A 72,089-nucleotide genomic window follows, 5' to 3' on the forward strand; every position below is an offset into this window, starting at 1 on the left:
AGTTTATACTAAATTTTGAATACTAAAACACACTAAGAGAATCCCACCTTACTAGGAAAAGTAGAAAATTCTAGTTGGACATATCATTATGGTGTTGTGATAGAACATCTCTGCTAGAATTGGTCCGCAAGAACAATTCATGGCTGAGGCCTGAGGGTCTCCACATTGATAAGGGTGTGGAGCTAGGCTGGTGGTTTCAAGGGGCTAGTTGACTCCTATAAAATATTGCTAATACTATATCCATCATTAGTAAATGACCCTACTAGTAGAACATACATGTTTATGAACTTCATGGCTAGCTGCGCTCTAGTCAGTTCCAATAGATGGTTATCAACAAGACATATTGGTCATGTTTAGTCTAAACCTTATTTTGTTTCGGTTACCTGTTTGGTTGGCTATAAACCTTTGCTTGCAGTCTGTGTGTTTGCCCTTGGGCGAAACTTTGTAATAATTGGTCTGATTCTACCTGCGGATAGATGAAGCCGAATATAAACTATCCATTATCTAAAAAAAACTATGCTCCGGTCTCCACGGCTCCACCTACTCGTCTTTCAATTTCCTGTGATCTCTCATTCTAAGCCACTATTATCAAGAAAACTCATACAGATGATTATTGAACAATAAGGGAATCTCCTCAACGTCATCCTCCAACCTATGTATCTACCTTTCTATATGCAACACTAGACCAGTGCCAAGTTGGGCTTCCAGTTATAGCTAAGTACCTAGCAAATAAAATGCTTAACCACATTATATATTTATATGTTGCATACTAGATGAAAGAGATACACATGTGGAGTTAAATATATCAATTTCTCCATGTGTGTTAATATGTAATCCCAATAGGGTATGTATTTCTAAATTTGTAAAACCATTTAACTCATTGATTTGATTTGGTGGTCTGTAAAGAGAGATTTGGATGTTTCCCAGATTATATGGAGAAAAACACGTCTTCCTCAAACTTGCCTAGCCAAGCAAAAACACAGGGACTGCCACTCGGGCTTTATGTTACCCAGTATTGACACTAAACCTAGCAAACCCCAACAATAATCTTCACATCAATTTTCCCAAAACTGTGGATGGCCCCCCTCGAGCACCAGAAAGTACAATTTCATCGGATGATTTGTGAAAGAGGACATGCTGGAGTGACTAGTAGTACAAAATTTCTATCATTTGAACCAAAAGGCATCAACGAGGTTTTGGCCGAATCAAACAAAGTTTGACTGAGGTTCGCACTATATTCATGAGCCGTGAATGACCCATCAGCTAGTCCCTAGTGATCTAGAGCAAAACGGTGACCACCCACTCGGCCCGATGCACAACTCTGGTGGTGGTGTGCTGAGGATTGATTTGTTCTAGTCCGCATCTTCTGCCTTGGGCATTCTTGGAGTAGTAGTCATCACATCCTGTAGCGCGGCATGCTGTTTGATCATGTCGACTTGCAGTCGAAGATCTTCAACTATTTCACAGAGTTCCTCAACTCATCCTTCCACATGTTGCCACACCTCCACTGCCTATTACAGCGCCTCCAACACTTAATTATGCTTCCAGCAATCAGCCACTGCCACAACACCATCCATCTCCTCCTTGACATGTTCCTCCTCTCAGATGCAGTCATTCTCCGTCTTCAGCTGGTCTTCCTTGCAAGCCTCATGAACTCTGTGAAGTTTGAGGTAAGGATTTTTCTAGGTCCATTTAGGTGGAGCTAGATCGATCTCTTTGATAAATTTGATTGAACAAGTAGAGGGTTGTAGGTGAAAAGGTTCTTCAAGTACCGATTGTTAGGAACAAAGAATGAGAGTTCGATAGCAACAGACTGGGATAGGGATAGCTAACACAAAAATTATATAACCTTTTGTATTTAGTTTCCCTGGCATCATTCCTGCTGCACCTTTGCATGTCGTCCCAATACCCGCCATGCTTAATATTGATCTTGGCAATAGTATATAAGCTATTTCCCCCTCCAAACTTTGGTGATTGATGGATCAAGCAAGAAGTAGTTTGCTGGTGAACATGATGGGCATAAGAAGGCAGTTGGCTGATGAGAACTGCCCAACTTCTATTCCACACTTCTTTTGTAGCTCTCGCATCCTCCAAAGACTCCTAGAATCATGAAGCTGAATTGGGGAAGAGAAGAGATAGAGCCAGAGTTGGAGGGAGAGTAAGAAAGAACACTTCATGCATGCACACCAACTATTCAAGGCTACATATATAAGGCTATTAGAGCAAAGGTTGGTGGCAAGAATCAATTTTCATAACATGTAGAACAAAAATATTGATATAGGGTAGGACATAGCTATGAACGTATGATGAGCATGGTCCGCGTTAGCATTTATCAACATGATGTGGAGTATTATTATCAGAATGAAGGGGAGTATTATTATCAGCATCAAGTATCATAGAGACATATCTCAAAGCATATAAATTTAGGATAGTTCAATTACTCATAATATATAACCAGTATAGACTATCTCAAAGCATATAAATTTGAGACACTTCAATTACTCATAGAGACAAATCTCAAAGCATATAAATTTGGGGCACTTCAATTACTCATAATGTATAGTCGAGAATATAGATTGATAAACAAAATGATGACTTCCCTACAACTCTAGGGCTTCTTTTGTTTTCATAATGTAGTTATGTTAGCTTTCTCTACTATAAAGTAAAATGTATACCATGTACATGCATGCACATCAATACACTGAGGGCACATGCAACCGAGCGACCATCTATGTAGCATCAATTTTATATACACCCCGTAAATTGCAATGTACGCAATAAATAAAGTGAAAGAGGCAACTCGTTGTCTCGAGACGACGACTACAACTTATGTTTCCAATTCATATATATTGATGACCATTATTCTCCCATTGTACACCTTGTTCTGAGACAACGACAGATTGTTCAGATCTTGTGTAGTCTATCGGCAGAGATTGGCAACAGCGCCAAATATTCAGCTACTCACACCAACTCCTTCCCTCCCACCACAACAATCTCTCATGCATCCTTCGCCACAATTTCTTCCCTCAACTTCGAGTACAGATGATCCGTTGTGGGTGGATGATGCAGTGGTGGCACAAGAGCGGCGGTGACACGGGAGCTATAGGCTACGATGTTGGGATGAAGTAATCCTTTTTGTGTTCTACTTAATGTAGGCGAGTTTGGAGCCCTTGTACGGATGCTCCAAGGTGTGTCTTATGATGAAGCTGGTGAACAGATGCAAGGGCTCCAGATGCAGTGTATCATGGCGAAAGGACTTCATGTGGTTGCAATTAGTAACCAACGTGCCCATGACACATTTGCTTGGTCAAGCATGTGTGCTTTGGTATTTCGTTATAAACATTCTATCGTGATGAAGTGCATTTGTCCTGCCTTTTAGAGAAAAAAAAGATCACCATGGATGCGTTTCTGGACCAAGAGGCTTGCCTACTACCTGTACTTATTGTTCAAGAAAAGCGAATTTGCTGCCAGGTTGCTAGTGATGCTGATCATGAGCAGAGAGTCTATTACTCTATCGCTGACATCAACGTGACTATGTGAGATAGCAGTGTCAACATATAGCGACCAACAACGTGGTGATGGATACCTCGCCTGTGCTCGGTCGGCAGTGGTGCTGTCTAATCTTCTTCATGGCAGGGGATTCTATCAAAGAATAGTGGCCTACATTTGAGAGGGTACCTGGTGATGGATAGACCAGGTCTGGTTGATGTAATGTCTGTGCAGCTTTGCATATCCGGATACCTACCATGCCAATGTTGGATAAAAGGGCGAAAACAATGCATAATTAATTCATCATCTTGTGACAAATTATGAGGAGAACATCTACCATCAAATTAGTAGCAAAAATAAACAATCAGATGCACAATAGACATATCGATTTACGTGAAAAAGCTCCTTGAGGTGAGGAGTAAAAACCACAGGACCAAACGGTCCACTCCAAGCTTCCACTATAATCAATAATGGGTACAAGGAGTCTTCTCTAGAGCATTTAGAGGATTACACTGGCAGCAACACATTCATCCAGTTACAACTTGACATCAACCACAACCACAACCATCTAATAAGAGAAATAACAGCAGCCAAAATAGAGAAGTTGTAGATTCTTTCTCCCTCGATAATCAGTTCATATCTCACAAATTACAGCTCCATCGTGCAAGAATTTTGGTAGACAAGTAGATCCATGAGTCCTCTAACCGCTTACCAAATTTCAGCTCAATCGGACATAGTTTGACCACCCAAACAAATCATCTACCAAAACTGCTCTATTCCAAAACTTGAATGACCCGAACTGACAAAACCCCTCTCAAATCTGGTGCTATACTCAACCAATTATTAAACCAACCTAACGGATCAAAGTACTCTAATTGAGGAATGAGCTCACCAAGTTTGGTGCCAATTCAACTAAGTTTGAGCCTCCAATCACTAACTTAAAGATGACCGGTTCAGAGCCCACCAAATCTAGACAGATTTGCTTCTCCTTCTTCCTCTCTTCTCTCAAGTTGTGTTGTTCTTGTGTTCTGCTCTCTCACCTCCGCTCTCACAGTAGTAGCTATCCATGAGAATGGAGGCTAGGGTTTTGATCAGATGGTGAGTCTGAAGGACTCATAAATAGGGAGCAAAAGGTCGTCAATTGGTTGCTCATGCTTTAAAATACCTGCCAATATAGATGAGGCAATGCTCTTCCTTTCTTTTTTTATTAGAGAGTAAAGAAATAAATAACAATGCAGAAAGAAGAATGACACTGTAATTCAACCTCCCATTCTAAACCACTATCCATTGAAGGATGAATTGATGGTGGGTTGTGTGTACATGCCCGATGGTTTCAAGTGTACATAATGCAAACTTCAGGTGCAAAGAAATGGAACACATCTGTTTTAAAAAGTGTGTTTTGAAGTGTGTATAGGGCTTGTTTTGTTTGCACCTCGGGAAAAAAATGTCTAGATAGAGCGTCACTTGTAGAATCGTATTGGTTGGTATCCTGAGCATGGATTTTACCCCCGTATCCTGAGCACCAAGGGCACTCACAATGCAAAACTCTATCACAGAGTCCAAGACAATTAATTACATATTATTTATGGTATTTTGCTTAAGTGGCAGCATATTTATTGAAGAAAGAGATAGAAAAAAATAAGACTCCAAGTCTTATTTAGACTATAAATCCACATTGTTCGAGGTAATAAATAACTTTAGACTCTATGATAGAGTCTGCATTGTGATGCCTTATGGCTCCAACACTCGTTTTTGAATGTGGAAGGTCATTAGGTGGAGGTGCTTAGCAATATTAGATGTCATCCGGTCCCTTTTGTCCAAAAAACATATCATGACGTCACATATTTATTTTACAAAATTTTGATTAGCCGCTGTTAGTTTTCTACATATAATCTGATGAACCAAAAATATCCAGCCAATATTATTTTTCTTTGATTTATATCCCTCTTTACAGAACAAAAATAATAAATCAATGGTATCAAATTATCAAATGGGTTTAAAAAATTATAAATTTGGAGATTGATGTGGAAGCATAGTATACAAGACAAGATTGTGTAAGGCCGGGGTTGGGCTGGGGCACATGAAGGAATGCTGGGCTGGACTTTGCACTGGGGCAGTTCTCTACGAAAAAGCTACAGTAGAGCTCAGGTTGGGCCCTGGCACATTGACGACTGAGCCTCGGATCGGACGGACCCAAATCCGACCCATCTCGCGACCCCTGAAGCCCGAGGACGGCAGCACCGTCCGATCCTGGATCCAACAGCCGAAACCCACCCTCCTGAAACCCTAGCGCCTTTATAACCTTCCCCATCCCGCGTTCTCCCATTTGATCCACCTCTCAAACCTACCCTTCCCGGCGGCGGCGGCGGCGGCGGCGCAGGAGCAGCAGCAGCACGCGAAGATGGTGAAGTTCCTCAAGCCCGGCAAGGCCGTGATCCTACTCCAGGGCCGGTTCGCCGGCAGGAAGGCGGTGATCGTGCGCGTGTTCGAGGAGGGCACCCGCGACCGCCCCTACGGCCACTGCCTCGTCGCCGGGCTCGCCAAGTACCCCAAGAAGGTGATCCGCAAGGACTCCGCCAAGAAGACGGCCAAGAAGTCGCGCGTCAAGTGCTTCATCAAGCTCGTCAACTTCACCCACCTCATGCCCACCCGCTACACCCTCGACGTCGACTTCAAGGACGTCGCCACCGGCGGGCCCGACGCGCTCTCCACCCGCGACAAGAAGGTCGCCGCCTGCAAGACCGCCAAGGCTCGCCTCGAGGAGAGGTTCAAGACAGGCAAGAACAGGTGGTTCTTTACCAAGCTCCGCTTCTAGATGCTTGGCGTCCCCAATAGTGCCTGCTTTAGTTGCCGATTTCTTGTATTGGACACTCTCTAAGCTTATCTCTGTTTTCGTATTACCATGAAGACTTCGTGTTTAGACCCGGGGCTCTCAGAGATAATTTTACTAAGATGTGCTATTGATGTGTTAAATGTTGTCATGGATAGATCTGGTTTTAATTTTGTTTGAAATCACGGCTTGCGTGTTCTTAAAATATTTGGTCTTGTCGGTGCCAGAGCTGCATCTTGTTACCGTTACACAACTGTTTATCAAGTATGGTCCTTTGTTTATACTTGAGTCAATGATTAATTATTATCTTACTTCAATATTAGGCGAATTGAGCTAGTGGCCGATGAATTGTTGAATGTTCAATTTATTTCTTCAGTATTCATTGGTTCATCAAATAGATGTCAACGAATATTGTTTAGTCTTATTTGTCCTGTTGATTAGTTAGTTGTTCAACTTCTAATGTTTGAACTGTCATAGCAGCCTAAGAAAGTAATATATTGCTGATAAATGTTATTAGACTTCCAGTGAAATTCTTTTTTTTTTTACTTTGATGTAGTAACAGCTTGCTTGGATTTGCCCACTGAAGTAGGCATTCATTTCAAGGATTTTGCTACATTTGGGTCATGTATGCCATTCTCTTTAATAAATATTTGACTCTGTTAAAAGAAAAAATTTTGGTGGTACTTGACACATTTGACTCCCTGTTTGGGTAGCCATTCCTTACCAAATATTGATGAGTAACATTACTGAAATTTTGATAAGTTTGAATTGAAACATTAGTGTATTGCAGGCTTCATTCTTGGTCCCTTGGCTTATTGATGAGCTGGTAGTTTTAGTTTTGTGTTTGTTTGTTGATCATGCTTGTTGCGTCTGGTTATCCTGTTTGGGTAGCCATTCCTTACCAAATATTGATGAGTAACATTACTGAAATTTTGATAAGTTTGAATTGAAACATTAGTGTATTGGAGGCTTCATTCTTGGTCCCTTGGCTTATTGATGAGCTGGTAGTTTTAGTTTTGTGTTTGTTTGTTGATCATGCTTGTTGCGTCTGGTTATCCTTTATTTACTCCTGGTATACTAGGAATTAGAAAATAAACTGGGTAGTAAAGCAAATGCATGCAACCCCCTGAAATTATTGGAGTTCCATATTTGGGTTGGTGATGTGTTAATGTTAACTGAATCACCTGGAATTTCTTATAATTTGTCATTTTGAATGCTGACACTTTATATTTTAGGATGGATGAACTATATTTGTTCTTTTGCTGCTGTTACTGCTGTAGTGTTTTATCTGCCTGTGTTAGTAAATTTATCATTGCACTTAATAGTGTAACACTTGCACATCAAATGTTTTGGATGGAAACTGTATTTACCAGCAGCTTAGGTGCTACAGTTCAGTCATCTGCCCAGCAGATCATTGATTTTGTGAAGATCGCCTTTTCTTTTTTGCTCATCAGAAATGTCAACAGATAGTTTCATCTTGTTCGGCTATTGAAATCTTAAAAGCAGGATAAACCACTCTTTTGCTGCTATGCGAGATCTGTATGCTGTTACTCTGATACAGACATGAAACAGCATAGGAAAGAAATAGCATGATTTTGTAGCATAGTAACATTGAAAAAATAGCAAGCGCAATGGTAATATGCTGTGGCTGATTGAAGTGCGGTTTTGGCAGCCATGGTACAGTATCTTGCTCTCACAAACACAGCAGCAGCCGCAGAACCGTCTTGATCAGCAGCTTCACAAGCAGCAGCCGCAGCAGCGCTGTCTTGATCAGCAGAGACGTGTGAGAGAGCACCGCAGAGACGTGAGATAGCACCTTCAAGTTTCCTGCTGCCTCTATTCTCAACTGCTATACATTAGGACTCGATAAATCACATGATATATAATTGTTAGGCCTTGTTTAGTTCTAAAAAAATTTGTAAAATTTTTTAGATTTCCCATCACATTAAATCTTTAGACGCATGCATGGAGTATTAAATATAGACGAAAATAAAAACTAATTGCACAGTTTGTACGAAATTGACGAGACGCATATTTTGAGACTAGTTAGTTCATGATTAGACAATATTTGTCAAATACAAACAAAAGTGCTATTATTTCTATTTTGCAAAAAATTTTGGAACTAAACAAGGCCTTAGCAAGAGGAATCATTGTTAGAGTAAGGGTTTTGCATTTGAGGTTTGCATTTGAGTAATTTGCCAAAAAGCTCCAAAAGAGGTATCCAACGGTTTTGCATTTGGAGTTTGCAATTTGGGCAACTTGACAAATGAGGGAGCAAACTTGGTAAAAATGCCAAGTTGTGGATGGCTTTGCAAACCCAATCGCGCGAGCAAAGTCACGCGCGAGGAGAGCGCGCGCGTCTGGAGACCTTCTATTTTTATCATTTGCCAAGTCCAAATGCCAATTCCTTTGGAGATGATTTATTTTTATCCTTTGTATTTTGTTATGGGAGTTTGCAAATAACAACAAATGTCAAGTCAATTTGCCAAAGCCTTTGGAGATGCTCTTAGCAAGCTATGGTTCTTGCCTTGAAAAGAGGAATCATTGTTAGCAAGAGGCTCCGAAATTTTGGGAACTAAAATAAAAAAATAGTGGAACAAAAGGGGAATCACTGTTAGCAAGCTGTGGTTCTTGCCTTGTAGGCTTCCAATAACAATACCAAGGGTACTTTTTAAGAAGGGAAGGGCCACATAAGAGGGGGCTGCTACAGTCCCTGGCTTTAGCCTGTTGGTCGATTGTATGATTTCCTTTTCTGAAAATAAACCAGCAAACCCTAGGCTCAGACTATTGGTCGATAGCATGAAACTCTGTTCGGATTGAAGAAAATATTTTGTCAGGACTGCATATAAGATTATGGTAGCTAGCTCCTGCTTATTGCTTCAGGAATCTATTTATTGAATTGGTTCTTTTATGCGCTAAGTGATTGTGCGGCTAATGCCTACATCTACCTTGAATTTAAGCTGCTGGAAACTAAGTCAGTGCTTTCTTTATTGTATGACTTGTGTGACTTTGGTATTTTTTGGGTCTAATTTTAGGAAAATCCAGGAAACTTCATTGTGCTGATCCTTGTGCTGGAAGATATGGAAGATTGATGCAGGTGTTTTGTATAGGAATATAAGTCTTAATAAAATAAGATAATATTTTTGTATTTTTAGTTTTGATCATTGTTAAAATGCCACAGGATATGTAAATTATGTGTAAATTATACAGGTCGAATTTTATGGGCTGAAAATTGTACTGGCTGCAATCATAAAAAATATTGAAAAAACAAAAATGAATAATGGGCCAGCCAGCAACAGCCAATAAATGTGTGGCCCATCAGCTATATTGACTTTAGTAAGCCAAATCTTATTTTGTGCCTTTTTTTTCCTACCATGTGAGTTGCTATCAGGGAGGAAGCCAGCAGTGTGGCTAGCGGGGCTCCAGCCCCCCCCCCCACCCCCCAACTGCGGAATCGGATCAGCTGACTTCAGTGCCAGCGACGGCTGGCTGCAGTCGCTGGAATCGGTCCGTCCACTCCCATCCCGACGGCTGCAAGGAGACGACCTACTGCATGGTCCTCGGCCCACGAAGAGACGGCCTGGTTGTGTCTTTTTTTCCTTTCGATACAGAGGTGTTTATTTGGCGCGGCTCCAGGCTTTTTTGGCGCCAGGTTACAACACTTGCTCATGTTTTGGCGGGAGCTGCCAGGGGAAGGCACAAAGAGATTGTCTCGTCATCCCGTCCTGCGTGCTCAAGTGTCGGCCGGCCATCGTCTTCCTCACGCATGTGCTTAGGTACCCAGGTGCTCAGATTCCAGATTCCATTTTACTCTGATTTGGTTCCTTTTGTCCTCCCTAGTGATTCATTCTATTATTTAGGGTTTGATTCAATGGAAGATCTGCATCATTGAGATGGAAAATCTGCATCAAAACTAAATTTGAATATTAAAGATGGAAGAGAAAAGGTGTGTTACACCATGACTATTCCTTTTTATCCATGAGATCCTATAGTTCTTAAGATTTGTACTTAGCATCAAATATAGTATCTTCTATAATCATTAATTTTTATTTGTAGAGAGTGTTTCATTCCTGATGCGTTACCTCAAGTTGGCATGGAATTCAATAACACAAATGAGGCCTGGATGTTTTGGGTTAGTTATGGAGGGAAAAAAAGGCTTTGAGGTTAGAAAAAGGTACACAAACAAAAGAAAGTCAGATGGAAAGATTACATCCTGCAGATTTGTTTGTGCAAATCAGGGTCATAGAGTGGAAGATAAAAGAAATCGTATAATAAAGTCTCCAAGAGCAGAAACTAGAACCGATTGTGGAGTTCTCATGAGTCTTGTACTGGACCGAGAGAAGGGAAATTATAAAGTGACCGATGTGATTTTGGAACACAATCATATCCTTCAGTTGCCACAAGCTTCACATTTGTTGGCGTCCCAGAGAAAAATCTCAGAGCTACAGGGTTTTGAAATTGAGACGGCTGACAACGCAGGAATTGGGCCCAAAGCTGCACATGAGTTGGCTTCCATCCAAGTTGGTGGCTCACATAATCTCAGCTACACTCTTCGAGACCACAAGAACTATTTAAGGGCCAAGCGCCAACGTGAGATGGCATATGGTCAAGCTGGAAGCATGCTTAGTTATTTTCAAGAAAAAATTGCCGAGAACCCATCATTCCAATATGCATTGCAAATGGACCGAGAAGAACAAATAGCTAACATTTTTTGGGTTGATGCTAAAATGCTCACTGACTATGCATATTTTGGTGATGTTGTCAGCTTTGATACTACTTTTGGAACAAACAAGGAGAGTAGGCCTTTTGGAGTATTTCTTGGGTTCAATCATTTTAGGCAGACTGTGGTTTTTGGTGTCGTTCTCATGTATGATGAGACATTTGAGTCCTTCAAATGGCTATTTGAGACCTTCCTAAACGCACATAATGGCAAGCAACCAAAAACAATCTATACTGACCAAGATGCAGCAATGGGAAAGGCTGTTAAGGAGGTCTTTTTAGAATCTTGGCATGGTCTATGTGTTTTTCATATTATGCAGAACGCTGTTAGGCATCTCGCTGAACGTGACGATGAAGAATCAGATACTCCTCCAAAAAGAAAGAAAAAAGACAAGGAAGAACCAAAAGAACCAAGTATTCTCGCAGATTTTAGTGCATGCATGTATGAGTACGAAGATGAAGAAACATTTCAAGAAGCATTTAACACTCTGAGGACAAAGGCCAACAAGCAAACTTGGTTGGATAGTATATATAAGTTTAGAGAACAATGGGCTGCTTGTTATATGACTAATGTGTACACATTAGGAATGAGGAGTACTCAATTGAGTGAGAGTTTTAATAGTGAGTTGAAGCGACATTTCAAATCAGATTTTGATATCATTCGATTCCTTAAGCATTTTGAAAGGGTTGTGGAAGATAAAAGAAATAATGAATTGCATGCTGAATTTGAATCAAGGAAAAAATTACCAAGAATTCAAATGAGGACACCTATGTTAGTCCAAGCTAGCAAGTTGTACACACCAATTATTTTTGAAGCTTTCCAATGTGAGTATGAGAGGTCTATGGCAGCATTCACCACACCATTGGAAGAGACAAATGAATATCTTGTAGCAATTGGGAGTTTTGATGAAAATTTTACCCTTGAGAAGGAGTACAAAGTTACTGGTGATCCCGCAGACCAAACAAGCACATGCAGTTGTGGGCAGTTCAATAGAATTGGAATATTGTGTGCTCATGCTCTAAAAGTTCTTGATTTGATGATATCAAGTCAATCCCAGAGCAATATATATTGAACCGATGGACTCGAGAGGCACGCAGTGGGATAGTACAAGACAACCAGGACAAAAACATAGCAGAGGATCCAAAATTAGATGCTAACAATTGCTACAAAGATATGACTCGCAAATTCCTCAATTTGGCACAACGAGCTGCGAGTCATCCACGGTGCGTCCAATTAGTCCACGAGGCACTTGACATGGTTAGCAAGCAAGTTGAAGAAGAAATCACTAGTAATCCTATTGCAGTGAATCCAATCAATGTTCCCACAAATGATTTGCCCCCAATTGATTTGTTGAGTACAGCAAGCCTAAAGAAAAAGGACGTCGAAACTAAAACCTCAAAGCGCAAAAGAGCTTGGTTTGAAAAGATGCGCAGAGTTCCAAAGAAGGGAGGTAATAAAAAAGAAGATGGTTCAAAGGTATGTGATAAACCAAAATATGGTTGATGCTTTTTTACTGTGCGTTCAAGGGATCATGCTCTGTTTAAATTCTTTTACTTGAAGGAACAAGAAACTGCAAAGAAGGGAGGTAAGAAAAAGGGAAAAAAAGTAGTAGTACAGGAAGCAGCAACAGCCCCAGTGCAAAATATTGATCCTACTACTTCTTTGCCCGTGGAAGAAATGTCTGCACCATTCATGGCCATCAACAGCTTCTCTCAGATACTGACAGTAATATTTGAAACTCAAACATCATTTTTTAAAACTATACATGGCCATCAATACATTATCTCAATTGTTTCTCTGAACCATGTCATTTGCAGGGGGCAATCACAAATGATGTTATTGCTGATTTCTAGTAGTATGGACATTTGTTTTTGGAGAATAGCTTTTGGACTGGTGGTGATGCTTTACAGATTGATGACCTTTTAGACCATATGGGAATTATGTAGCTTTTGGTTTTATGGTTAAATTGTAATGTTCGGTCAAGATATATTTTGTGTAGCTTCATATGCATTTGAACATCTATGTAGACTCTGAACTTAATCAACAATGCCTTGTGATGGCCTCACTGACATATATATGGCACAAGTATTCGGGGAACCAACTGATGGCCAATATGCATAACCCAATTATGGGAATTTTCATTCATTAAATCAGAACCATATATTTATCCATTTCGATTCTGGAAACATACAGGCACACACACTGCTTCCTAAAAGAAACTAGTACATTCTGATCACTTCCACATTCCAGCGGCAATCACACTAGAACACCTACAAGTCCTAAAAAACAGGGAATCAATCACAATCTTCATGTTCTTCTTGCCCACTTTAGCGTCCAGTGCAAGCATCGACTCAACATGTCATTGTTCAGTGAAGGCATCAGCGTTTAGTGCAAGCATCAGCATCCTGCAATAAAAAACAGAGGATGCAAAATCAGCATGTCTGAATGGAATGGACAGGGGCACCAGCGTGGTGCATAAATAGCAGGTCGGCAAGGGGCTCCTGCGCGTCGGCAGGGGCTTCGGCGCGGCGGGCGCGTCCTCCGGCAGCAGGCGGGGGCTCCGACGCGGGAGGCACGGGCTACGGCGTGGCGCAGGAGCTCCGGCGTGGTGGGCGTGTGCTCCGACGAGGCCGCGTCCTCCGGCGAGGGGTGGGGGCTCCGGACGGGACGACTTCGGCTCAGGACGGGATGGGGGAGGAGGATCCAGCGCGGCGGGCGAGTGCTCCAGCGACGCGCAGGGCATCGCGACTCGCGAGGGGCGCGTGCTCCGGCGGCGGCCTCTGGCTTGGTACAGCTGCTGGGAACGAACTAGAGACTGTGTGCTCTGGTGGGCTTAGATGGGCTGGACTCTCTGTAGCCTGCAACTAGATGGAAGCATATACAGCCAAACCGTTAGATGTAAATGAACGGTTCGATTTGGGTGACTGCAGCCAGCCATTGGTGGGACTGAAGTCAGCTGATCCGATTCCCCAACTGCTGCTGGGCTAGTGGAGTTTCTAGTGCTTCTCTTTTAATTTTAGACACAAATTTATAAGCTAAGATAGACTGAGATCTTTATTTTTTAGATAAATTTATGAATTTCATTATTTATTGATGTTTTTAATATAAGACTATTTTAAGCTAATATTTTTTCTATTACGATGGGTTATAGTAGAACTAAGTGGATGTAGCACTTTTGTTCAGCCCCCCTCCTAAATTTTTTTCTAGCTTCGTCCCTGGCTGCCATGTCAACTGCCACATGGCAAGGTCTAGTATTTTGTGATAATAAAAAAAACATCATATGCTTGTGATAATAAATATATAAACATGACATAATAAATTTATGATGGTGGCATTTTAATGTTTGAGTTTTTGTCAACTATTTGTATTTTACAAAATCAAATAACATATCTGTTGGAGCCTACTTTTTGATATACAAATTCTAAAATAGCCTTCACAATAAGAATAGCCAAGCTCTTGAAGTTGCTCAGAGAATGTGGACTTATCTTACTAGGAAACGAATAGCCAAAGAAATTTATGCATTTCCTAGAACTTGTTTTTGTACTGGGCCAAAATCGATCTAGGCCTTGTTTATTTACGAAAAGATTTTAGATTTCGCTGCTGTAACATTTTCGTTTGTCTGTGGCAAATATTGTTCAATTATGGACTAACTAGGATCAAAAGAATCGTCTCGCGATTTACAGGTAAACTGTGCAATTAGTTTTTATTTTCATATATATTTAATGTTTCATGAATGTGCCGAAAGATTTGATGTGGTGAAAAATCTTGAAAATTTTTTGGTTTTCGGGCTGAACTAAACAAGGCCCTAGCCAATTTCCCAATGGAGGAGCGCTCGCCAGGTGCATTGCGCGCCAGACTCGGTGGTGAATGGTGATCTATAAAAAACCAACTTTGACTTTTGTCCAGTTTTATTACTATAAACACATGCTATATATATGTGACCACGGACCACCCATAAAGCGGTTTAACAAAGATCAATCAGCTATCACGAATTCAATCAAGATCGATCCATCTGCACAACAATGGCATTGCTGGCTGATCTACAGCAGCGGAGCTACTCCAGGCTCAGCTTCTTCAGCTCTGGCACGCCAGGCCCCTCTCGGTTTCTCCAAGTCTGGCGCTCGCAGTCGCAAAACTCCTTTCATCTTAACGAGATGAACGTGATGGCTACGTTGGAATAATCTTTCAGTTGCGTCAAAATTACATGCGGTCCTAAATGAGTGGCTGGAACCGACAACGAAACAGTACGTATAACGTTCAAGGCACGTGCTCATTGTTTTCTACGATCTCCTCGGAATTGAGACTCAAAAAATCTCTCTTGAATTGACTGTGTATATGATTCGAGTATGCTAGTGCAATGCAATAGAAACGGCTACAACAAATAAAGCTAGGCACTTAGTAACGGCCTTGAAGTAAATGACTTCACATATGTAAAAAGGGCAAAACAGATTAAAAAATTGTGTCTCCATACATTGTAAGTTTTCATATCCCCCTTAACAAAGCTTTTTTTTTTCGAAAAATACTAGCATAAAATGTTAGGCAAATATATTAATATAGAAGAGGCTCCTAACAAAGCTAAGCATTTGGTAATTTTGTCGGAGGTGCTCATAAGCATAAAGTTTACGTATGTGTATTTATAGAGGGTGAGTGTGCATGCGTGTTGCAGGCGTCTGCATTGTAGTATGTAATTCTAAAAAAACCTCTAATATACATGGAAAACAGTAAAGAGTATAAAAGAATTCCTAATACAAATGTATAAGAGCAAATAAATTTATAAAAATAGTTAGGATAAATTAGAAATACATAAGATTCCTGACAGTAAAACTAGCAGGTTCCCGGAAGCGGCATACCGCATACCCCTTTAGCAGGTTCCCGGAACCGGCATAACCCATTTTGACTTTGTCCAGTTCTGCAGTGAAGTGTCAACACATGCTATATATATGTCACCACCCATAAACCCCTTGACAGAGAACAACCAGCTATCACGAATTCGATCAAGATCGATCCATCGATCTGCACAACAATGGCATTGCCTGCTGAGTACAGCAGCGAGGAGCTATTCAAGGCTCAGCTTCAGCTCTGGCACCAGGCCCTCTGCTTCTTCAAGCCTGTGGCGCTCTCGGTTGTGTTAGACCTCCGCATCCCGGATGCCATCCATCGCCTTGGTGGTGCCGCCACCCTTCCCCAGATAATGGCAGAGGCTGGGATCAACCTCTGTAAGCTCCGCGACCTGCGCCGCATCATGCGCGTGCTCATTCTCTCTGGCATCTTCAGCGTCAAGCAGGTAGCAACAACGGTGGCGTCAGACGGAGAAGGTCCGATCTACAAATTAACGACGGCGTCCAGCCTCCTCGTCAGCGACGAGAGCTTGACCAGCCAGCAGCAGCTGCTGCGTCCTTTTCTGTACCCGCAGCTCATGCTCACACCTTGCCGAGAATGCCCCGTGAGCAGGGGCCTACACGCGTGGTTCCGGCAGGATCAGCCGCAGCCGGCGGGTCTGTCCCCGTTCGCCCTGGCGTACAGCGGCCTGACGATCTGGGAAAGAGCAGAACGCGACGCCACCACCACGTTTCCGTTCGACGACGCCATGGCCTCCGACACAGCCTTTCTCATGCCAATCGTCCTCAAGGACTGTGGCGAGGTCTTCCATGGGCTAACCTCGCTTGTCGATGTTGCCGGCGGGCTCGGCGGGGCCGCTGCCACCATAAAGGCGGCATTCCCGGATATGAAGTGCACCGTGCTGGATCGCCCAGAGGTTGTCGCCAAAGCTCCCACTGACAACGGCGTGCAGTACGTTGTTGGTGATATTTTTCAAAGTATTCCACCGGCGAACGCTGTGTTCCTCAAGGTACGTACGTCACATTCTCCTGATATTGTGGATGCAAATTATTAAGCTCGATATTTAGCTATTCATTAAATTTGTTGAATGGTTCGTTGTTTGTTTCATCAGTGGATTCTTCACGACTGGAATGATGATGAGTGTGTCAAGATATTGAAGAACTGCAAAAAAGCAATACCTCCACGAGATGCGGGAGGGAAGATAATAATAATAGATATGGTGGTTGGATCTGAGCCGTCAGACATCAAACACTTAGAGACACAGGTTTTGCATGACATCATCATGATGAATTTGAATGGAATCGAGCGAGATGAGCAAGAGTGGAAGAAGATTTTCTTCGAGGCTGGATTCAAGGACTACAAAATTATACAACTTCTCGGTGTTCGTTCTATTATCGAGCTCTATCCTTGAAAGCTCGGTAAAGCCATCCAAAACAATAAGAGCATCGGAACATGCATCAGTTGTTGTCAACTGTTATTTCCTATATAGATAAAGTAAAATAGAATAAGTGGATCTCCTATAGATATGGAGGCATCCGGTCAGACCTTCTTGGACCTAAGTCCTATATTATATTATAGACAGAATTTTGCATACGTATAGTGCTGCCTCAAAGTGTAAACTGGCGAAAGACAAAATGAGTTTATCTTTTGTTATATTGTACTTGATAGTAATATTATAAATTTTGCATGCTCAGTGAAGCTATTACTACTTAGGGCACTCACAATGCAGACTTTATCATAAAGTCTAAAGTTATTTAATTATTACCTCGAAGAATGTGTACTTGGAGTCTAAATAAGACTTAGAGTCCTATTTTTTCTACCTCTTTCTTCAATAAATATGCTGCCACATCAGTAAAATACCATAAATAATATGTAATTAAATGTCTTGGACTCTAGGATAGAATCTTGCATTGTGAGTGCCCTTAGAAAACATTTCCATAAAAAGTTAGTAACACTAATGTTGTTGGAAAGCTCTCACAGTGCCATCTGGCCTCTCTCTCTCCCTTGCCAGCACTCTTTACCACGGAGCCTTCGTTAGCTACAAGGCCTTTCTCTCATACAAAGAAACCCTCGTGGCCCCATCTAAACCCCATTAGGCTGCGTTCGTTTAGTGTCTATTCCTGGCAGGAATCATTCCTGGTCAGGATTCGCTATGTAAATTGCACAAGGATTTTGAGCAGGAACGGTTCCAGGGCATGAATCCCTGCCAACCGAACGCAGCCTTAGTGTGAATTCGCTGCAGCTTAATTCCGACAACTGTGTCAACCCGACGAGGTTTACCCTCACTGGGACTACATGCATCTAATTCTTTGATATCCTTGGAAATGGTATAATGACGTTCTATCTTTCAAGATCCAAGGACAGCTACAAAATTGGCTAGCCATGGCGAACCCTCGAAGTCACCCCCACCCGAGATCACTGTGGGAGCACGCCAAAGTGTGCCCTCCCAAGTAGGAGACCCTAATGGCGACAAATGTGTAGTTAGATGTGGGGCGTCGAATGACCAGAATGCTTCCGAGTTTATATACAAATTATCCTAGTTAACTCTAGTGTAAAATGTAATTTTGCTATGGCCCTAGGTATGAACTATGGCCTTGTTCACTTCCCAAAAGTTTTGCAAAATTTTTCAAAAATTCCCCGTCACATCGAATTTTGTGGCACATGCATGGAGCATTAAATATAGATAAAAAATAACTAATTCCATAGTTTGTCTGTAATTTATGAAACGAATCTTTTGAACCTTGCTAGTTCATGATTGGACAATATTTGTCAATTACAAGCGAAAATGCTACAATGTTCATTTTGTCAATTTATGGACATTTACTCATGAATTTATTGTCTCCCCCTCGTGTTACGCTAGCTAGCGTTTCTTTCTCTCGTCCCTATGGGACACCCTTGGCCTTGACCCTGTTGTCTCCCAATGAGGGACTAGAGGCCACGTGAGATCCCCAAATTTGGCACCATCCTTGGAGATTGACCCCATCGTACCACCGAACAATTAACCCATGCCATGAAGGCCGTGAACTAGGCAACCTCCCACTAGAGATAGGACCCTCAGCTCAACCTCTGCCAAGGGGCAAACTATCCCCACCCAGAACTTAATCCCCTCCAAGCAAAGGGAACCCCAAGCCAGGCCTCATTGCTAGAGGCCCACCCCCAAGGGATGAATTGCCTGAAGGTGCACTCGACACCAAAGATGAAGGTGTCAACATTAAAGAGGAAGGCCTCACCACCCTAACTACCATATACGAAGATTTGAATGAAAAGATCGAGGAGCAATGTTGAAACCATAGAGAGGTAGGCATGGATCGATAGAATCAACTAGAAAAAGGCTAAGGTGCAAGAATAGCTGAGAAGGGTGGAGACAAGACTCGAAGAATAGAACCCCTAGCTAGACCCTAATGCTCCCAACAACCAGCCAACCACACCAACCCTGCAACCACTTCACTCCCATACTGAACCCCATCTTTTTACGCTTGTCCAATCACTATAGTGGCTAAGGAAGCTCTGACCTCCCATGTCATACATCCTGAAGTCCTCGCTATCCCAAATACTCTAAAATCAAAGATGGCCACCCTCCTACAAGCCCAAAAATCTCCCAAGATACGATAGCAACGCTGACCCCCATCAATTTATCTTTGAGCTACAAAGCCACCGTTGCAGCACCAAGCGATGACGAGGCTACCATGGCCAAGTCATTTGTCATCATATCCAAAAACATATCTGAAACTAATATGCCAACCTTTGACTCGGTTCCATCTTGTCATGGTTACACCACCTGGACAAACTTTGCTCCAACTTCAAGGTCATCAACATAGCCCTAGCCACCTAATGGACCTAATTCGCTACAAGCAAGTGGAAAGAGACTACAAGAATACAGGTGGAGATTCATTCATAGCTATAAATAGCCTGCAATCCGGACCATGTTCCTCCAAAATAGCAAGAAGACCGCAACAACCCCTCACAAAGCTTCATAATGTGATGGAGAAATACTACACAACTGATGCTGACTTCAAGACGAAGAGCAAGGCTCAAAGGTCCCAATTCGAGCCCTTGCTAGAACCATCTTAGATACCAATCCACCCATGTGTAGAAAGAGTGAATGCTAATGCCATAGAAAATAATCCACCCACTGCTCAGAAACATCAACAACTTGTGAAGGGACCTAATCCCACCAACAACAATAGTAAACCTAGGAGCAATCAGATGCTGCATGGGCAAACAAAAGAGCCATCCAAGATCTAGTGCCACTTCTATGGCCTAGGCAAGGGCCATCCCACCAAGCAATGCATCTTCTTCCTCAAGGGAAAAGAGTACAAAGATTCCCAATAGTCAAACTTAGTCCCAAAACCTATGAACCACACTCGAAGACCCTCCGCATACCCATCTAACACAGTCTACCACTACACACCCGTCAACTACAGGATACCCTTACAACACACTAGCCATCACTACTCAAACTATCCACCCTACCACTGACAATACCAAAATTACATGAACCCCCTTAGCCCCCATCTCCATGATTTCTAGCACCAAGCTAGATCACCCTCACAACCCTACACCATAACACATCCTGTGAACCCATCTAGCCCTAGCCCCACCACTACCACTGCCCCAGCCCTTGCAGCAGCAACAAGTCAAAATCGAACCCTCCACCCAAACAATCATCAATAACCCTACATCCACATTTTGGGTCATCTTCTCCATTAATTGTTGGGGTCCAATGAAGACCATGGGGACAAGCACCGGTTCAAAAAGGACCAAAGAAGAGTGCACCATGTAGCCACGGAGGGTTCGCCCAAAAACTCCCAATGGTCCCACATTCTCATCACCTTTGTTGGCAATGACATCAAGTTACCTTGACACCGATGCTATGATGAACGAAACCAACATCACCGGATGGACAATAACAAAGATACCTGTCAACACAGGGAGCTCCCCAGACATTCTATTCACATCGGCTTTCGACAACATGTAGCAACATTTTTAGAGGAGTCTAAAAACTATTTGTAGAGGTGGTTATTTTAGCACATCTATATGTGCGTCTCTAGAAATCAGTGATGCAGTTGTCTCTGGAAATTGATTTCTAGAGATCAGCCAAATTCCAGTTGTCTTTATAAATCATTTCCAAGAATTTTAAAAATGAGCCAAAAAACATCACGATAAGGCCACCAACTACACACTTGCTTGCACAAGTCATAACTCACAAAACCGAGATTCGAACTCACGACTTCTAACCTCAAAGTTGCTTCCGTACCACTGCACCTCAAAATCATGTGTTAATTTGGTTCTAAGACTATGGGTTGGGTTGACTCCATTCTAGTTTTTTAGGTTGGGTTTGTTCCAATTCGTATTTTGGATATTAGGTTTAGATTGTCCCTTATTTTCTATTTGGTTGGAGGAGAATGAACGGTGAGTTAGTTCCCTAGCACACAACCCATGCGTCAGTGTTCTTTCCATCGTCATGTGCTCACCATGTACTTTCTTCCTCCACAACTTGCCAGACTCCATGGCCACCCCTCATCTACACTCACTTTTGTGGCTCCCAGCACACGTTCATCGTGGTCCCTGCTCGCAAGTGCCGGTGTGGGCACTACTATGGTCCCCTTCTCACTCGGTCTAGTGCCACAGTCATGAGACTATGGATCCTGGTCATCGGTGCGCCCGTCATGGCTCCTAGCTTGGCCACGTGGCCGTCTACTCGCCCATACCAGTAATATGTTCACTTGTATGAAGTGTGTTGACCTCTATCCGCTCGATTTGGAGGAATAGAATCTAAGTGAAATACTCTTTGCAAGATGAACCTAACCACTATTCGTCAAAACCAAACACGACCAAAAAATGGATCCTACTCACCTCAACCCGTTTGAACTCCTGAAAATGTTTAAATGAGTGATACATTCTTTTTTTGTTCATCTTTGTAAATATTACGATATATACCAAAGGCTCTAAACAAATTTAAAAAAATTTTAGGTCTCCTCAAGTACTAGTCCAACCAAGCACACATGCCAGTGCCCTAGTGGCTAGCTGCAAGGGTGGAAACCAGCCCCGCACCTTACCTTGGCCTCCGGGAAGGTCGCGCCAAGGTTGTGCTTTGAAAAAAAGAAAAGTATGATAAAATTATTTATCGCTTTTAGTTTCTGTGTGGCAAATTTAACTTGATTAGTAGAAAATACATATAATATTTGTATCTTTAAATAAGTTTATTAAAAAACTAGATTCAAAGTTTTTGCAATGATACCAATTATGTAATATAAATATCAATATATTTAATATATATTTTATCAAATTATTTCTCAAAAAAAAAATTTATTTTGATATAAGGGAGCATCTAGTCCAACCAGCTATCTAGTTAGGCCTTGTTTATTTTGTGAAAAAAATCTGGCTTTGGCTATCTGTAACATTTTTATTTGTATTTGATAATTATTGTCAAATCACAGACTAACTAGACTCGAAAGATTCGTCTCGCAATTAGATAAACTATGTAATTAGTTTTTATTTTTATCTATATTTAATGCTACATGCATGCGTCCAAATATTCAATGTGATGAAAATTTTGAAAATTTTTGAGAACTAAGGCCTTATTTAGTTCGCGAAATTTTTTGACTTTGCTTACTGTAGCACTTTCGTTTGTATTAATTACGGACTAACTAGCTACACTTAAAAGATTCGTCTCATAAATTATAAATAAATTATGCAAATAGTTTTTATTTTTTGTATATTTAATATTCCATATATGTGTGATTTGATATGATAAGAAAACGGCGGACTACTGCTCTCCGGCTGCATACTCTCTGTAGCGCCGTTCTCTCTCCTTTTTCTTTCACGTGGTCATTGTTTTTTTCCTTTTCTTTTCACGTGCGTGGAGTACGTAATACGTACGTACATATTGCTTCCGTCCGCCGCAGGGTGTACCGTCGGCGTTGAGCGACCCGACGAATTGGCGACCGTCTCTGTCTTTGCGGCGATATTTGACCTGGCACTGGCAGGCATGCAGCAAAAGCAGCCCAAGTCATTTATGCTTGATGTGAAAAGATTTTTAGATTTTACTACTATAGTATTTTTGTTTGTTTGTGGCAATATTGTCTAATCAAAGACTAACTAGAAGTAAAAAATTCGTCTCGCGATTTACTGGTAAACTGTACAATTAGTTTTTATTTTCGTCTATATTTAATGTTTCATACATATACCGAAAGATTTGATATAACAGAAAATCTTAAAAACTTTTTAGTTTTTAAGTGAACTAAAACAAGCCCTCAAAATGTCTCTACCTATCACCCGTCCCCTCTACTAGCCTACAAGTCCACCCGCCTAGTAGGACCAAGCACCTAGGGCCTTGTTTACTTTCCAGAAAATTTTGTAAAATTTTTCATATTCCCCGTCACATCGAATCTTTAGACGCATGCATGGAGTATTAAATATAGACGAAAATAAAAACTAATTGCATAGTTTGGTCGAAATTGACGAGACGAATCTTTTGAGCCTACTTAGTCCATGATTGGACAATATTTGTCAAATACAAATAAAAATGCTACAGTGTCCATTTCCCAAAAATTTTCGGAACTAAACAAGGCCCTAGACCACTTGGCGACCGTCTCTAATTTCCAGGCGATTTTTGGCGAACTATAGACCCAAAAAAAAAATGTTTGACCCGGCAGGCACCTAGCAGCAGCATAGTCTTGGTCTTTGCTCCCCTTTGTTCTGACTGAGAATTATCTCTCTCTGGATATCACTCGCGCCCTACTAGTCTACCACAGTCCACCCGCCCAGGAGGACCAAGCACCACGAGGTATTAACAAATAAAGACCAGTCTCAATGTACGTTTTATGAGAGTGTTATTATACACATTAAATAGGGAGTCACATAAGCAAAATTACTGACTTGACAGGGTCATTAAATGAAGGAGTTTCATCAGATGAGAGAGGAGTTTCATCCCCATGAAACTCATATGGCTCGGTTACCTAGTTTATAGTCTTGATAACTGTGTCATAAAACTATGCATTGAGACTGGCCTAAGGATGTGATCTCTCAATTAGAGTTCATCAATTCCCACTTTGTTGCATGTGTTTTCGGAAGTACTCTCTCCATATCTAGACTAGATGACATTTAGAATAAATTTATGCTTAACAAGGAGTCATTAATTAGGGAATATTTTTCCCTATTTACCCCTATTAAATAGGGTTTCAGATGCATTATATATGAGAAAGTTCTCTAGTTCACATGGCTAGTGCATCATGGCATTGTTCATGAGGTCGGGTTCAATACCTGCCCAGCGCCAATTTTCTATTACCTGCTACATTTTGTTGCATGGCACACAATTTGATTTGGCTGGGTTAAATCGACGCATTAATCGCGGACGTACAGGAGTTGCTGGCCAGGGGGCATTCGTGTCCAAACATTTGGCCACGTTTGTAGAATGATAAAAAATGTGAAAACGGCCCAACATGCCAGAACATCATCTAATATAGGTACGGAAAGAGTACATGATTTTTATTGTTGATTTTTAGAGTTTCGTCATCCCCAATTGATGAAATTATCTTTTTATGTTGTTCATTATATAATACTACATCCGTTTCAAACTATAAGACGTTTTGTCTTTTCTAAATTGATACGTTGCTTTTATGATGTATCTAGACACATAGTATATATCTATGTGCATGACAAATATAAAATATCTAGAAAAGCCAAAATATCTTATAATTTAGAACAGATGGAGTATGTGCAAGCTTTTAACTATCATAATACAAACTTGATACTACATTTTGCGAGCTTTTCTTAATCCTCATTGGTCTGATTGATAATGTGTGAGAGCTTATAAATAATAATATATATTATCCATAGTATTACACTATATATATATAATTGGTTATTAATATTATCTATAGTATGTTTGGAAAAAAAATATTTTTAGTATTATACTCCCTCCAGTCTAGTTAAGTAGGTTAAGAGTCAAACTCTATATACAATCTTTGACTAATAATTTTTTAATAGCTCTTAATATTCTAATACTAACATGATACTATTAGATTTATAACGAATTATATTATCCAGTAGTAATCATAATTTAATAATCATAAACAATATAATATAAAATAAATGAGTATTTTTTGAGAAACAGGAGGGGTGCAAGCCCCTCTGAAATTTATTGAAGGCAAACAAATAGTACAAATGGTTCCGATCCACGAGACAAAGAAAGTCAAAGAAAAAATTAAGAAAATTACACATAAGCTTGCAGTCGTTGATCTATTTACGGATGAAATTTAGACTTTCCTTGTAGAACTACGAAAGCAAATTCTTTCTTGAATATGCTCTTGCAGGCTAAAGTAGAAGGTGCCTCACCCTCAAAGATTAGCATTGTTCTGCACCATCCAAATCGTCCAACACATGGTAACGACAATTTCCATAAAGAAAGGGAGATGAAGCTGCAACTTGAAGGCTTATAATGACTTCGACCTCAGAAGAGTTGGGTACCTGGATCTGTAAACTGGACCAGCAAGTCACCATAAAAGCAAACTAATAATACAACTAAATGTTTGCACTATAAGTTAAGTGATTAGAATTTATCTCTGAGACATCTTTTTTTTTTTTCTTATTTGTCCTTACAACACTTTCATTTGAGTCCACCATTATCTATATATACGTGTCCAGTTTGGTGTTTGTATAAGAGCTAAACTATCATATCTCTTCTATCTTCTCTTCTCTACATCAGTATTAATTTGAGACAAAACAAATGACTGATTAAATCTATTGTTCAGAGTTTAAAAAAAAATCTATTGTTCAGAAGTCATTATTATAAAAAGACCGACTCATGAGAAGGGCGCCACGCCGCCCTGCGTCCGCATCAGCGCACGCCACAACGCCCACCTCGGGAGACACCGCACGTGGGCTTGCCAGCTTTGACCAGCTACTAGAGAGCTCCGACAAAAAAAAGGGCCTGTTTGCCAAGGCCTCGTTCACCCAAAAACTAATTTTTTTTCAAAATTTTTGATCATATCCAATTTTACAACATATGCATGAAGCATGAAGTGTTAAATATAAATAAAAATAAAAACTAATTACATAATTTGCCTATCAATTGCAAGACGAATCTTTTAAATATAGTTATTCTATAATTGGACAATATTTATCAAATAAAAATAAAATTATTACAATATCAAAATCTAAAAACTTTTTGGATCTAAACAAGACCTAAATTTTAGTAAGACCTTATTTAGTTTTAACTAAAATCCAAAAACTTTTCGTGATTTTTCATCACATCGAATCTCGAGGTACATGCATTGACCATTAAATATAAAAATAAAAAATAACTAATTATATAATTTGCCTATGATTTACAAGACGAGAATTTATTGAGTCTAGTCAATCTATGGTTGAACAATAATTATTAAATACAAATAAAAGTGCTACAGTAATAAAAACTTTTCATCGCAGAAACTAAACAAGACCTAAACTTCATTTTAGTAGCTAAAGTTCTAAACATACCGACTAAAAATAAGCTTCTAAACATACCGACTAAAAATAAGCTAAAATAGTTTAATCGCATTAGTCACTCCAAAGTATCTAAAATTTAGCAAAGGAACTAAATAGGACCTAAATATTCTTATATATACAGTAACAGAGGACAAAAAAACGATATGACAAAGTCAAAATATCCTTCATTAAAATGGTTGTTTATACACGAGACGTTGGCCCTCTTGATGCTAAGCACAAAATGCATAAGTAAAAACATTTAGGATAAGGACGGTGCTATTTAACGCACGGCCGTGGTTACAGCTTGCTTTCTCTTCTCCCGTTGCCGCTATGGTCATACTTGCCGACAAGTACCACCGTGGGGTCTCTGTCCTAATCTAGCCGGACTATTTCTACTAGCAACCGTAATTCAAAAGACTCGTTCGTCCTTTAGCTAGCTAGGTAGTGCTATAGATAAAAGGTTCAATATTTATTTTTAGTTTTTTCCAACAACAAGACCTAAAAAACATCACTCTCTTCAAATGGATCTCAAAAAAATAGAACACCTAAATTTAGATTATGCCTCTTCTGATATCTAGAATGAGTCTAAAATAAGTCTTCCATATAGGTACTCTATTGGAGGCTATAGTTATTGTGTCGAAGACCTATTTTGGATTTGGATTTTCGCAATGAGTCTCCTGTTGGAGATAGCCTTAGGGCCCCTAAAGTGCCCTGCCAACCGTTCCCACCCTCTAGTCCGTCTTCCTCCTTCCAAACCACTTCTCTTCTAAACCCGCTAGAGTTAGGGGAAGATAAGATGGAGAGAGAATGGAAAAGCTCATTGGAACCTTAACATGCATATCCAGGAGGACAAGGAGAACACACCTCACCGTTGTTATCGCCGCCTAAACTATGCCCTGTTTAGATTGGGGATGGAAATTTTTTGGGTGTCACATCAGATGTGTCGGAAGGATGTCGGGAGGGGTTTTTAGAAACTAATAAAAAAACAAATTACATAGCTCGTCTGGAAACGGCAAGACAAATCTATTAAGTATAATTAATCTGTCATTAGCACATGTGGGTTACTGTAGCACTTAAGGCTAATCATGGACTAACTAGGCTTAAAAGATTCGTCTCGTGATTTTCAACCAAACTGTATAATTAGTTTATGTTTTTATCAACATTTAAAATTCCATGCATGTGTCTAAAGATTCGATAGAATGAATGAAAAAATTTTAGGTGGGGACTAAACAAGGCCTTATGTGCACGTGGAGAGAGAGAAGAGAGATGAGTCATGTGCGTGTCAGGAGGAACCCATCACCAGAGTTGCAGCACAACCACTAGAGTCGACCGTGTGGCTAGAGTCAGGCATCCAAGAAGGGGTGATGGGGGAGACGGTCGTGTGCTGCGCCTTAAAATGGACGGCAGTTATAAAGTCATTACCTTAGGATATAAATAGTCTCTTAGAAAACTACAAGTGAAAAGACCATTTCAATTGATGTCATCGCGAGCGGAAATATTCATGCCAACTCAATTAGGCCTTGTTCGTTTCATCGGGATTTAAGGCATAGAACAATTCCCAGCTGGATTGGTTCACAAATTTGTATAAGATTCATCAGCTGGAACAATTCCTGATCCCATTCCACCCTAAACGAACGGGGCCTTAGATGATCGGGTCTTTCAGTGATCAATTGCATGTATTATCCTAGGTCAGACCACGCGTCGCCTAAGAAAGACCCAACCAATTCAGGTGGGGGGAGTGAAAATGTAAAACATACTCTTTCTAGATTAACTTTGTTATTGTATAGTCCTTCAGTCAAGACAATTATGTTTATGATTGCCCCCCAAAGACTCGAACTGAGTTAAAGCACTAGGTAACATATTTCAAGATACTCTTTATTTGATAAACTCTGTTACATTTCTTCCTCAGGTGTATGATAACTAAAGCTTATCAAAAACTACTTTGAGTGCAATAACAAAGACTACATCGTCAACAATGACCCTCGATATGTCATCAAGGGCTACCTCGAGTTGGTCATGCCGCCTTTGGTACTTCATCATGCTACCTCCACCTATGTCGACATGCCGCCTCTGACTACATCGTCGGCAGCAACCCTCGAATACGTCCTTAGGGCTACCTCGAGTTGGTCACGCCGCTTCTGGTTACGTCAACACGCCAACTCCGATTACATCAACAACATTGACCCTTGGATATGTCCTCGAGGGCTACCTCGAGTCGGTCACACTACTTCTAGCTACAAGTCGCCAATGACCACTCGAATAGGCCTTCGATAGGTCACTTCAAGCCAATGATGCCAATACCAATCTCGACTACTCGAGTACGTCTTCAATATGATCCCTCGAGGCGATCACATCACCATCAATGATCAGGGTCTGCCGGAATTCTCCTTCACGAGTGCAACAGTATGGGCGGGGGAACAACACAGAGCAAATTCCCTGTCTCATCCATCCTTTTATTCCAATAAGGCCTTGTTTACTTTCCAAAAAATTTTGCAAAATTTTTCACATTTCCTGTCACATCGAATCTTTAAACGCATGCATAGAGTATTAAATATAGACGAAAATAAAAACTAATTGCACAGTTTAGTCGGAATTGACGAGACGAATCTTTTAAGTCTAGTTAGTCCATGATTGGACAATATTTGTCAAATACAAACGAAAGTGCTACAGTGTCGATTTCCCAAAATTTTTCGGAACTAAACAAGGCCTAAGACTTAATGATGTGCGGCAGCCAAGGTCTACACATGCACATAAGCACCTAGGGAGTTAGAGCCAGGTGTGCGAGACGCTGTCACCCGAATAAACTGTCAGCACTTGAGAATCGAAATCTTCACCTAAGCAGATTACAAAACCACCTCGGTACTTGAGGGTGGTTAACGCCATCAATCTAAAGACCTCAGCACCTAAGAAATGTTAATCAATACCTATGATACTCAAGGATTATAGGGCGTTGCAGCACCCTAAGGACGGAGCTACATGATTAGCTTGTCATTAAGTCCTATGATGGCTACTGTCAGATATATGGGCCCAGCCGGGGTACCTTCACCGCATGTATATTTGACCCATGCCTGTCTACTATGCTAGAGACGACAAGAGATGAGGCATATGGAGGCCACACGAATCTACTAGTTTCGAGGACGAGGCATAGCAATATATATCTAGAAACTGTTTCCATGTAGTAGATTTCCTTATAACAAACTAGGAAAGCAACATGTAAGCCGATCGGGATTCTGTCTCTGATTCCACCCCCTAGACTATATAGAGAGGGGTGGGGGAGCCCCAATCGGCACCAAAAAATTTGAACTTCAAACATATAGATTACATTCTAATAAATTCAGTTTGGTATATAAAAATCCAACATTAAAAAACAGTATTGTGTAGGTTAATATTTCGATACATATAAATACTTATCAATAATTAAATTAGAATATATAAAATAGCGAATCATTCGAAGTCTATAAACACGTTACAAAGACTGCGAACACATATATATAATGTTTGCCCGATTAGGTCAATGTTACAATCAAAGTGTATATAAATAATACTCCCTCCATCCCAAATTGTAAGTCGTTTGACTTTTTTTACCCCAAGTTTGACTACTCGTCTTATTCAAAAAATTTATGCAAATATAGTCAAATTTAAGTCATTCTTGAAGAACTTTTATTAATAAACCAATACACAACAAAAAAACAAATGATATTTTGTACAAAACTTTAAATAAGACGAGTGGTCAAACTTGATATTAAAAAAGTCAAACGACTTACAATTTGGGATGGATTGAGTACAATGCAAAACCACCTCACAAACATACTTCTAGCACCCATTCGAGTAGGATCTCAGAGGTGCAAGAGCATCGTAGAGATGGAGGAGGGAGCCAACCGGTGTGCGTAAGGGTTTGAACCCGTCATGACCAACTGATCACTGCCGGCTCAATGTAGACCACACAACTACTATTTGATGATGCCGTGATGAGCAACTGGCTGCTGCTGTCCCAACACGGACCAAAACAAACCTTCTGGGATTAAGTACAAACAATAACAACATGTCTGCACATGCATATTTTACATAAACCATCACTTTATTGTACGTAGGCAGACATAGCAACATGTAGTCGTATATATATGCATGTGAGGCATGTAGATACCATGCATTATTATTCTTCTGGTTGACCTAGCCCTCCAGTCCAGTACGTGGTTGAGCAACATAAGATTGTAACCTTGGAGTGAGAATGAGCTTCTCTTTTCGGTGCACAGTTAATCCAAACACCTCAGTCATGTCAATCTCAGTCGATGCTCCTGCCATCTCCCAATCAAAATGCCACACAAGATTTGCTAGCATGATTTCAACGTTGGCCAGCGCAAAATTCATGCCAGGACACATCCTTCGGCCCGACCCAAATGGCAGAAACTGAAAGTCAAACCCTCTAAAATCAACACCTCCGCCCTGCTCATCTGTGGCCCCGTTGTTGATGAACCTCTCCGGCTTGAATTCCTCTGCAGCCTCCCAAAACCTCGGGTCACGGCCGATTGCCCAGGCGTTGACAAACACGGTGGCACCAGCAGGAACCACGTAGCCGTCGACGGTGCATTCCTCTAGTGACTGATGTGGGAGGAGGAGCGGCGACGGTGGGTGCAAACGGAGCGTTTCTTTGATGACAGCTTTTAAATACGACATTCCAGTGAGGTGCTCTTCTGTGATGACTTGTTGGCCCTTATTAGTAGGCATCATGATACTTCTCACCTCTGCCTGTAGCCTTGCCATGACATCTTGATGCAGCATCAGCTGAGCCATGGCGAATTCTAGTACCAAGTATGGTGCATCTGCGCCTGCTGCAAACATATCCTGTTGTTCATATACATATGAAGGTTAGAAATAATATATGATCTAAGGAGTGCTACAACTTTAATTAGATGTATTGATCCCTTGTCCCAAAGTAATAGTGTACATCTGGCGTTTTGAAGAGTCAAAGTTTTAAATATATAACAAAAAAATACAAAAACCTATAATTCATAATAAGTACTGGCTAGTAGATTATTAATCGATCGCATGAAATATATTTTTGAGATGCAAATATCAATGCTATTTTCTATAAAATTTGTTCAACTTTAAAAATGACTATTAGAGAAGTGAGACGTGCAGTGATTTTGACGTGTGTCAAACGAAGTTTTTCTATTTTCCGTTAAGTTCACCATCTAAAGAAAGTATATATAATATGAAAGTATAAGAACGATTAGATTGGCTATACATATGATCAAGCAATTGGATGATGAGATGGTACGGTACGGTTCATGCATGAAATTGACTGAGAAGTAATAACAAATGAAATGAAACTTGCTTGTTGGTAATGAACTCACAGCCAAGATTGCTTTGATGCTGTCTCTGGTGAGCCCGTACTCCTCTTGCACGGATAGCAGCACGTCGGTAAAATCACTCTCATCTGGTGCTGGTGCACCATCGGCCGCCATGCTCGCGTGCTGGTCGATCACCTTATCAAGGACCTCATCCCACCGGTCCCTGAGTTTCTCAGCCCTGCGGCGGCCCGGCCACATGAGCACGCCGCCGGCCACCTTGGCCAGGCCAGGATAGAAGTTCTCCAGGCTGAAGCCCCCAAGGAGGGCCATGCTCGCGTCCATCACCTCCTTGAACATCTTGTCCAGGCCGCCCACCCTGAACGACCCCCCCGCCACGGCGCGGGACACCATGTCCGTCGTGAACAAGCTCAGGAGCTCGGTCAAGTCCACGCCACCCGCGTCTGCCATGGCTGCGCTGCGGATCTTGTCGATAACCACTCCGACCTCCTCCTCGCGGGCGGCGCGGTAGGACTGCACCTTCTTGGTGCTCAGCAGGTGCGTGGTGACCAGCTTCTTGGCCTGCCGCCACGCGTTGCCGTAGGGCGCCAACCCGACGTCCGACGGACCGTACCCAAGGATGTCGCCGAAGATGGAGCTGGGCCTGGAGGCCAGCGACTGGTCGTGCGTGCGCAGCACCGCCTGTGCGGCGCGCGGGGACGACGCCACAAGCGTCGGGACCGTGCCGAGGCGGAGCAGCATGAGGTCCTCGCCACCGTGCCGGGCGGCGAGGCTGCGCATAGAGACATGAGGGTGCGCACGGACAAGGTGAAGGTGCCCGATCAGTGGCAGGGCCGGAGGTGACGGAGGCGGTCTCTTTCTTTGGTTATTGTTGTTAATGGTTGCTCCAGTAGAGAAGTAGCGCAGCAGGACGAAGAGCAGGAGGAATGGGACCAGGAATGGGAACAATGCTTTCACCACCAACGACGGTGAATCACCGGAGAGCTGATGACCAATAACTGTTGCTTGAGCCATGGCCACGTACTCGAGAGCTAGCTCAAAACTTTTGGAGGTGTGCCAACTGAGATGTCCGTCCTTGGTGATGATGTTGTTATACTTATATAGATGCAACATGCATGCGTGAGCGGTATGAGAAACATTTTACATACGGATATAATTGTCCAAATTGGACAGAGAGAATGACGACAGGAGAGGGAAGAGATGCACATGCATTTTGAATACGGAAATTGGTCATTCCACAATGCAAGTAAAAACTGTTTTTTCTTGCTTCTATGACCGGAGATTAGACGATGACAGTCATACTGGTAATACAAGGCTTTATGATCAGATTAGACGATGACAATCATACTAGCTAGTATGCTCTTATGCTTCTACCAATTTGAGTGTGTTATATTATTCATATATATTGTTTGTTCCAAAACAAACAGTAAAAAAAAAGTCTTCAAGCTAGTTACTAGGGCCATCTTCGGCCATGGTCGTTCCTCAATATTGCTAACTTATAAACAAAGACACATGGAATTCTTATTTTTCAGGTAATTTCGTACACAATTAACAAATGGCCGCTAAAGCTGCTAAAATTTTAGTCATGCTAGCTCCTGCATGGCTGTATTTATTCATGAAACACACTACACCTGCATACATGCCGATGGCCTCTCGTGCAGATAACTGAAGTATATCTAGCAATTAAATTAAGGGGGTGTTTAGTTCCTATTTTTTCTCAAAAAATTTTGGGTTTTGGTCCATCATTCTGCAAAATAGAACTAAACAATATGCAAATTTTTTGACAAAAAGATTGTTATTCTCTATTTTGGATTTTAGCCTCAAGATGCCAAAAAACCCCAAAATGAGCCTCAAGAGGTTTCATGAGTACAATAAATTCTGCATTTTGGATGAAACTAAACATGAACCTGAAAATTTTGGCATTTTACATTCATCACTCCAAAGTAGTTGACATTTTTCATTTTGTATGGGGGAACTAAACACCCCCTAAGAGCATACAAATAAAACGGTTGTTTAGATTGTGTATTAATTAGTTCATGACTTAAAGAAGCATGCGCATCCATAGTCTACTGTTGAACATTCTACCAATATATTAATAACCCCCTATTTAATTAAAGTCAACGAGCTAGTACTTGAGATGAGTTTTATGTCCTCACATCCTATACGTGTGTCACCGCATGGAGCTATGTTATGGAATTATGTGTACTAAAATGATACGGTGTCTAAAGCACGTGATTTGAGAAAACAACAATTCAAACTTGAATCTAGATGTTTCTCATTTTCTCTGATCAGTAGTACTAACGCATAGGAACCAGAGTCCGAAGCACACGAGTTGAAATTCGATTATATTTTTGTTTCCACCAACTGATACTGATCATTCTTATTAGGGCTAGCTAGTTTGCTGTTATGTGGTATCAACTTGCATTCTCTCGTAGAAATAGATGATATAGTTCAAGTGTAAAACATGATGTTCCTAATAATTATCCAGTTTATCCAAATCTGAAAAAGAAAGAGTTATTAGTAATGCAAAACAGAACCGATATTATATTTCTACTATAGGTCATCGACTTGTGCTATAGCACATACAAAAATCTTATTATCACTACCGGAACTGGAATTGCCTTGGCGGCTCCAAATTTCCTTGGGTGCGAAAATCAAACCGCCAAGGAAACGACATTTTCCTTGGCGGCGCTACTCCACACTCGAGGAAACATATACTCCTCGGAGGTTTATGTAATCCGCTAAGGAATTTGGGTGTTTCCTTGGCGGTTTCCAATCACCTCCAAGAAAATAACTCATTTTTTTGAGTGTATGTGTAAATTTCCTTGAGTGTATGTTAAACCGTCAAGGAAACTACTATTTTCTTAAGTGTTATTCTCAACCGTCAAGAAAAATACCTATTTCCTTGGGTGTTATTCTAAACCGTTAAGTAAATTATTATTTCCTTGGGGGTTATTAAATTTTCTTGGAGGTTGACACCCAATGAAATGTTTATAAATATTTTTTTGACTCTAACTAAAAAAATAATAATATCTTAAAGGTCTCTGAAAATCCTAAAATTTGGCATAAGATCATAATATGGTTGTATTATCTTTTCATAAATTTTCAAATCATATTAACAAAGTTGGATCTATACATTATTCACAAATGGCCAAATCTCTAACATAGTCTCATAGTTATGTAACTATGTGAGAGATGTATCTATTTGTAAACAGTGTATAGTCTCACTTTGTCCAAATGATTTAAAATTTTTATGAGAAGCTTATATACCCATATTATGACCCCATACCAATTCTTAGAATTATTAGACCACTTTATGGTATTATTGATTTTTTTCGTTAGTCACCAAAATAATAGTTGGAGTAGTGTTTAGCAAACCACTTCATTTGACATTGATTTTTAGGATTCAAGCTCAAATATAACATGTCCTCTTACGTATATGTTTTTCTAATTTTTGGACATTGTTACATAGGACGTGTAGTTCAAGTTGCAGTGATTTTCCAAAAAACACATAGAAATTCATTTAAACAATAGAAAAATAGTAAATCGGTTAATAAATTTTTTAAACTAGTACAAAGAGACATATATGTAGTATATTCTATTTAAAAAATATTTTGAGTACATGAATATAATTAGATTCGAGTGTTTACTTCACAAGAGTGTCTAATAATCATATAGTGGTTATACATAAAAAAAGAATAAAATACATATAATTGTCCGCGGCATGCAGCCTAAAAATAAAGCCAATATCGTGAGTGCAGCCAGCCCACTATAGCCCGAATCAAACACCGCCTCGTGCCTGCCGTTAGATTGAAAGGAACGATCAAGATGCAACGCGCGTTGGAATATAATGCTCCAAAAACAGATTATCTTTACTCAGTGTCTCTATTAATTTCCTAACAAGATACCCATTTAGATATATGCTATAATCTTTATCTAGTTACATATTAACTAACCAACCTGTTTATTTCTTTATGATGTAAAATAATTATATATATACAATTGTTGCAACTTTTATGAAATGGAATCTACATTTTGAGTTTTAGTTTTTTTAATCTTAAACATATGTTCAGTTCAAACTATAGTCTTTATTCTATCTTTTATTCTAAATGTTGTTTTCTATTTTACTAAAAGTTACATCCTAGGTCAGGCCTCACTCTTAGTTACTATAATGCTATACAGTGTCGGTCCTAGGATTTTGAGGGCTTTCACAAAAGGAAGTCAGGATCGCTGAGTTAGAGACACAGTATAGGGAGATGGCCCTCTACATGCGAACTCGTGGGGCTTAGATGGGAGCACCTCTACCACCAACCTTGTACATTCCACCCGCTCCAAGTGGACCTAGCCTAGTGAGTTTCACTTCACTTAACCATGCAATCTCTACCTTTGTAGATGTAGATGTAATTGTGGTTGCGTGCCATCGAGCCGCTGTGGATCTCGGCCATCTGCCACTGTGGTTGCCGGCCTTCGTGTCGATGCTTTTCTTGCAGGTCTTGGGACCTCCCCGTGCAGGGGAAGTGTTGCCGAAATTTTCATTTGAAACCACTATATATATCTTTAACTTCAAGTATTTAATCTCATAATTCACTTACGACACGTTTGTCTCATCCTTTGTGCAGCTTCACTCCCAGGGTTCTACTCAAGCCCCCAATGAGCAAAGTCCTCAAGACGGTGGGTGCAGCAACCATGTCAATCCGTACCAACCTCCAGGCGATTTATGGGCAGACGAGATGGATTCGGTTGGTGAACTTGTAGTTTGTTCATGGAATTTGTCGTTTCGTCGGACGTGTTGTTGAACTTGTGGTTTCCTCAGACTTGTGATGAACTAGAAATATCATTAGACTTGATGATAAACATGTGCTTATGTATGTGACATGTACGTTATATGTATGTGAGAGATTTGGTATATCATGGTTATTGTGGCAAATGTGTGATATATTGTGATATTTGTGTGCTATGTGTGCTAATGTGAGCTGTGCTATGATACATGTGGTTACAAAAGCAAAAAACATTGAGACTTTGTCGTGTGCATGTATGGTGGCTCACGACAAAGATCCAAAGTTTGTCGTGTGCCACCATGCAGGCACACAGCAAACCCTCTATTCTGGGGAAAAATAAAAAATTCTTTATAATGTTTGCCGTGCGCCCTTTCTAGCTCACGGCAAAGGTTTACCGTGTGCAACACACGGCAAACCTTGCTGTCAAGCCGTCCCCCGGCGTCTCCCGCATCCGTCACCTTTTTTTACCGTATGTCAAGTTTGACTCACGGCAAAACTTTGATGTGTGCCCACAATTTGGCCGTGAGTAAAGATAATATTCACCGTGGGAGGGTTTACCACATCCGGTAGTGGCAGGGGTAAGACCATCACTACCAACCTAGCGTTTGGCTCAGGGACGCCAACCAATGTTCCGATCTGGCTGTGGTTAGCAATTCTAGTGTTGTGTTGGCTCGGTAAATCAAAAGAATGCCCGCCTCTAAAAATGCTTCTCATACCAGTAAAATTTTTAAATTTCCTATGGCCATACAAGTTAGAGAAGAATAAGTGGGATGAATTGAAACGTGGATGTGATTGCTAAATAAATGTCGGACGATCGTCCAGATAACTGTTTACTAAGTTGAATGCCTCGTTGCACAAATGAATATGGTTGCTAGCGTTGGAAAAGGTCGAAACTTCTCTACTTTTTTTTTTCGATAAGGCGAGCTTCTCTACATGGTCATTGATTAATATTTGTTTAGTGCTTTAGAAGACTTAGAGTGTCCTGTGCCTTTCTTAAACGGACTATTCCATTTGACTCACATGTCCATTGGTCACATATGTACGTCTGGTTGTTCTTTTTCAGAACAGCGCGCGTCATGCAAAGGTCCTTGCATCTTAATGAGATGAACATGATGGCTACGTTGGAATAATCTTCCAGTCGCGTCAAAATTACACGCACAAATGAGTGGCTGGAAGTGATAACGAAATAGTATAACGTTCAAGGCATGTGCTCGTTGTTTTCTACAATATCTGATGAATTGAATGAGATGCAGTTACGTTTGACACCACATAGAAGACAATTTTATAACATGGCACTGGCAATAATCATTGGCAACCTATTTAATTAGATTCCTCTCTAGCTCTGGTTCTACCTCCTTAGAAAGAAACCGTACTAAACGATTAGTTGAAAGAGCTATTTGGTGAAGGAGTCGAAACTGTTTTAGAGGTGCCATACATATATTGTGACTCTCTAAAGCGGTTCGAGCTCCTGGAGAGAAGTCTTTGGGCAGAAGTCCACCCAAACATACAATATCACCACCAAAGTGGCAAACTACCATTTTTTGGTGTTATACTTCTGCGTGGAGAAATTATAAGTCATTTGAGTGGTTTTTCTCATCGTTCAAGTGGGGCATGGAAGGATGCAGGAAACTAAGATGCATACTGTTCACACACTGCTTGTTCAGAATAACCACTTTTCAGTACAGCCAGTACTGTGTCCATCGTTGTTGTTTACTAGTATGCACGTATATACTGTTCACGCATTGTATCTTTGACACCTGCGACGTACAATTTGACCATCAACTTTGACCACAAAACATGCCTGCCGCCATGACACTTAGGTCACTTTGTTCGAGAAATTATAAGTCATTTGAACACTGAAATAAAATCTTCTCAATTTTGCTCCAACACGTACGACGTGTCAAAACAAAACAATTTGAGTTTTTACCTCTGGTGCTTGCATATTTTCTTTCAAAACTGTGGTTTCACGTCAGCTTGCATGCTACAGGAAGTGAAAAAGCTACTTTTATTACTACCTGCTGACTATTTGGAGGCTCACTGGAATAAAAATATAGGGCGCTGGTGTCCACGACAAGGCGCGTTAGATAATATTAATGTAGGGCTGGTGTCCACGACAAGGCGCGTTAAATAATATTCAAGAGCCAGACTGCTAAATAGTAGAGTCCTGTATAATACTTACTATCCGACATTGTATTATACATTGTCCCTTACTCGTGGAGTTGGGGTATTACCCACCACTACCATTGCTAAGTGGAAAATGACCAGTTCGTTCTATTTTTTCTTCTTTTTATCCGGTCGTGAGTCTTCTTCATCGTCACGAGTCTTCTTCATTGTGCACTGCCACCTGGCTGTGGCCCCCTGCAGTGGCTCGCCGATGAGGCCACGCTCGCCCGCTGAAGCCCCACCTCTCAGTGTGCGCTACCCCTATCCGGTCGCGCCCCTCCCCGCATGCCATCACCGGAGCCCCTCGCCACCCGCGGAGGCCCCTCCCCACCACGCCCTACCAAAGCCTTGTCGGCGCGCCACCCCGACTATCGGAGCCTCACTCGCGCTGCCTGGCCCCGCCATGGTTGCTCCTCCACGCGTCGGTGTACCAATGTTCGGCCGTGGCCACGCGCTCAGGCCCTCCAGGCTCCAGCGCATGGAATTGATAGGAGGAAGATGATGGGATTTTTGTTTTTTTTTTCTTCTAATGTGTGGACCCAAATTGCCAGTGATATAGAGATGGGCGTGGAGATGTACCAAATGTTTTTTGGATATCAGATCTACGGTTGGTAGAGCTAGCTGGATTTGTGGATCTAGAGCTATTTAGTAAGAGCTGTAGCTCTACTAAACAGGCTAAGTAAATCTTGGAAGATCTTCCCGATAAATGTATGCAGATCATCTTCAACGTTTGGTAAAATTCGTTTCCCAAATCTTGTTGTTCGCTAATTCCCAAAATAATATAGGAAGAAAAAAAAAAAGATCTCATTTCTAACACTTTGGCAAATTTTGTTTCCAAAAACCCAAAAACCCGCTAACGAAACAAAGAGCCCCGCTAAGCATGAGGAGAAAGATCGATGCCAAGCACGGAGCCCGCGCGCTAGGCAGGGAGATATACCAAGTTAAAAAAGATGAAAATTGAAATATCAAACTGTTGGAGAGAGTTTTTCCTTATTTTTCTAAAAAAATTATGGATGGAAAATCATCATTGCACGCACATGATATGATTGCTAGCGTTGGAAAAAGTGGAAACTTCTCCACTTGGTCATTGGTTAATTTCCTAGCTAGAAGACTGCAGTGTCCCGTGCCTTTCTTCTTAGCCAAACGGACTAGTCTATGTGACTCAAATGTCCATCTCGTCACACATGTACGTCTGGTTGTTCTCAGAACAGCTTCATAGTCATGCATGGCTACATTGCGAGCAGCCAAACTGAGATGAACGCGATGGCTACGTGTTGGAATAATCTTCCAGTGGCGTCAAAATTACAGGCGGTCCAAATGAGTGTGGCTGGAACCGACAACGAAACAGTATAATGTTCAAGGCACATGCTTTGTTTTCTACGATCTCTGTTGAGTTGGATTAAATGATTTCATATCTGTTAAAAGGGGAGACGGATTAAAATCAAAATTACAGGTGGTCCCAAATGAGTGGAACCGGCGATGATGAAACATTAAAACATTCAAGACACGTGCTCGTTGTTTTCTAGTCTCTGTTGAATTGAATTAAAGGACTTCATATTTTCAAAAAGGGGAAACGAATTAAGATCAAAATTACATGCGGTCCCAAAGGAGTGGAACCAGCGACGATCAAACAGTATAACGTTCAATGCACGTGCTCGTTGTTTTCTACAATCACTGTTAAATTGAATTAAAGGACTTCATGTCTGTAGAAAGGGGAAACGGACTGAAAATTTGTCTCAATATTTTGCAATTTTTCATATTCCCATCCGCTTAACAAAGCTGAAAATTTGGTGATTCTGTCGATTAACCTCTAATGTGCGTCTCCAAGTGCACGAATACTGCATAGATGCCATGTAATTCGCGTGGACTACAGCAAGGTTAATCTTCTAATTTCTTCTCTACTCTGAGTACACCGGCCGTACCGGAAATTTCAGGGGCGCCTCATCTTCCAAAGATAATTGGCGTTTCTAGAAGCCTCTAAAAATACCATATTTTTTAGAGATAGCTCTAAACATGAACCGTCGCAATAAAAAAATTACTAGATGCAGGTGATATTTTTAACTGCATCTCAAAATACTGCCTCTAAAAATAGATGTAGCACCAGAAATCATAACTTTTTCAACTCAAGTTTGATTGAAGAAAATTTTCTGTCAAAGTTTTAGACTTCAAAGAGTTCTTCAACTTTTTGTAGTTCATGACCTTTTAATTTTAAATCATTTGGAGTCTAAAATTATGTTTTAAGTTCTCACTAGTAGATCCATCACAATAACAACAATAAAAGGAGTTTTACTTCTCTTTCCCTTTGTCTTCACAAAGCTTGGTAAGAACTTGTTCATAGTATCTCGATGTTGGTCTCAATGACTTTTTTGTGATTAGCAAGCCTCTTAGCATAATCACCAAGTATAAGAGGAGGATCAGAGGGGCTTACATCAATTTTTGAACAACTTGAAAGAACAGCTTTCAGACCGACAGCGTACCGGCCTGTCCTCCAGCAGCTTGCGAGGATTCTCTAGGAGTTGGTTAATCTTTGAGGGCATGAACGATGTTCTCCAGATTCCTGGATTCATCGCAGCGCCCTTCTTCTTGCCGTCCATTGTAATAGTGTAGTTTCACAAAAAGGTATATGTTGACGCAATGAGTCACAAACCGAGAGAGCTAGTGATGAACTCTCAAAAACCTGCCTAACCGGTTCTAGAAGAGGCCGAGCATAAAAACAGGGTTAACTGGTTTCCAGAGCTGGTTTTAGCAGGGAGTGCCATAAAAGTTCCGTGAATGCCTCTTAAAACCCAGGTCAGCAAAGGCACCTAGATCATCCGTGAATCTCATCGTGAGTTTGTGACAAGCGTAAAACAGCACATAGTTGTGGTTGGAAGATATTAGAGTTTGTTGGAAGATATTACAGTTTGAGTAAAAATATAGGGTAGATTGGATATCTCTGTCGGCCTTCAGCCTCTTACATGCATGTACAGAGAGAAGGAGGTCGTATCCCACTAGAAAGACGAATGCCCAACGAAATTTATGCATTTCCAAGAACTTGTCTCGAACTCGACCAAAACCGGATTAGCCGATTTTGACTTGTCCACTTTTGTTGTCAAGACGTGCTATATATGTAACCACCTACAAACCCCTCAACATAGAACAACCAGCCATCAGAAATTCAAGATCGATCCATCCATCTGCACAATAATGGCATTGCTGGATGAGTACAGCAGCGATGAGCTACTCCAGGCTCAGCTTCAGCTCTGGCACCAGGCCCTCGGCTTCTTCAAGTCTGTCGCGCTTGCAGTCGCCTTAGACCTCGGCATCCCCGACGCCATCCATCGCCTCGGTGGTGCTGCAACCCTTCCTCAGATACTCGCAGAGGCTGGGGTCAACCCCCGTAAGCTTCGCAACCTGCGTCGCATCATGCGTGTGCTCACCTTATCTGGCATCTTCAGCATCAAACAGGCAGCAACGGCGGCGTCAGACGGAGAAGGTCCAGTCTACAAGCTGACGACGGCATCCCGCCTCCTCGTCAAAGACGAGAGCTTGACGAGGAGCCAGCAGCTGCCTCCTGTTCTATACACGCACCTCATGCTCACACCTTGCCGAGAATCCACGGCCGGCATGGGCATAAACGCGTGGTTCCGGCAGGAGCAGGATCAGCCGCAGCCAGCGGCGGGTCCATTCGCCCTCGAGTACAATGGCCAGACGGTCTGGGAAAGAGCAGAGCACGACGCCACGACGTTCCCGTTCGACGACGCCATGGCCTCCGACACGGCCTTTCTCATGCCGATCGTCCTCAAGGAGTGCAGCGAGGTTTTCCATGGGTTAACCTCGCTTGTCGATGTTGCTGGTGGGCTTGGCGGGGCCGCTGCTACCATAGTGGCGGCGTTCCCGGATTTGAAGTGCACCGTGCTGGATCTCCCACATGTTGTCGCCAAGGCTCCCACTGACACCAACGTGCATTACGTTGCTGGTGACATTTTTCAAAGTATTCCACCGGCAAACGCAGTGTTCCTCAAGGTACATACCTCGCATTCCTGATATTTCGCATGCAAATTGATCTTGACATTAATTTCATTTCCGTATGAATGCAGCAACTAGCAAATACACCAACGTATATACAGTTATGCATCTAAAATCGATCAGAACGCAAAAACAAACACTGATAACGTCATGTTGATGTGCTTCCTTTTCCCCCTTAAATGACAAGCTACATATATACACACACTTCAAATAATTGCTTATAATTTTGCTTGGTTAACTTGATGAATGGCTGCTTGTTTCATCAGTGGATTCTGCATGACTGGCACGATGATGAGTGTGTCAAGATACTGAAGAACTGCAAACAAGCAATACCTCCACGAGATGCAGGAGGGAAGATAATAATAATAGATATGGTGGTTGGATCTGAGCCGTCAGACCTCAAACACATAGAGACACAGGTTTTGTTTGACCTCATGATGATGAATGTCAATGGGGTCGAGCGAGATGAGAATGAGTGGAAGAACATCTTCTTCGAGGCAGGATTCAAGGACTACAAAATCATACCACTTCTTGGTGTTCGTTCTATTATCGAGCTCTATCCTTAAAGCTCAGTGAAACCATCCATAACAATAAGAGCATCGATGGGAACATGCATCAATAGCTGTGGACTGTTGTTTTTTATATTGATAGAGTAACACCGAATAAGAGGATCTCCTATAGATATGGAGGGATTCGTATCTGGCCGGGCATCTGGTCAGCTCTTCTTGGACCTAGCTAGAGTCTTATTATAGACAAAAGTTTGCACACATATATATGAGTGCGACCTCCAACTGTAAACTGGCGAATGACAAAATGAGTTTGTCTTTTGATATATTGTGTTTAGTAGTAATATTACGACATTGAAAATATTTCTACAAAAACTTAGTAAAACTAATGTTGGGGCAAAGCCCTCACAGCAGCACCCGCCTCTCCTTCATTAAGGACAGGGCCCTTGCCAATATTCTTTACCACGGAGCCCTCGCTAGCAGGCCTTGCCCTCGTGCAAAGAAACCCTCACGGCTTCCATCTAAACCCCATTAGTGTGAACTCGCTGCTACTTTTGCCAATAGTTTCAAGCCAGCGAGGTCGTTCCCTTCGACACCCTCGCTGGGACTGCATATGTCTCCTTCTTTGACCTCCCTGGAAAAGGTATCACAGCGTTCTATCTTGCAAGGTCCAGGGATGGCTATGAAATCGGTTGGCCATGGACAACCCTCGAAGTCTCCCCACCCGACATTTCTGTGGGAGCACGTCAAAATGTGCCCCCCTAGCAGGAGACCCTAATGGTGTCAAATGGGTAGTTAGAAGTGGGGAGTCAAATGACCATAATGCCCCTGAGTTTATGTACAAATTATCCTAGTTAACTCTAGTGTAAAAGTAATTTCTCTATGCCCCAGGTATGAACTATAAATATCCATTGGGCACAATTATAGAGATGACGAATTTATGGACATTTACTCCTGATTTGTCTCACTCGTGTTACCCTGTCTAGCATTTCTTTATCTCCTCCCTATGGGACACTATCGGCCTCGACCCCATTGTCTCCTAATGAGGGTCTAGCGAGGCCCAGTGAGAACCCCACGGTTGGCTTCATCCATTTAGTCCTCATCGTACCACCCAACAAATTAACCCATGCATTGAATGTCATCCACTAGGCAACCTTCCACTAGAGATAGATCCCTCAGCTCAACCTCCGTCAAGGTGCAAACTAGCAACAAACCCATAACACCCCCACTCAGGCCTAAAGCCCCTTCAAGCGGAGGGAAGAACCTCAGTTAGCCCATCTTGCCAAAGGCCCACCCTTGAGGATGAATTGTCTGAAGGTGCACTTGACACCAAAGACAAACATGGCATCAAAGAGAAGGCCTCTGAAGGGTCGAGATGGCGGACTAGAGGGGGGTGAATAGTCCTTTCTAAAACTTATAGCGCCGGCTAACCGAAACAAATGCGGAATTAAAACTATCGGTCTAGCCAAGACTACACCCCTCTATCTAAGTTCTCTAGCACCTTGTAAAAGATCCTAAACAAGAAAACAAGGTGCTACCTTAGCAAGAGCTCACCTAACCAATTCTAGAAGCAAGGTCACACAAACCTATGCAACTAGTACTTTGCAAACCGGGGGAGCTCCAACACAAACTAGTGAGGCAAAGCGCACAAAGCATAAGCTCACTAGCAAGCTCAATAACAAGGCAACTAATGCCAAATTAGAGAGCGCAACTTACTTAGCTACACAAACTAAGCAATGTGACTAACAAGGTTACACAAACCGAATTAGCCACACAAGGGAACTACTTCTAGCTACACAAGCAAGAAGGTAACTAGCAAGCTACACAAGCTAAACTAATTACAAAAGCAACTACACAAGCACAAGTATATAAATAATGTAAATACAAGCTCGTGTATAGCGAATGCAAACCACCAAGAAGAGTAGACAATGTTGACACGGTGATTTTTACCGAGGTTCACTTAGTTGCCACCAAGCTACGTCCTCGTTGTGGCGATACACCCACTTGATGGATCACGAGCTAATTGGCATTCCAAAGCCAAACCCTCAGCGGGTGCCGCACATCCACTCTCAAGATGGGGATCCTCCAAGCCACAAGCAATCCACTAGAGTTGCTCTTCGCGATCCCCGCGGGGTGAGCACCGTACCGCTCACAATCTCTTCTCCGGAGCACCGCACACTCTCCTTGCGTGCTTCGACGGAGTCACAAGCCACCAAGCCGTCTAGGAGGTGGCAACCTCCAAGAGTAACAAGCACCACCGGCTTGCAACACAAACACCTAGTGCCACTCGATGCAATCTCTCAATGCAACGCACTAGAATCGCTCACTCACACAATCGGATGATCACTATCAAGCATATGTGAGTTAGAGGCTTCACTAGCACTCCCCAAGCATGGACACTAAGTCCCAAGGGTGCTCAGCACCAGCCAAGGCCGGCCACCACTTCTATTTATAGCCCCAAGGGCTAAACTAGCCGTTGCCCCTTCACTGGGCAAAGCACGTGGGCACCGGACGCTCACAGGGAGCCACCGGACGCTCAACCCTCAGCGTCCGGTGCTCAGCTGACCGCCACATGTCACTAGCCGTTTGAACTCGACCGTTGCCGCCAACGGCTACTGCGCACGCGCGCCTGCACAGCACCACCGGACGCTCTACTGCGTCACACCGGACACGTCCGGTGCACACCGGACTCGTGCGCAGAGAGCTCCGCAAACTCACACGGTCACCGGACGCAAGCCACTGGACGCACCCTGAGCGTCCGGTGCTCACCGGACTCATGCGCAGAGAGGGTCGCCAAACCGCCCGCACACCGGACGCTGAGCACCGGACTCTCTCCGGTGCGTCCGGTGCACTCTGCTGCACCCGACAGCACACCGGACGCTAAAGGCCAGCGTCTAGTGCCTCCGCGCAGAGCGTTCGTTGAGTGTTTCCTACTGAGAAACACTCCCGCGACTTCTCCAAAATTCCCATCGGCACAATAGAAAATATACACTTAATTTTCTCAAAAGCGTCGAATCCCGCCTCGCAAGCTCGGCGGGAGGGAGAGAGGAACCCACACTCCTCTCAACCCTAGGAACTCCACCTCCTTTGAAAAGTGTGCCAACACCAACAAGTGTACACCACCATGTGCATGTGTGTTAGCATTTTCACAAACATTTTCCCAAAGGAGTTAGCCTCTCAAACTTGCCATGCCACTCGATCCTAACACGTATGCAAAGTTAGATCGCTCAAGTGGCACTAGATGACCGATATGCAAACAAGTTTGCCCCTCTTGATAGTACGTCCATCTATCCTAAATCTGGTCATAAACTTCTCTACACACCTATGACCGGTGAAATAGAAATGGCCTAGGTTATACCTTTGTCTTGCGCTTTCCATTCCATCTCCCTCCAATGTTGATGCAACACATGCACCAACCAACCACCAAATGATATGATCCACTTCATATCATCACGTGACTGTATTGGTTCATCGATCTTGACCTCACTTGCTCTTCACCGTTGCCTCGGTCCATCGGCACTAAGTCTTGCTCAAGCTTCACCGTCACACGCGGTCCCTCGCTTCAAAGCCTCTGACTTGCCCTTCACTCTTGCAACCGGTCCATCGAGCCAAGCCTCATCTTGATCTTCTCCACCTTGGTCACATGACTCCATGTCATGTCTCATATGCAATAAGCTCCTCCATCATCACATCATCACCTGTGGACTAATCTCTTGTGTATCTCACATAAACACTATTAGTCCACCTAAGTTGTCACTCAATTACCAAAACCAAACAAGGACCTTTCAGCCTCAAAGCACTAACCCCAATGTATGAAGAACTAAACAAAAAGAGGTGCCATGTCAAAACCATAGTAAGGCATGTCTAGATTGACGCAATTAGCTAGAGAATATCTAAGGCGCAAGAAAAGCTAAGAATGATGGATAATACCTAGCACAACCTCCACCCAAACCCTAATGCTCACATCAACCAGCTAGCCCCACCAACCCTCCAACCACTTCAATCCCATCTTCAACGCACTTGTCTAAAGAATCTTTGAGGTCCCATGCCATATGCCCCAAAGTATTCACTATCCCAAATCATCTAAAATCATATATGGCCACCCATCCACATGCCCAAAGATCTCCCAAGATAAGATAGTAATGTTAACCCCCATAAATTCACTCATAAGTTACGAAGTCGCCGTCACAACAACAGACGATGGATAGCCAAATCATTTGTCATCATAGCTAGAGCCATAGCTCAAAATTGGTATGCCAACCTTCAACTTGGCTCCATCATGCCATGGGTAGATCTTTGCCGGACAAGTTGTGTCTATGTGCTTCAACTTCAAGGTCGTCAACGTAGACCAAGACCACCTAATGGACCTAATCAACTACAAGCAAGGGAAAGAGAACACTTCAAGATTACTGATGGAAATTCATTCAACTTAGGGCTCGCACCCCTAACATAACTGACAAAGCTATCATCCTTGCAACTGTAAATAGCTTGTGATCTAGACCATGTTCCTCCAAACTAGCAAGAAAAGTGCAACAACCCTCATAGAGCTCCACAAGGTGATGCAAGAGTAAGAGCATGGCTCAAAGGTCCTGATTTCAGCCACCACCAGGACCAAACGTTGAGTTCAATCCACCTATGCATAGATAGGGTGAATGTCAACACCATAGAAAATACTCCATGAACCACTTAGAAACAGTGGCAACTGGTGAAGGGACCTAATCCCACCAACAAACAATAATGAACCTAGGAAGAATTAATCAGACGATGTGTGGGCAAACCAACAAATAAAGACTCACCCAAGACCTACTGCCACTTCTATATCCCTGGCAAGGGCCATCCCACCAAGTAATGCACCTGCTTCCTCGATGCAAAAGAGTACCAAGATTCCCAATAGTCAATTTTAGTCCCGAAACATGTGAACCACACTCAAAAACCCTCAACACACCCACCCAACATAGTCTACATCGATGCATACCCTCGCAACACCCTAGCCATCACTACTCAAACTATCCACCCTACCACCAATAGTATCAAATTTATAACAACCACTTTGACCCCCATCTCCACATGATTTTCAGCACCAAGTGAGATCACCCTCCCAACCCTACACCGTAACACATCCTTTGAACCCATCCAACCCTACCCCCAGACTACCACTTCCTCAGCCCTTGTAGCAACAACTAGTCAAAACACCAAACCACCCCACCCCAACAGAACCATCAATAACCCTACATCCACATTTGGGTCATCTTCGCCATCTCTGTGGTCCAATGAAGACTATGGGTACAAGCGGTAGAGCAAAAGGCACCAAAGGAGAGTGCACCATGTAGCCACAGAGGGTTCTAACAAAAACTCTGATCCCAGTGGTCCCACATTCCCATCACCTTCGACATCAATGACCTCAAGTTGCAAGATTACCCTAACACCGAAGCTATGATGATCGAAACCAACATCGCTAGATGGACAATAACAAAGATACTTGTCAACATAGGCAGCTCTGTAGACTTCCTATTCACATCAACTTTCGACAACATGCAACAACACTTTTTAGAGGTGGCTAAAACTATTTGTACTCGTGATTATTCTAGACACATCTATTTGTGTGTCTCTAGAAATAAATGATGTAATAGTCTTTAGAAATTGATTTCTAGCTATCAGCCAAATTCCATTTATCTCTAGTTAAATAATTTCAAAAATGAGCCAAAAATAACAATATAAGGCCACCAACTACCCACTCGCTTGCACAAGTCACAACTCACACAACCGAGATTCAAACTCACGACATCTAACCTCACTGTTGCTTCCTTAGCACTGCACCTCAAAATCATGTGTGTTTGGTTCCAAGACTACATGGACTGGGTTGACTCCATTCAATTTTTTAGGCTGGGTTGGTTCTATTTCATATTTTGGTTACTAGATTTAGGTTGTCGTCCCTCATTTTCTGTTTGATGGAGAAGGAATGGTAGGTTGAGGTTCCTGGCACGTGGAGCCCATACATCAGCGTTCTTTCCCTCATCACATGCTCACAACATGTTTTCTTCCTCCCCAGCTTGCCAGATTCCATGGCCACCCCTCGGCTGTACTCACTCACCATCGTTGTGGCTCACGGCTGCCATGGCCTTGTGCTGATGCGGGTGTTGTTGTGGCCCCCTTCTTGTCCGGTCCAGTGCGCAAGTATATTCCTCGAAATCTATGATTCCGTGGATCCTAATCATTGGTGCGACCATCGTAGCTCCTAGCTTGGTCATGTGGCCCTCTACTCACCTATACCAAAATTCACTTCTTGCACGAAGTGGCTGCTTCGCAGAATGAACCCAACCACTATTCGTCAAACTAAACGCTGCCAAAAATAGATCCAACCCGCTCCATCTTGTGAACCAAACACAAGCTAAATGAGTGATACATTCTTTTTTTATTTATCTTAGTAAATATTATGATACATACTTAAGGCTCTAAACAAATTTATAAACAAAGCAACAAATCTGAAATTTTTTAGTCACCTCGAGTACTAGTCCAACCAAGCGGACGGCCCAGTGACCCAGTGGATAGCTGCTAAGCGTAGAAAATAGCACCGCACTGCACCGGGGCGGCCCTCCAACGGTGCGGTGCGGTGCTCTAAAAAAAAAGTACTAGTCCAACCACCTGTCTAAGCTCTCAAAAAAGAAAAGTACTAGTCCAACCACCTGTCTAATCCGTGTGGAACGCCAGACTCACACTACTGTTGCTGTAGTGCCGTTTTCTCTCGTGTTGCTCCTTCTTCAATTTCTTTCACGTGGAGAGGTGATCAGTAGACTGACTCACCCTATCACACCCCAGCAAGCCGCTGCTGTGCATTGGTCATTGCGGTCCATGTGCATGTGGAATCGACGAGTTGGCGACCGTCTCTCTCTTTGCAGGCGATTTTTGGCCAGCCTATAGACCCAACAAAAAATATTGTTTGACCGGTCTCAAAAAAAAAAAAGGTTTGACCCGGCCGCAGGCACCTAGCTAGCAGCCCTGCAGCGCGGCAGGGCCCCAGTGCCCCAATTGTCCAGGCGTGCAATCCAGACGGCAAGTGGCAAGCGGCAGTATAGGACGACGTGCATCAACATCAATCACAGCTGGAGCCAAGTCTTTGTTTTTGGCCTTGCGCTACTACTACTATACACTAGTCTACCCAGTCCACCCGCCCAGTAGGACCAAACATCTAGACGAGGCAATTAACCCCGAAGGGCCAATGCAAACCCCCGATTCTACAACTATAATTTGAAGTCCATAATTGACGAATAAGGACTACGCACCTAGACGAGGTAATTAACTTCGAGTACACAATTAATGAATAAGGATGTGATCTCTCAAATTTTAGAGTTAATAAATTCCTACTTTTGTTGCTTGTGTTAGATAATTGGTCGGTATATCTTCAACATTTCATCGGACGATGGGTCGCTATAGCCTATGTTGGTCGGCATAGGCTATACCAACACCACTTTCAGCGACACTTGGTAAGTCTCGACATAGATCTATAACGACTGATAGAACGTCGCTATATCAACTTATACTGACCGATGGCGCGATGCTATTTTGGTGTTGTGGTGTAGTGTGTATCAATTTTTTTATATTCTTGCTAACAATAATGGTTGTACTTCATTCATTTCTTCTTGCCTCTCCGTTCATCATTGAACAAGAGAAGTTTGTCTCGAAAGCATGCCAAGCCTTGTTTAGTTCCTTGTGTGAATAAATTTTGGGTACTGTAGCATTTTTATTTGTATTTGGCAATTATTGTTCAATCATAGACTAACTAGGTTCAAAACATTCGTCTCGTAAATTACAGACAAACTGTGTCATTAATTTTTTTATTTATATTTAATGCTCCATATATATACCGCAAGATTCGATGTGACGGAGAATCTTGCATTGAAAAATTTTTGGTTTTTGGGAGGAACTAAACAAGGCCCCATTAAAGACCCCAAAAATCATGCAAAATAGCTGCTGAGAAAAGACGAATCAGCACCTCCTTTTGGCTGTGAAATCTCAAGATCATGATTCAGACAAAAATCACTGAGCTAGCACGCCAAATGCGCTCTCTTTTTCTAGTCTTTTTCTAAATGACGATGACAGATTTTTATCACCGGAGTAAGTATCAATCTCTTTATTCTTCTAGGAGAGGCTGCTTCTTATCTTATCCTCCCACTTGTCCAGACTTACTATGGCTTTCTCCACCTGCATTAGTCATCAGAACATAATGCAGATGCAGCGACCGTTACAGGCCTTTGTTTTGGACTACATGCTGTGACCAAGTGACCAACATGAATAACAATGCATGTCAGTAATATGGCAGTGCATGGATGTGGATGCAGTAGTAATTAAGGATGATCACCTCCTTGTTCCAGTCGGTCCTGCAGGTGACCCACAGCAAGATAAGAGTCTGCGCATCATGGTTCCTCCGATCACCATTCCACTCCAAACGGAGCTGACATGATGATCATCTGTGAGGCCTGGTCACGATTACAGAGTTGATACCCTATTGTGTCCACCTTCGTTAATCCAGGCCTGTGCCTCACGATATCTTTTGTGTAATAGTGTTATCCAGAGGCAAAGAGAAGGGGAGCAGGCAGGGTCCTGGCCCCCCTCCAATTAATGTTCCACGAACTTAAATAGATGGAACCTTTAATCACTGATAATTAGCTATAGATGTCCTTGCCAAACCCCAGTTAGAGCACTCCCAATGCAAGACTCTATCATGGAGTCTAAGACAATTAATTACATATTATTTATGATATTTTGCTGATGTAGCACCATATTTATTGAAGAAAGAGGTAGAAAAAATAAGACTCCAAGTCTTATTTAGACTCCAAGTCCACATTGTTCGAGGTAATAAATGACTTTAGACTCTATGATAGAGTCTGCATTGTGAGTGCTCTTAGGTCACTCACAATGCAAGACTCTATCACAGAGTCCAAGACACTTAACTACATATTATTTATGGTATTTTGCTGATGTGGCAGCATATTTATTGAAGAAAGAGGTAGAAAAAATAAGACTCCAAGTCTTATTTAGACTCGAAATCCACATTGTTCGAGGTAATAAATAACTTTAGACTCTATGATAGAAACTGCATTGTGAGTGCCTTTAGTGAATCATCTCTAGTAGTTAGTCTTCAATCACAATTCAGTGAATCATCTCTTAAAACCAAAGGTCACTACGTAACTAAACTAAATAATTGTGATGTTATTTGTTTTCCCTATGAATAATCTTGTTTTTATCTTCAATTGAATAATCTCTTTTTTTATTCGTTAAGCTAAATTCAAGTTAGTGGATATGTAACGGAATTATGAAAGTATATTTATTTTGTATTACCAGACATATGATATATCATTTTCCATACACATTACGAACGAATCATTATAAGAATATATATAAATATATAGTTTTGCTTGGCGCCTCTACAGGCTGGGCTCCTCTCTGTCTGAAACCTGGCTTCACCCCTGTTCTTATCCTCCCACTTGTCCAGCCTTACTCTGCCTTTCTCCACCTGCAGTTCAATCATCAGAACATAATGCAGCGAAGGTTACGGGCCTTTATGTTGGACTGCTTGCATGCCGTGACCAACATGAACATAATGGATGGCATGGCAGTAATATGACAGTGCATATGGATCGATGGATTAGTAATTAAGGATCACCTCCTTGTTCCAGTCTGTTCTGCAGGTGAACCAGAGCAAGATGATCGTCTGCGTCATGGTTCCCCCGATGGCCCGATCACCATGCCACTCCAGTGGCCCTTGGTGCCAAGGTCGAGAAGACAGACACTGAGCGGCACGCCGACGATGTAGAACCCACATTGACGTACGCCACGAACGCCTGCCAGCCGCAGCCCTTTCATGAGCTCTGTTTACCGTAAAAATTTAAGCCATGGCGGCATAATTGACATGTGTGTTAGAGGCTAATAAACCTCCCATTGCAACCACATAGGGGGCATGTGAAGACGGTTTTGATTTGGTAAGGGGCCAGGTACAATATCTGGTTTTGTAGGTTAGGAGGTGAAATAGATCATGTGTATTGAAGACCATATTGATAGACCAGGTTTCTTTTATGTCGGCTTTGGGATCAGAAAAAAAGAAGAGTATTGAATAGTTGTTAATAATCGGTTTTGTTGTCATTTTGGAAAATCTTTTTACTAATATCATAGGAGAACCCCGTCTTACTATATAGAAAAAATAAACAATACAAATATCTTGAAAAGTGAGGAAGCACAGAAAATAATCAAAAACTGATTGAAGAACGTAATAACAGATCAAAAACTGACTGATGAAAAGCGTAGGAAGACTGAGATATCAAAAACTGTTGTCATATACTCTGAGAAAGGAAAAGAAACGAGTCTTTATTTACAGTGACCAGCGATGAAGAGTTGGCCGTGCATTTCTTGTGCAATGGGCGGCAGGATGCCGACGCAAGTAGTCACACACTGGGGCTTCACAAGCCCATTCACTATGGCTGGAATGGCAATGATGTCTTGTTCAGCTCTACAGCTACACCGGCGATCTTAAGGGAAACCCAACGAAGAGGTGTGCTGGATCACGGTGGATTCTACCAAAGCCCCTTTGTGAGAGTGTTACCGCCTTCCTAGCAGCACTCTCCTCTAAATCAAACCACCTGACGGTGGCTCTGGTTAGTGTATGTCTGAACCATGAACCACCAGGAACAAGGTATTGCTTCTGCAATCCATGCTCTAATGGTTAGTGGGGCTGTGCGTGTCCCGATGCATCCCATGCCCATTGCCCCGGCCACACGATTGTCACGGAAGCACAGAAGGATCGATGACATGCATTGCTCTCTTCTTGGCGTTCTATTTCTATATATATGGACCTAGTTAATTAGTTAGCTAGTTTGCTATCATTTAGAAGTTGGGACCAGGAAGAAGAGGAGTGCGTGGATGGCCCCCAAGCTTCCCGATCAAATAAAGTTTACCTATACTACGACGTAGAGGCTAAAACTGCGATCCCATTGGGCTCAAAATGACTTTGTAGCTATCTAAAGTTGAAACGAAGATGGCCGCAGGGACCAGGGAGAGCTGAAGAGAATATATAAGGACGGCAAGTAGAGGAATGAGTGCACGCATGAAAGACGGAGTGGCAGCTAGTCTGCTGGCAGGTGAGAATTGTACACACGTAATAATACTACAAATTATAAAGTTGAGAATCTGAGATTAGGTGCAAGTATACTAGTTGCATTGCTAGTTCTGCTCCGCGCAAAGCAAATTAAATTAAACAAGTTAAGAAAAAGGCAAAAGTACTGCAATGCGCAGGTGGTACCAACACTAGACAGCAAACATGAGACATAATAAAAGGAGAATTTTTATAATGGTTGGAAGGCGATGGGAAGCGATTAATGTGTCTATGGTCGGTGGGCTTAGAATATGAGAAGCGATGACAGGCGATGAAAGTAATGTGATGGGAAACGATTGGTTAGTCTATGATCAAGTGGGCCATATACGTCACGTCGCCTCTCATCGCCTCCGAAATTAAGGGGATTAGGATCCCCAAATAGAGGAGTGGTAATTTTTTTCGTAATTATTTTTTAATAAAGGGTAAAAGGGTAAATGTATAATTAAAAAATATTTTTGAACAGTATATGGTGTATAATTCAATTAGTATAGTTAGATTAGATGTATATTTTCCTCTTAGGGTTCACCTGGCCACCCGCTCCGCCGCTGCGGCGGCTCCCGGGACTCCGACGACAGCTGTCGCGGCATCTGCCGGTGACCACGTGGCCGTCCATGCGGCGGCCTGCAAGTTGCGCCCACGGCAGTGCAGCGCCGTGGTGGATGGGTGCCATGCCGTCCGGCAGGTAGCCACAACCCTCCGTGACACATACCGCAGCAAGTTCGACGTCAGACAACAGGTCGAACAGGCTCATCCTCGTCTCATCGCTTTTCATGACCTGGGTTTACTGACCATAGACATACCAATCGCTTCTTATCGGCTCTCCAACCATTATAAAAATATTTATTAAGTTAATCATGGAATCTATGACCATGGTATTTTTTGTTTAAAGTCATAAATGCTAATATTGTTTTCTATAAAATTAATTAAAATTAATATAGTTTGACTCGGGCTTAGAATTACATCTATCTTTTCTATGGCCGAAGGTGTACTAAATTACAAAGACAAAAGAAAAGTGGCGCTGAATCTTTTCTTATATATACATCATTTATTTAAGTGATCACATGACGCCATTTCTTTGAACCAGATCACTGACGTGTAATTTCTGACATTTTTCACATGCAATCCTATTATCCCTTCTTCTGCTCAAGTGAGAGCTGCTGCCTGTTGGCTAGGTGCTTGTGAAACATATATATATTAGGTTTCTTTGCTTTTCCTTTGCTTGTGAAACAATGCATTGCTTCGGGAGTCGTTCTTGTTCTACAACTGTCAGCCCCATCGAACTGTCAGCCTCGCTTCGCTGTTTCTGGCTCTGTCCACTCTGTTCCAACTCTAGAGTGCATTGCTCCAGGATTCAATCTTGCTCTAAAAGACAGTCCCAGCTCTAGGATTCGATGTCCAAAGCTCTGAATGTAGTGGCAGAACACACTCAAAACTTTAGGCAGGGCAGACACATAAAAAAAACTTAATTATGTGTAAACTATGGATATCCTTATGTTTTTTATGTTGTTTTGTGCAATGTGCATGCCTTCTCGGATTGGATCTCTGCAGCCCTTCTATATTTTTTTGGGTGTAAAAGATGCAATAATTACTTGCTTGGATCACAAACATGATTTTTTTTAAAGATATGAAAATCCCACTAATGTATATTCCACATTCACCAGCAGCATTACTATGATGCATTTACAAACAAAACCTGTGAAGCATTAAAAAGGAGAAAAAAGAGAAGTGCCTATATGATTTTGTTTGTTTAGTGTCACACTGAACCCCTGAAGCATCATATTCACTCTCAAGCAAGTTGCAACCGGTAGAAATCTCAGTATAATTCGCCTAGAAAAGCAAAGGAATTGCAACTCCAATGTATCAATTTCCTCGAATTTGGTATCCGTATCATAGGTTCACATTGGAATTCTTGCATCGGCCATTACAATTGTTCTCGTCTGACAAAGCACTGATACGTGGCCTGCGGGCTAGGCTTGTGAAACATATAGACTTCTCACATAAGTCATTAAAACCCCCAAATGAATAATGAGTGGGCTGCAGTAATAACTTTCTGCACCAACAACTCGGTCCTCATGACTTCCCTTGCTCGGTTGATCCTTATTTATAGGGACTGTTCACCTTCATCTCTCATCACAAGTTCAGTGCCAAACCTGATGTCTGATGAGGATTAGAGTTTTTTTTTCATGTTGTTGTTGCCTCACCGCGTTTCTGAAATCGTTGTCTGGGCGAGGGAGGCACCAGGACATTGGATGGCGCTAGGGCCATGATGATAGGGAGCAGCAAAAGTTAGAATTGCTCAAGACCTAAACCTTTCTCTATAAGAAACATCTCAGCCCTGTCAAGTCTATCACAAGCAACTCCGGTGTTAGAAATAGTGTGTTCATGAGAAGATAGAAGGAGATAACATTTTGTCTAAATGTTGTAGAAAAATTTCAATGACTGTGATAGGTGAGAACATCACTGCCTCTTGCCTCAGTAAAATTAGTAGTGATAGGGGTTGGCAACTAGCAGTGCTTACTGATCATGTAGTATTGTTATATATGGTCATTGGTGTTCATGCAGCTATGGAAACTGACAAATGCGCATGTCCAAATCGCTAAAAATGGAGATGATATTGTCGTACTGTAAAAGTACTAAGATAAAATGAAAAACTGGCATTGGAATCCATTTTATACTTCTCATTGTTTATTTATTTGACCAATTGAATGTCATTAATTAGTTAGATTTCTGTGGTGGTATTTCTGACTTTTTCGAACATTCGTCGTCCTATCCTGTCCAGTGAGCACTGTGGGCTGTGGGATTGAATTGTAGTCATTAAAAAGCCTAAAGTATAACTAGGAGTCTGCAGTATCTGGATCTTTTTTTTTTTGAAAGCATAAAAAACAAAAAACTCGACCAGGGGGAGAGAGAGTGAGAGACGTCCCCTGATTTTCGTCCCTACTTTTTACTAGCAGCAGCATGTTGCATCGTGTCCTTGTGAGGAAGGTCCTGTCCTTCACTCTTATCGCTCCTTATTAATTACTCCCTCCGTCCCTGAAAGAATCAATTTCTAGAGTTGTCCTAAGTTAAACTTTTTAAACTTTGATCAAATTTCTAGAAAAAAATGCTAAGATTTATAGTATCAAATTAGTATTATTAGATTCATCATAAAATATATTTTCATATAATGCGTATTTTATATTATAGATGTTGTTACTTTTTTCTATAAAGTTAGTCAAACTTTAAAAATTTTGACTGGCACGGATCCTAGGAATTGATTCTTTCAGGGACGGAGGGAGTAATTAATTAATTGGTTGATTGAGACACTCTTTGTTTCCTGAACTTTTATGGGTGATCCAGCCTTGTACTTTACTTTAACTGTTCTTTATTTCAATAATATTGCACTGTAAGGACGCAAGCCCTTCCAGTTTCCTAAAAAAATAAGATTATGAATATCCCACTAATGTATATTCCGCATTGACCAACACCATTATTATGATGCATTTACATACAAAACTTGTGAAGCATTAAAAATTTCTTTGGTATGACTTTTACAATGGTTGAAATCGCTTTTTGTCGTCTCTCATCGCTTCTACAAAATAGGTATTTTTCTTGATTTTATTTGTCGAAGGACAATATGGTCATTGCGCATTGCCTTCTCCCTCCCATACCCGCACCACCACCCAGACCTCATGCTGGACTCGCCGGTCTGCCCAATGGCACACATCTCGTTCGCGTGCTCGCCCTAGCCACTTTGCTCTCTTTCCTCGCACACCACCACTGCAGCCACACAGCCCTCGTCGTCGCCTGCCGCAGTGGCCGCCCTGCCCTCGGCCCCGCCGTCCCGCCCGTTGCCCTGGCCTCGCCCCAGCCATCGCCTTGGCCTCGCCCCCGCCGTCGCTCTCGTTCAGATCAGGTCCGTGGAGATTTTGGAGTCCGTCTTACGGCTCTGCAGCTTCGACGCCACTGGCAGTGGTGCCAGCAACATCTCTGTAAGCCTTCTCTTTTATATGGAGTTATTAATATGCATTACTTTATTTCAGTAACAAGCATCAGACATCAGAGTATGTGTTTCCCACTAGCAAATGGAAGAAAAGAGGGGAAATGGGACCAATGCGATTCACCTAGGAACTATTCCTGATTGCCAGAGTTATTTTGCCTTTAAAGTTTTACAGATTGTAATCAGTGTTGTGATACACCATCGTTTCAACAGTTGAAACAATTTTTGCTGGGTAGCCAAATGATTTGCCTGCTTGAACATGTTCAAGTTGTTGATTAATCCGTATCCTCACCCCAATTATAAGTTATATAACTTCAGAACGGTTATGCCAACTGTAGTTTGATCATTGCATTACAGATCATGGAGATAGCTAAATACTAATGACAATATCTGAGGCTGAGCTGCTATAGGCTGTTTACTTCTAAAGATGGCCGCAGCAGGCCGGCCCAGTCGAGTCTTCGAAATGAAAATAAAATTAAAAAAAGAAACAAAATACCATATAAGTGTTCGAACTTGAGACCTCAAGGTTCTAAGTCTGCAACACTACCATTGAGTATGCACATAAATTTTTATATATATGTTCAAAACGTTGTCTACTAATGCACTCCAATCTCATCAAGTTCTGTTAGTTTTAAAATTTGTTGCAATCTTTGTTATACACAAATGTAATATATATATTTACATATTTTGGCATGTAAGGAAAAAATATGCAACATGTCTATGATGAGATTGGAGTAAAATGAAATATATATATTTACATATTTTGGCATTTTGAAGGTGGCTGTGCAAGGTGGCTGAGGAAGGGAGGTCATGCTTTACTGATCAGAAATGCAGTGCCAATCCGCTGGCTCTTCAGAACATTAATTGTGAACAAGCTGATCAAGACTGAGTGAGAAAATAGTGTTTCCCTGTTAGGAATTTGGTAGTGAGAAATGAGATGAAATGATAGATGCCAGAGTTCTCGTTACCAATATACTGTGTCACACATTGAGCCTTTATTAGTGCTTAATCTGTAAGTTTTTGTTTGTGAAAGTGCGGGCGGGCGCACGCCTAATTCCTGCTTGAGTGTTTTGTACTGTACATACCGGAACTGAATGTGTATGGTGTTACTCTTGTAGCAGAGCACGGTTTTCATAAGTTATCCAATTCTGGGGTTGTCATAAAAAAATCAGGACAAAGCCTCGGGCTTTTTCTTGCAAAAACTAATGATAATTCATGAGCAATAAGCATGTTCTTTATTTCTTTTAACACAGACGACTGAACAGTAAACACAGATGAGTATTATGACAAGAATTGCAATTTTATCTAAGCTTCTCGAGGGAAAAAATCCAATATTTTCAGAATGAAGGAAATAAGTTAAAAACTGAGATTGAGAAAAGAACATCACATCCTTTTTTATTCCGATATTGTAAACGGTCACTCTCTCAACACGAAGTTTCTCTCATTACATGACCCATGTATTACAAGAGCTCTTCCCAGCACTCTGTCATTCTGTGGTTACACAACAGCTGAGCAATTTGGTCATGTACTTATGTCATTAGAGGCCCCGTCAACTCTATTTAAGCTCTGATCAGTGTCAGAAGTACCACTATGCTTCATTGTTCAAGGAACACCAAATCTTCCAATGAAAAATCCAAGCAATTTCAAATGCTTATAAGCCTGGAAGGTATCCCAGGAGCACCCACAAGTTCAGTAGCCGTTACAAAAGAGAACTGGTAGTGCTTCTAGGTGCCACAAGCATATAACTGGGAGCAATCCCACAGCAATTGAACAGATGCAAAAGTTCGCTATCATTGTCATCATCTTGGAACTTCTAAGTTCGCTATCATTGTCGTCATCTCTCGAGTTGTGAAAGCCATGTATACCATAGCATGACAAAGAACTAGCAAGACAGGAATCACCTTTCCATCATATATATATATAACCGATCTGATCAATGTGGGAGGAGATAAATATACAGATATAGGATCAACCTCTCCAACAAGGAAAGCAAGGTCCTGCGATGTTCCAGCTTTTGCAATCAGTAAGTGCCCAAGTGGTGATAAAGGAAATATGACATCTCTGAATTGCTTTCTGCCAGATATCCATCCTAGCTTGGATAAGTCTGCTCCAAATTAAAGCAAGGTCACCCTGATTCCAATCCACATATCCTTTTCTTCTTCAAGAATTAAGTAATTGATGAATCATATACATCATTATATAAAACGATGATACAGTACAGAATTAACTTGTATATGCACTTGTTGGCCATATATACTCAATCCATCCTAAATTGTAAGTCGTTTGACTTTTTTAATATCAAGTTTGACCACTCGTCTTATTCAAAGTTTTGTAAAAAATATCACTTTTTTTGTTGTGTATTGATTTATTAATAAAAGTTCTTTAAGAATGACTTAAATTTGACTATATTTGTACAAATTTTTTTGAATAAGACGAATGGTCAAACTTGGGGTAAAAAAAGTCAAACGACTTACAATTTGGGATGGAGGGAGTATTTTATATATTCCACCTAAAATCCAAACTAAAGCAAGCATTGACAAAAAAAAAATACATAAGACAGCGTTCTATTGCATACAGATCACAAGCTACCTAAAATCCGTCAATTTCATCATCCAAATCATCAATATCACTGACACTGGATGACCAACATACGAGATCACAAGCAATGAGCTATGCAGAATCGCATTTTGCAACTGTAGCAGTGCCATTGTCACCTAAAATCAGATTCTTTGTAAGTTCAATATTTTCTTTTACCTGAGACGGCAGGGCAAGGGAAGGACGTGAGGAGGACATCGCAGTACACGCCGGCGGGGTTGTCGATGACGGCGAGCCACTCGTCCTCGAAAACGATATCCGCAGAGGCGATGGCCACGGAGCGAGCGAATGCAGTCATGGCACGTGCCTCTTTCCAAGGCCGCCGCCGTGGCAGCTGTGACCGGCGTGTACGACGACGACCTGTTCGCGCCTGATGACATCGACGTGGCAGCGGCGGCGCCCGCGCACGTGCAGGGGCAGAGCACGGGTAGCCCCCGGAACGGCAGCTTGTCGGTCAGCTTCACCGCCAGCGATAGTGGCGCGGAGGGCAGCACAACTCCTGTGGTGGCTCCCAAGATGTAGGCTTTGTTTAGTTTGCAAAATTTTTTGTTTTTTGACTACTGTAGCATTTCGTTTTTATTTAACAAACATTATCCAATCATAGAGTAACTAGGCTCAAAAGATTCATCTCACAAATTACAGGTAAACTGTACAGTTAGTTTTTATTTTCGTCTATATTTAATGCTCCATGCATACGACCAAAAATTCGATGTGACAGGGAATCTTGAAAATTTTTGCCAACTAAACAAGGCAGTACTCCAGAGCCGGTGAAACCCAAAAAACATAAATTCATCGGCTCCTTGTGTATTTTATATGGAAAGAACAAATAGCTTAACTAAATAAACAAAGATATTGCTACAAATGCACTAGAAGGAGAGCCATGCCAAACAGGTCATCAATCGCATACAATTACAGTTAATTTTCTTTTCTTGGACCACTCTATTTTCTTAACCATCATCTATGTCTACAAACCATGCACCATACTGTGTCCAACTAAAAAAATGAGCGCTACCAGAGCAAGACTTGTGTCTGGATCATACACCCATGAAATCAAGCTCTTGGCACCATGTCACAAACTAATGGCTCGGTGCCTCCCTTGCCTTGACCGATTTGGAAAAGATGTAGAGCCAAAGAAACCACATGAAAAAAGCTACGTCTTGCATCAGGGGTTTGATTCCTTGAAAATGAGGAGGGATTATCATGCATGAATTCCTCTCAAACATGGCTGGTAATAAGGTTCTCTAGCCCATTCATTGTTCAAGGCGTTTGTTGTAGTTGACTATGTATTGCATTGTTCTCATCTGTTGTAGCTAGACAGACATGGAGGAGGCTAATAGCTATATAAATAAGAAAGCAAATGATATTTCGAGACAAGTTATATATATAACTATTACTCTGTAGCTGGCTACAAAATAACTTATTTTGTAGCCACTTTGAGTTACAATAATTACTATATTAATTTACAAGATTATAGTAACTCCTTACTAAGTGGTTTACTATAACATTTCGGTAAATATCCCCATGTGTTATAATAACCCAACTATCGTAAATATGTGTACATGTTATCGTAAATTAGTATATAAAATTATCGTAAATGGAGGTGGCTACAAAATAACTTATTTTGTAGCTAGCTGTTGAATATACTATATATATATATATATATATATATATATATATATATATATATATATATATATATATATATATATATATATAGAAACTAACCGGCCAAACCCCATGATTCACACTTTTGGAGAGGACTTATGAAAATCAAGGTTGAGGTGTTGGCTAAAGGCTACTTTGATATTAAAGGTAGGGCCAAAACGAGGTTTTGGGACGACACATGGGTAGGAGATAAGTCTCTAAAAGATAGGTATCCTGCCTTGTATAATATAGTGCGGGAACCTCACGAAATTGTATCAAAAGTGATGGCCACAAGCCATCTAAACATCTCTTTTAGAAGGGCTATGGTCGATAATAAACTTTTAGAATGGCTTAATCTGGTAGTATGGATCTCTAATGTAGGACTGGTGGATGACTCTGATATCTTCAAATAGAATTTAACCAAATTGGGATTATTTTTGTTTTGCTCTATGTATCACCATCTTATTTATACACATCCACCTTTTCTTGGTAAGAATATTTGAAAGATAAAAATTTCTCTAAAAATCAAAATCTTTCTTTGGTTCCTTCAAAGAGGTGTCTCATAACCAAGGACAACCTCGCGAGGAAAAATTGAAAAGGGAGTCAGAAACATATCAGGTGTAACAAGTCTTGGATATTCATCAAGCCTTTTCTGCTCCTCTGAATCTTCAGCTTCTACTTGTTCAAAAATAGGCTCTAGGTTGATTCCTTCAACTTGTGATGTAGAAGCAGGAGGGTCTGCTGCCGCCCTTAGGTGCGGCACTGCCGCCCTGCTGATTTCCAGCACGTGTGTGTTGCACATCCTTGTTGAGTACGTCAGCGGAAATTTGTGCAGCAACAGCTGGTGGATCCTCCTCTTCTGAGACTTGTCCTTCCAGTGGCCTAATGTCACCGATGGACATTTGCTTGATTGCCTTACAAGGTGGATCTTCCTTTCCTACAACACTTAGATCAACTTGCTCCACTTGAGAGCCATTAGATTCATCAAACGTCACATCTATCGACACTTCAACTCTACCTAGAGTTTTGTTGAAGACTCGATAGGCGTGCTCATTTGATCCATAGCCAAGAAGAAATCCTTCATCTACTTTAGGTGCAAACTTAGAGGTTTTGGGTCTTTTGTTTAGTATGAGGCATTTACACCCAAACACTCTAAAGTAGGACACCTTGGGTTTGTTACCGGTGAGAAGCTCATATGAAGTCTTCTTGAGTTTCTTGTGTAGATAGAGGCTATTGATAGCATGGCAAGCAGTGTTGATGGCCTCACACCAAAATATATCCGACGTCTTGTATTCATCAAGCATAGTTCTTGCCATGTCGATAAGTGTTCTATTCTTTCTCTCTACCACACCATTTTGTTGTGGGGTGTACGCGGTTGAGAATTCATGCTTGATGCCTTCATCATCAAGAAACTCTTCAACTTGAGTGTTTTTGAATTCGGTCCCATTGTCACTTCTTACTTTCTTGCTTGGAAGACCAAATTCCTTTTGTGCTCGTCTGACAAAGGTTTTCACCTTGTCTTGTACCTGGCACTTATCATAGACAAAGAACACCCAAGTGAAACGTGAATAATCATCAACAATTACTAATCCATATTTGTTACCCCCAAAGCTTAGGTAGGTGACCGGTCCAAAGAGATCCATGTGTATCAACTCCAAGGGTTGAGTGGTGGTCATTATGCTCTTTGGTGGGTGAGGTACACCTACTTGTTTTCCGGCCTGGCAAGCGCTACATATCCTATCTTTTTCAAAACTAACATTTGTTAGTCCAAGGATGTGGTTGTCTTTCAAGAGTTTGGCCAAATTCCTCATCCCAACATGAGCTAGTTGGCGATGCTATAGCCAACCCATGCTGGATTTTGCCACTAAACAGGTCTCAATCTTGGTTTCACTCTTGCTGAAGTCAACAAGGTAAAGTTTATTTTTCAACCGACCCGTAAAGACAATAGAGGCATCCTCCCTCTTGAAGACTTCCACACCTTTATCCGTAAAGAGACAATTGTATCCCATTTCACATAGTTGAGAAACGGACAGCAAATTGTAACTCAACGAATCAACATGTAAGACATTTGAAATAGAATGATCAAGTGATATAGCTACTTTACCAAGACCTATCACTTCCCCTTTTGAGTTATCACCAAAAACAATGTTGTCATTGGAATTTGTTGTTGGGGAATATGATGAAAACATACTCCTTTCTCCGGTCAAGTTATTTGTACAGCCGCTATCAAGCACCCAACTTGATCCACCGGAGAAGTATGCCTGCAAAACAAGTTTAGTTGCTAGTTTTAGGTCCCCAATCATTCTTGGGGCCTCTCATGTTAGTCACAAGAATCTTAGGAACCCAAATAGAGGTGTGAAGATAAATATTTCTGTCCTTGCCAATATACTTGGCAATCACTTCCCCTTTGCTGTTGTTTTTCAACACAAAACTAGAGTTCAAGCTTTGTCGAAATATTTGTGCCTTGGGTTGATACTTAAGCTTGCTTGGTGTGCCCCAGATTGAATCTCTTGGCTTCAGAATCTTTTTCTCCTGCTGGGACATATGCTTCTTGGACTTGTTACTAGCATAGGAGGTATGCCTTCCCTTTTCTGTGGGGAGCGGCACTGCCGCCCTTCACAGCGGCACTGCCGCCCTTGGCTGGTAGTGCTGCTTGGGGCAACCATGGTGTCACCTTCTGTGCAGGCTGTTCTGTACCCATTTTTCCTTTGCTAGTAAATTTCACACACTCATATCCATTTATTACCTTTCTTCCATTTGTCTTGGCTCCTTTCTTTAGACCAAGTCCATCCTTTATATAGGGATGTCTTCCATCCTTGTATTGTGCTTTCTTTGATGAATTTTCCTTGTCACTACTAACCTTGTTGCACTTCTCACTAATCACAACATTTAATCTTGAGATCTCTTTTCTCATTTCACATATGTTCATAAGGTTAGCAACATGAGTATTTTTGTCAATGTTGTGGCAAGTTTCACATTTTAGACTAGTGGAGGAATTAGAGGTGCCATTTGTATTAGAGGGCTGTGAGTTGCTCTCCAAAAGAAGATAATATTGCTTCTCAAGTTTGTTGTGCTTTTCCTTTAAGACACAATACTTATCGTTGAGTGCAATATTTGCCTTCTTTGTGAGAGCATGTTCTCTTTGTTCCTCGGTCAAGACCTTGGTCAATGAGTCCACCTCACTTCTCTCCAACACAAGAGCTTCCTTACAAGCAATGTACATATTTTCTTGCTCAAGTAAATCATCATCTCTTGTTGCTAGCTCAGCACGCACACTCTCTAAATCCTCCAATAGTTTAGTGATGAATATTTTGGTCTTAGGATCTAACTTTCTTGTTATTTGAACGAACTCATCATTGTCACTAAGATCATCATCACTAGAGCTTTCACTAAGTTCACTACTTGATTTATCACTAGGAATTGGAGAGGATTTGGATTTATTTTTTACCTTCTCACCCTTTGCCATGAGACAAATGTGAGGGGAGATATGATCATCGTCATCAGACATGTTGGAGAAGAGCTTCGGTGTTGAAGATGATCCTTGAATCGCCAAGGTTGCAACTTTCATATCCTCATCACTTGACTCTTTGAATCCCACTCATGTCCAATGTGTGCTTCTCCCAATTGCTTATTTTTCTTCTTGTATTCATGCTTGCCTTCTCTCGTGTTGTCCCTCTTGTAGTTATCCTCCTTTTTCTCATAAGGACACTTGGCAACAAAGTGATCGGTGCTGCCACAATTATAGCAAGTTCTCTTTTTCTTGTTTGGAAATTTTCTTTGGACAACTTTATATCCATTTTTGCTTCAGCCCCTTGTGATACTTCCTTATAAATAAAGCCATGTCATCAATTTTCTTGAAATCAGCCCCTTGTGTTTCTTCTTCTTCACTTGAAGATGAGCTTGTGTCCTCTCTTGTTTGCATTTGTTTTGGTTCCTTGGATTAACTAACTGATGCTTGCTTGCTGTCCTTGATCTTGTTTGAGCTTCCTTTCTTGCTTGATTTGTTGGCTTTAAGAGCAACTTCTTTAATCTTCATGCCATCTAGTTTTGCTTGCAGCTCACCGAGCTTCCTTCTTTCATTTGCTTCTTCTCTTTGCATGTCAAAAGTCAACAATCTTCCAAGCACATCATTTGGTGTGAAGTGCTCAAACTTTTTCTTATCCATAATCAAGGTGACTACGGTCTCATTTCTTGGTGAGTATGCTTCCAACATGATTTTCACCACCTTGTGATCATCAAGCTCTTCACAACCACACCCTCTAATTTTACCAACCAAGGTCATCAATCTATCAAACATCTCTTGAGGACCTTCTCCATCAATTATCACAAACCTATTTAGCTTAGCCATCAATAGGTCAATTTTGGCTCTTCTCACTTTGTCTACACCTTCATGTGCAAGATGCAAGGTTTCCCAAATCTGTTTTGCCACATCAACATTCATCACTCTATTGTACTCATTTCCATCTAGAGCACTAAGGAGAATGCTTGTGGCTTGTCCGTTGAGGTGGACAGCAGCTAGCTCTTCATTTGTTGGCTCTTCAGGGTTCTCCGGTGCTTGAAATCCACTACACACAATTTCTCAAAGACCGGGGTGAAGACCGATAAGATAAGCCTTCATCAAGTGCTTCCACTTGGCAAAGTTTGTCCCATCGAAATGAGGCAACTTCCCGGCGGGCACGTTAATGAAAGACTTGCGGTCACGATTAGTCAAGTAAGAATAATTAAAGGATACGGCTGAATATTTCTTCTTGTTGTTGCTCTCCTTGTCTTTGTTTGCCTTTTTCTTGTTCTTCTCTTGTTCCTTGGAAACGTGATACGATGCATCATCATCACCATCTTCCGAGCTACTAGATAGCTCACTAGAAGAAGCATCATATGTCTTTCTTTCTTCTTGTTTTGTTCTTGCAGCCCTTCTTTTTGCTCTTTCTTCGCGTATGCGCTTTCTTTCTTCTTTTCTCTTCAGCTTCTCATCATGCTTTTGTTGTTCTTCTTTTGCTTTTCTCCTTGCTTCTCTTCTCGCTCTTCTTTCTTTCTTTCCGCATCGGTGGTCTTGTCATCTTTGAGGGTGGCATTGCTTGCTGTGGATAGTGACATCTCACTACCGCTGCTTGCATATCCTCGACAAGCACATCATCATCCTTTGGCTCTCGGGCGGATCTTAAACCTCTTCCAACTTCCATACTTCACGCGGTGAAGCGTATCTGAAGTAACGAGGCTTTGATACCACTTGTAGGATCTCCTGGAAGTTAAAGAGGGGGTGAATAGGCCTGTAAAAATTTAACTCAAAACTCTGTTAGAACAGAGGGCGGCACTACCGGCCTTCCAGGGCGGCACTGCCGACCTTCAAATAAAGTACCGAAGAAGGTAAACTTTGCAGGAAGTTAACTTAGATAGTGAAGAACACAATCCTGCAAAACAAGGATAAAATCCAGTACGAAGATTGAATACCACAGAAAAGTCTCTCAAGACTAGATCGGGCCACCAAACCCTAGAAGAGTAAAACTTGAGATATAATCTGCAAGAAGCACACAAGACTCAGAGATTTATCCCATGGTTCAGCTCACCACAAAGGCTTGCCTAGGTCCACGTTGTTGAGGAAGCCACAAAAGGCTTAGGCTTGCCACAAAGGCTTGCCTTACCCTCGTTCTCAAGCCAAGAGTGTGAACTCTTGAAGTGAGGGGTGATTTCTTAGCTGCAAAACAAATTTACAAACCTCCCAAGGCTGCCACACAAGAGGGCAAGCTCATGGGCGACGCCTAGCCGGCTAGGAGCAAGCTCCAAGAGTAACAAACCCTAGAACCGCCGACCAAACATGAACCAAATGCTCTTAGACTTTGGGAAGCAGTGGATCTACTCTCCAATCGAGTTTTGCTGCCTTTTCTCTCAAGGATTGACGGTTGGAATCAAAGATTGCTTGAGGGATGGAGAGCAACAATGGAGGAGAGAGAGAGAGCTCTGGTCTGTCTGAGCAAGAGATAAGTCGTCTAAGGTCCGTGATGACCGTTGTGAGGAGCGTCCAGAGGTATAGACCTCCCCTGGGTCCCAACGGTCAGAAGAGGGCGGCACTGCCGCCCTGGCCAGAGCAGGTCAAGAAAGAAACTGTTTTGCGTGCTGCTTTGGCTAAGAAAGAGAATGTTGTTTTGTGAAGATGAGCATCTGGTTGCACAGTTGACCAACAATTCTAGAATTCTTCTTTATAGTACGACTTTTCCTAAACTCAAATAAAGAAAATAAAACGAAGTAACACGTCCTTGAGTTTGGATCAGCTCAAACATGTTTTCAGAATACCAGCAACCTGTACATCATTTCCATAGTTTGATCCCCTGCTCATTAACTCGATAAAACTTGTTAGTCCTCTAATTTTGTTGTCATTAACATCAAAACCCACAATAGGGCTTGATTGCACTTACACAATGGCGCCCATGTCGGCCTCACCCGTCAACTCTCTAAGAATGAAATTTTGAGATGCAACTACTATTGTATATGAGTGACGAACAACATAGCCTTAGTTCAGCCTCTTGCTCTTTGCCCATGAGAAAGGAAAGAAAAGAGATAGAAAAGAGTGAGATTAGATATGAGATCTTGCAATAGATCAAAAGAATTTGTCCCTGAAGTTGTGAAGCTTCAGATCCACATCCTTGGCGCCTCTAATCTGAGTTCTACCATTATTTAGTGAAGTCTTTCCACTCCCTAAGTAGCACCTTTAAACTTTATTGTTGTTGTCCAAGATATGTTGTATGTTGATATATGGTTGCCTCTAGTGCTATCTAGAGATGAGTGGAAGAAAACTTTTAGCTAGCTTGTCCCGTGGTTTTTATCCTGATTTAGGTGTTTTTCTTGTTTATGGGATTTTTGGTTGCAACTACAGAAGTGATCTACTGCAACTAGTTATGTCATGGAAGTAATCTGCCGCAACTAGTTATGTCAAAACATAATTAGACATAACTAGTTGCAACAGATCACTTCCAACTGTACTAGCAAGGGTTGATGTGATAACAATTAACAACTGATAGGGACTAGTTGTGCCTACTGCTATTTTGTCCATATTGTGTGATGAATATTTTCTTCAATGAATAGGTGAGAACCCTAGACTAATTTCATAATGGGATGAAATTAAACATTGTTGTTTTTGCTAGCAAGTATGTTAGTATGGTTATCCAACATATTTTTAGCCGAATATTAACCAAGGTGACACTCTCGTCATACCTGTACACACAAGCATCGCCTGCTGTTTGTCTGCGTGGGCCATGGACCAGATAGACAAGCGACGGCGTGCATTCCTTTGGGCCGGGACCTCAACCGTAGTAGCTGGGAAGTGCAAAGTGGCTTGGCCAATCGTGTGCAGGCCAAAACATTTGGGAGGCCTAGGTGTCTTGGACCTCAGATTCTTCGGTTTTGCGCTACGCCTGCGTTGGGAGTGGCTGGCGAGGACATCTCCGCAGGCAACCTGGTTGAAGCTCCCGTGCAAGGTCGAGAAGGAGGTCGCAGCCATGGCATCCGCTAGTATGCGGGTAGCTGTTGGCGATGGGGCATCCACGCGTCTCTGGACTGATTCGTGGACTGTGGTCGGTCCTCTTTGCAGATACGCTCCTAACCTCTTCGCGGCCATCTCAGCGTCCGGGAAGAAAAAGTCAGTCCGGGACGGCCTCTTCTAGGATCGATGGATAAGGGATATCACAGGGGCGCCAACGGTGCAAGTGCTGTGCCAGTACCTTAGAGTCTGGAACATTCTGCGCGGCATTGTCCTGGAACCGCTACGGGAGGATCGCTTCATTGGAACACAGACGGCGCCTACTCGGCATCATCAGCCTACATGACCTTTTTTGCAGGCTCCACGTCGCTGCCGGGAGCTAAAGAGCTTTGGAAGACGAAGGCCCCAGCTCGTGTCAAGTTCTTCTTCTGGCTTGCGGTTCACCAAAGACTATGAACGGCCGATCGACGGAAAAGACATGGTTTGCAGGCTCATGATACTTGTGTACTCTGCGGACAAGAGGCTAAACACATGTGACCACCTACTAGCCGGCTGTGTACTGGCCAGAGAGATCTGGTTTGCAGTTCTTGTGCCCCTTGGCGTCTCTGCGCTAGTGCCGGTGCCGGACAGCCAACTCGTCGACTGGTGGCTGCGCAGCAGGCTAGCCCTTCAAGGTGATTTACGGCCGGCATTCGACTGCTTGGTGCTACTTGTCGTTTGGATCCTGTGGAAAGAGAGAAATGTCAGAACTTTCAACCAAGAAATCTGTAATGTCCAGCAACTTCTCTCAAAGCTCCTGTGTGAGGTGCAAGTTTGGGTGGCGGCCGGCTTCGTTTGCTTCTCTGTCTTGCCTCAGCTACTGTCGCTTTTGAACCCTGCTTTGTAATCTCTGTTTGTTGCACTCCAGTAGCTAGGTTGTTACTTGTTGTCTCGCTGGCTGCTCGCCGGCGTGCTTTGTTGTTTTCTCTATAAACGTTTTCCTTCTTAATGAAATACGGGTGAATGGCCTCATCGCGAAAAAAAGATATTATATACGCAAATCCCGTTAAGCTTTTGTGTAGTCCGTCTATATCATGACTTCATCATGGGTAGTCACGTGAGAGAACGTCTCCCGACAAAACCAGTCAATAATATAAAATCAGATTGAAGCGAATGTTTATCTTTTGTCTTTACAGTTTTGAGGTACTACTTTATTTTCTAGTGCCATGCATGATCGTGTCCAAGCGAAGTGATTTGGACGTGAGCATTTGTCAGTTTCCTAGCTGCCAGCTGCGCATGTGACGCCAACGGTAACGTACAAGAATTACGTATATTTAGGCCTTGTTTACTTCCAAAAAATTTTACAGATTCCCCGTCACATCGAATCTTTAGATGTATACCTAAAGTATTATATATAGACGAAAATAAAAACTAATTACACAGTTTGATCGAAATTGACGAGACGAATCTTTTGAGCCTAGTTAGTCCATGATTGGACAATATTTGTCAAATACAAACAAAATTGATACTATACACATTTTGCCAAAAATTTTGGAACTAAACAAGGCTATTTGAAATGTTTGATAAAAAGATGCTAATAATTTACGATGAAATGTACGTCAGTTAACGCATTGAAATCCTAACTCCTTTGATTTTCTATGGAAATTATACAGAGAATTTTCTTTTTGATTCAAATTATACTGATATTTCCATTATGTAAAAAAAAACAGAGATTTCTGCCGGCGGTTCCAACTTGCCTGATGGAGAGCCATGTGGCTTTAGGCCTTTTATTAGGCAGGTCTAGCTAGGTCGATGCCGGACTGACATTGGCTATTCTGAAAGTGATGGAAGCTTTGCTCGTCTAGCTAGGCCTTTTATAATACTTGCCAAATTTCATGAATCCGGCGTAATAAACTTGCTGGTGAGTGTGGAACACACATTGGGCCGGGGGAGAACTTTTTTTTGAATTTCGGGGGCGAACTTTTAATCTTGGGGGAAAAAAAAAGAGATGTGTTTGTGATCAGAGCAAGTAACTTATTGCTAGTTCTGGTTAGTTTTTGAAAAGCTGCTCGTCCCTTGGAGCTGGAGCAAGGAATCCTGACGATTGATGTACTGCTCATCATCAGCAGATCGATCAAAAGTCCACCGTCCATCCATGGCTACTCC

At 41.9% G+C, this 72,089-nt stretch overlaps 4 protein-coding genes and 1 long non-coding RNA gene across 5 annotated transcripts; 4 read left to right on the forward strand and 1 right to left on the reverse strand.

Annotated features, from left to right (window-relative positions):
- LOC8083289 (60S ribosomal protein L27-3) lies at positions 5,808–6,600 on the forward strand. The gene has a single exon (XM_002437405.2). The coding sequence runs from the start codon at positions 5,891–5,893 to the stop codon at positions 6,302–6,304; it is 414 nt and encodes a 137-aa protein (XP_002437450.1). The 5' UTR covers positions 5,808–5,890; the 3' UTR covers positions 6,305–6,600.
- LOC8061618 (5-pentadecatrienyl resorcinol O-methyltransferase-like) lies at positions 16,008–17,571 on the forward strand. Its single transcript, XM_002437407.2, has 2 exons — positions 16,008–16,887; positions 16,990–17,571. The coding sequence occupies exons 1-2, from the start codon at positions 16,063–16,065 to the stop codon at positions 17,287–17,289; spliced, it is 1,125 nt and encodes a 374-aa protein (XP_002437452.1). The 5' UTR covers positions 16,008–16,062; the 3' UTR covers positions 17,290–17,571.
- On the reverse strand, positions 30,076–32,722 carry LOC8061619 (indolin-2-one monooxygenase). Its single transcript, XM_002438814.2, has 2 exons — positions 31,703–32,722; positions 30,076–31,190 (listed from the first exon to the last, which is right to left on the reverse strand). Exons 1-2 carry the CDS (start codon positions 32,669–32,671, stop codon positions 30,519–30,521), a joined length of 1,641 nt encoding a protein of 546 aa, XP_002438859.1. The 5' UTR covers positions 32,672–32,722; the 3' UTR covers positions 30,076–30,518.
- On the forward strand, positions 41,714–43,438 carry LOC8083290 (5-pentadecatrienyl resorcinol O-methyltransferase-like). Its single transcript, XM_002437408.2, has 2 exons — positions 41,714–42,603; positions 42,873–43,438. Exons 1-2 carry the CDS (start codon positions 41,785–41,787, stop codon positions 43,170–43,172), a joined length of 1,119 nt encoding a protein of 372 aa, XP_002437453.1. The 5' UTR covers positions 41,714–41,784; the 3' UTR covers positions 43,173–43,438.
- On the forward strand, positions 57,914–59,402 carry LOC110431278. Its single transcript, XR_002448720.1, has 2 exons — positions 57,914–58,226; positions 59,012–59,402. It is a non-coding gene; the product is annotated as an uncharacterized LOC110431278 (long non-coding RNA).

The sequence above is a fragment of the Sorghum bicolor genome, chromosome 10 (assembly GCF_000003195.3).
Source record: "Sorghum bicolor cultivar BTx623 chromosome 10, Sorghum_bicolor_NCBIv3, whole genome shotgun sequence".
NCBI lineage: Eukaryota > Viridiplantae > Streptophyta > Magnoliopsida > Poales > Poaceae > Sorghum > Sorghum bicolor.

Coding starts and splice junctions, on each gene's coding strand:
- LOC8083289 (XM_002437405.2), top strand. CDS start 5,891: ATGGTGAAGTTCCTCAAGCCCGGCAAGGCCGTGATCCTACTCCAGGGC.
- LOC8061619 (XM_002438814.2), bottom strand. CDS start 32,671: ATGGCTCAAGCAACAGTTATTGGTCATCAGCTCTCCGGTGATTCACCG. Junction 31,191..31,702: donor GCATCAAAGCAATCTTGGCT/GTGAGTTCATTA, acceptor TATGAACAACAG/GATATGTTTGCAGCAGGCGC.
- LOC8061618 (XM_002437407.2), top strand. CDS start 16,063: ATGGCATTGCCTGCTGAGTACAGCAGCGAGGAGCTATTCAAGGCTCAG. Junction 16,888..16,989: donor CGAACGCTGTGTTCCTCAAG/GTACGTACGTCA, acceptor TTGTTTCATCAG/TGGATTCTTCACGACTGGAA.
- LOC8083290 (XM_002437408.2), top strand. CDS start 41,785: ATGGCATTGCTGGATGAGTACAGCAGCGATGAGCTACTCCAGGCTCAG. Junction 42,604..42,872: donor CAAACGCAGTGTTCCTCAAG/GTACATACCTCG, acceptor TTGTTTCATCAG/TGGATTCTGCATGACTGGCA.